Below are 72089 nucleotides of genomic sequence, written 5' to 3'. Positions count from 1 at the left end.
CTAGCAGGTTAGTTAGCACTCTCAACCACCTCAGTGCATCCTTTTCTATGTCAGGGAATATACGGGCATGCCAGGGCTTGTCTGTGTCTGCTGCTTCTACTGTATCTGCTGCTTCTACTGTGGGTGTGTTCGTAAATTCAATCTGGAGTGTGTGGCGGAAAATTGCAAGATTATGTTATAATACTTTTATTGCATCAAATGGTTGTTTTATGCAACAGAATAGAGTATTCTGTTAACTATTGTGTGTGTGTTCTACTGAGGATGGGCCTCTGGGAGATAACACTGACAGGAGATTTACGATGTCATTTGGGTGATAAAACCTAAAGAGCATTCCAGAGCATGAGTTAATGTTTCTTTTCTATACGATAGTAAAGAAATTAACCAACAAGTGCGTACTTGGCGTTCGTAAATTCAGAGCATTGTCAGATTGTCCGTTCATAATTAGCTCTGGTTATCTACTCCGATTTCAGAGCATTCTCGTTTGATTGTGCCAGAGCGCAGAATAACTGATGAATTTACTATTGCCCTTAACGCGTGGCCCTTCAACCTTGAGCGCCTCTTTGCTGCTTCTACTGTGTCTGCTGCTGCTACGTCTCTGATACTAGAAGTACCCATTCCCTCACTTAGCTGCATCATAACATCACTGCCATGGGCATTGTCCATTGCCTAATGGACAATGAAGTGAAAAGGATGAAGTGAAAAGCAACTGCTGACTCAAGTGCATGAGGATTATCCATCATCTTTCATTTCAGTGTGTTGATTCATAACGTCATATCTATTTTTTGCAGTGATTTGAGATACAGAGAAAGGATGGCACCAAAGAGAAGTGCTGCCTCTTCCACCAAAGTCACTGAAGTGGGTGGAAATAAGGTGAAGCAAGAGCCTGACACATCAAAGGATGCCTTTTCCTCTGCCAAAGAGGCGCTGAAGGTTGCAGGGCCACACGTTAAGGGCAAAAGTAAGGCTGATGAGCAATGCTTGCTGTCAGAACAGCATTCAGGAGAGGTGAGTTGGACATCATGTCATATATAGGCACAGAGTAGACAGTTTCTTGGGCTGCCTGTACCACCTATCAGACAAATGTATTGGATACTATTTCAACTCAAATGTCCTCCTGTGGAGCCATTATTTTACATTTTAGTCATTTAGAAGATGCTTTCATCCACATACAGTGAATTCGGAAAGTATTCAGACCCCTTGACTTTTTCCACATTTTGTTACGTTACAACGTTATTCTCAAATGGATTACATCCTTTTTTCCCCCTTATCAATCTACATACAATACACAATAATGATGAACCAAAAACAGGTTTTTAGACATTTTTGCTAATAAACATGTTTTAAAATAAATAACACATTTACATACAGTACCAGTTAAAAGTTTGGACACGTCTACTCATTCAAGGGTTTTTCTTTATTTTTACTATTTTCTACATTGTAGAATAATAGTGAAGACATCAAAACTATGAAATGACACATATGGAATCATGTAGTAACCAAAAGTGTTAAACAAATCAGAATATATTTTTGTTTTAGATTTTTCAAAGTAGCCACCCTTTTCCTTGATGACAGCTTTGCACACTCTTGGCATTCTCTCAACCAGCTTCATGAGGTAGTCCCCTGGAATGCATTTCAATTAACAGGTGTGTCTTGTTAAAAGTTAATTTGTGCAATTTCTTTCCGTTTCAATGCGTTTGAGCCAATCAGTTGTGTTGTAACAATATAGGGGTGGTATACAGAAGATAGCCTGATTTGGTTAAAGACCAAGTCCATAATATGGCAAGAACAGCTCAAATAAGCAAAGAGAAACGACAGTCCATCATTACTTTAAGACATGAAGGTCAGTCAATATGGAACATTTCAAGAACTTTGAAAGTTTCTTCAAGCGCAGTCGCAAAATCTATCAAGCGCTATGATGAAACTGGCTCTAATGTGGACCGGCACAGGAATGGAAGACCCAGAGTTACCTCTGCTGCGGAGGATAAGTTCATCGGAGTTACCAGCCTCAGAAATTGCAGCCCAAATAAATTCTTCACAGAGTTCAAGTTAAAGGCTGGGCCTAATAGAGTCCATGAGGTCATACAATAAGTTTTGTTTTGATTCTTATGCTGACGATGTAACAATATTTGTGTAGTGAGGAGCAACCAGATGCTGCACTTGACACATTTATGAAATTGCTCATTCCAGTTACTAATAAGCATGCAACCATTAAGAAAATGACTGTAGAAACTGTTAAATCCCCTTGGATTGATGAGGACTTGAAAAATGTGTATGGTTGAGATGTTGAGGCAAAAAAAATTAAATAAGTGTGGCTGCACAACTGATTGGCAACTTACTGCAAATTGACTAAACTGAATAAAAATAATAAAAAGAAGAAACTATTATATGAAACAAAGATAAATTACATAATTACATAAAGAATGATAATAAAAAGCTTTGGAGCACCTTACATTTTGGGCAAAAAGGCAAACTCGGCTCCATTATTCATTGGATCAGATGGCTCATTCATAACAAAACCCAATGATATAGCCAACTACTTTAATTATTTTTCATCAAACTTAGCCATTACATTCCAGCAACAAACACCAACACTACACATCCAAGTATAATTGACCAAATTATGAAAAACCAGCATTGTAATTTTGAATTCTGTAAATCGAGTATGGAAGAGGTGAAAAAGTATTGTTGTCTATCAACAATGCCAAGCCACCGGGGTCTGACAACTTGGATGGAAAGATTTTGAGGATAATAGCAGATGATATTGCCACTCCTACTTGCCATATCTTCAATCTAAGCCTACTAGAAAGTGTGTGCCCTCAGGCCCAGAGGGAAGCTAAAGTCATTCTGCTATCTAAGAATATTAAGCCCCCTTTACTGGCTCAAAAAACCGACCAATCAGCCTGTTACTAACCCTTAGTAAACTTTTGAAAAAAATGGTGTTTAAATTTAAATTAAATTTTACAGTAAATAAATTGACAACAGACTTTCAGCACGCTCATGGGGAAGGACATTCAACAAGCACAGCACTTACACAAATGACTGATGATTGGCTGAGAGAAAGTTATGATAAAAAGATTGTGTGGGCTGTTTTGTTAGACTTCAGTGCGGCTTCTGACATTATCAATCATAGTCTGCTGCTGGAAAAACGTATGTGTTATGGCTTTTCACATGCTATATTGTGGATAAAGAGTTACCTGTCTAACAGAACACAGAGGGTGGTCTTTAATGGAAACCTCTCCAGCATAATCCAAGTAGAATCAGGAATTCCCCAGGGCAGCTGTCTAGGCCCCTTACTTTTTTCAATCTTTACTAAAGACATGCCACTGGCTTTGAGTAAAGCCAGTGCCTATGTATGCGGAGGACTCAACACTATACACGTCAGCTACTACAGAGACTGGAATGATCGCAACACTGAACAAAGAGCAGCATTTCGTTTCAGAATGGGTGGCATGGAATAAATTAGTCCTAAACATTTCAAAAACTAAAAGCACTGTATTTTGGACAAATCATTCACTAAACCCTAAACCTCATCTAAATCTTGTAATGAATAATGTGGAAATAGAGCAAGTTGAAGTGACTAAACTGCTTGGAGTAACCCTGGATTGTAAACTGTCATGGTCAAAACATGTTGATACAACAGTAGCTAAGATAGTCTGTCCATAATAAAGCGCGGCTCTGCCTTCTTAACAACACTATCAGTGGAGGAGAGATTGACTTCATCACTACTTGTTTTTGTAAGAAGTGTTGACAAGCTGAATGCACCGAGCAGTCTGTTTAAACTGCTGGTACATAGCTCGGACAGCCATGCATACCCCACAAGACATGCCACCAGAGGTCTATTCACAAGACCAGAACAGACTATGGGAAGTGCACAGTACTACATAGAGCCATGACTACATGGAACACTACTCCACATCAGGTATCTGATGCAAGAAGTAGAATCAGATTTTTTTTAAATACACCTTATGGAACAGCGGGTACTGTGAAGAGACACACACACGCAGGTACAGACACATGCATACACACACACGCTAGCACACGCACTCTACACATACGTACATTATAATATTGTTGTATGGTGGTATTATAAATGTTGTATTGTAGATATGTAGTGGTGTAATAATGTTATATGATGTACTGTTTTATCTTTTGTTTTATGTGTGATGTAAGTGTCTTAATGCATTTGGACCCCAGGAATAGTTTCTGCTGTCTTGGCAACAGCTAATGGGGATCCCTAATAAATACAAATAAAAAACTTTGCTCCGTTGTAATGAGTGTGTGAGGTAATTTATATCTCTTGGACTGTATATGCTGCATACAGTTATAGCGGTTTCAAAAGACCAATGTACTGCTGTGTGTGTTACTCATTCATATGTAGCAGATTCTGAGAAACTGTCACTAGCTATAGGTATTTGACTTAATGATTTGTTTGATCAGCCTGCAGTCACATCAGTAGGACAGACTGTGCAGTGCAGTAGATGAATGGGTAGTCAAGTAGCCTAGCGGTTAAGAGCGTCGGGCTGTAAATGTAAGGCCGCTGGTTCGTATCCCCGAGCTGTCCAGGTGAAAAATCTTACAACGTGCCCTTGAGTACGTCACTTAACCATAATTGCTCCTGTAAGTTGCTCTTGATAAGAGTGTCTAATGTGCCAATGTGACCTAAATCATGTTCCTCCCCCACAGGTGTATGAAGATTATGACTGTATGCTGAATCAGACCAACATTGAAAAAAACATCAATAAGTTTTATGTCATTCAAGTGTTGAGTACAGGTGCATGTTACTACTGCTGGACCAAATGGGGGAGAGTGGTAAGCTTAATTTCAGACAAAGACAAGATGGTAGTTTGCTACACATTCCTGTGTCAACTTTAGTAAATCGAAATTTTTGTTGATTACGTTAATATACTAAACTATTAATCTGTTGAGCATCTAGGATTGAAGCACCAAATCCTCTCTCCTCACCTACAGGGGGAAACAGGCCAGTCAAAACTATCAGACCCCTATGTCAGCCCAGACAAAGCCATCAAAGACTTTGAGAAGAAGTTTAAAGACAAGACAAAGAACAGCTGGAAGGAGCGTGACAACTTTGTGTCTCACCTGGAGAAGTACACCCTGATAAAGGTGGATGGAGGCCAGGATGCAGAGTTCAAGGTAACGGTGGTGTGCTAGGGACTAAGTACTGCTAAGGACTCTGATAGATAGGTAGTCAGACTGCTTCTTTGACTCTCACTCATTATTGCTTTGCTGTGTCAATTATAGCATGCTCTCGTCTGGCTTTTGCAGGTGGACAATGTTGATGGGAAGATTGTCAAGGGGCCCCAAAACATTCTGCCTTGCACCCTGAATAACCCCACTCAGAAGCTCATCCATCTCATTTTTAGCAACGACATGGAGTGCATGGACCTGGGTGGGTGTCAATCTTAGTCCAACACACCACCTTTACCGCTACAGCACTGAAACAATCCTCTGTTCCTCAGTCATTAAGCCTGGGTGATGTCTGTCTATGTACACATGTTCTATTAAGTAACATACCTGTTTGACTGGACTGCATGTTGTATTGTATTCTACTCTCAGTGGAATTATATACAGTACTTGGCTGTTAAACTGAAGTCTCTGTGATCAAAGAGTAACTAGAGTCATTTAAGTAGAGGGTAAAGCCTGGCGATCTGGAGATAAATGTCTAATCCATATAAAACCCAGTCTGCCTGATCAATAATGTAAATGGCGCCTGACTGAACAATTGATTGATTTGGACCGAAGCTTATTCAGCTGTATTGCGAGTTCCCCAACAACCACATTGACCAATGTAGAGGAGAGTAGTCAACATAGAGCTATATAAAACATGTCTAACATATGAACTCAGACAGAGTGGTAATATGTGTATAATCATCATTTCTTCCCTGGTTGTTGGACCACCAGACATAAAGAAGATACCCCTGGGGAAGCTGAGCAAGCTGCAGATCGCCAAGGGCTTTAAAGTGCTGGAGGAGATTGACGGAGCTATGAACGCCAGCCAGACCAGCAGTACCAAACTGGGGGAGCTCTCCTCCAAGTTCTTCACCACCATCCCACACAACTTTGGACGCGATAGGCCCCCGGTCATCGACAGCTCTGAGATACAGAAGAAGAAGAAGAAGATGCTTCTGGTGAGATCTACTTAATCAACTTGTACTTTGTGGAATGACATTGATATTGGTCAGTACTATTTAGGGCCAAAAGTTTTTTTTTATAGCCTACAAAGACCCAGAGTTTTGGTAATAGGTAAAACTCCTGGCTATAATCATGAGTCGTTTTTTCCAGGCCTGGTCCCATCTCTCCCTCCTTCTGCTGCTCCCTGCAGGTGCAGGCTGATAAAGAGATAGCCCAGAACCTGAAGGCTGAGACTGAGAAGACCCAGGAGCTGATGGAGGTGGAGAAAGTACCTCATTCACTGGACCAGAAATATCTGTCTCTCAACTGCAAACTCTGTCTACTAGAAAGAGAAACACAGGAATTCAAGGTACTGTGGCCTCTAATGGAAGTTTAATTTTATAGAAACATGGCTGTATTGTTGTAGATGTAAAAATCATAGTCATACAAATCTTTAGTGATACTGATTGTAAGACGGCGCCGGAGAAGATGGCTGACATTTTACGTGCTCCTAACCGTTTGTTTTTTTGCGTTATTTGTACGTTTTTTTTTTTTTTTTACAAATGATGTACATAATGTTGGTGCTTCTGTCTCTTATGACCGAAAATATCTTCTGGACATCAGATCAGCGATTGCTCACCACAAACTGGCAGAAGCTTTTTTTTCCTTTAACGAGTCCGATGAGCCCGACATGAACGACATACTGCTTTCCCAGGAACAGGCACAGATCCCGCCATTTGCTTGAAGAGACAACAGCGAAAAAGAGGATGGAGGTCGGGCTGCCTTCTGAGAATTTGTAGGCGATCGAATAACCCCCCCTTGCCTTCCGTTCTACTAGCTAATGTGCAATCATTGGAAAATAAAATCTATGACATATGAGGAAGATTAAACTACCAACGGGACATTAAAAACTGTAATATCTTACACTTCACGAAGTTGTGGCTGAACGACGACATTATCAACATACAGCTGGCTGGTTAAACGCTGTATCGGCAGGTAAAAACTTCTGGTAAGACAAGGGGTGGCGGACTATTCAAATATGTAAACAACACGATATCTAAGGAAGTCTCGAGGTTTTGCACGCTTGAGATGGAGTATCTCATGATAAGCTGTAGACCACACTATCTATTTAGAGTTTTCATCTGTATTTTTTGTAGCTGTCTACATACCACCACAGACCGATGCTGGTACTGAGACCGCACTCAATGAGCTGTATTCCGCCATAAGCAAACAGGAAAACGCTCATCCAGAGGCGGCACTCCTAATGGCAGGGGACATTAATGCAGGGAAACTTAAATCGGTTTTACCAAATTTCTATCAGCATGTTAAATGTGCAACCAGAGGGAAAAAAACTCTAGACCACCTTTACTCCATACACAAAGACGCGTACAAAGCTCTCCATCGCCCTCCATTTGGCAAATCTGACCATAATTCTATTATCCTGATTCCTGCTTACAAGCAAAAATTAAAACAAGAAGCACCAGTGACTCGATCAATAAAAAAGTGGTCAGATGAAGCAGATGCTAAGGTACAGGACTGTTTTGCTAGCACAGACTCTAATATGTTCCGGGATTCTTCCTATGGCATTGAGGAGTACACCACATCAGTCATTGGCTTCATCAATAAGTGCATCGATGACGTCGTCCCCAAAGTGACCGTAAGTACATACCCAAACCAGAAGCCATGGATTACGGTGTTAGGTTCTTATTTTTCAGAATAAATAACTCACGGACACTAGAGAAGCTTTAACCAAGTTTAATCTTTCCAAAAGGTTCTGTACAGCTGAAATCAGACCACTAAACATTTCAGATATCACAGTTTATATGCATCCTACTTAAGACACTCCTCTTTACAGTTCATGGCTCCACAGGAAAGAAGGTAACCAGATACCAACCCTGATTACTCCCTTAAGGGGAACTGACCTCACCCCTCACCTCCTGATCCACAGATATCCATCTGTCTTCCCTATATCAACACATCGCTCTCCTCTCCTCCATCAAACACATTCCAAAGCCTTCTGGCTTTTTACAAACTCTCTCTATTCAAGGCTTTGTCTCTATCATTTATTTAATATCTCAATGTTCAAAGTTTAGTCGATTCCAACAACGGGCAACATCCGCACTGAGCTAAAGGCTAGAGCTGCCGCTTTCAAGGAGCGGGACTCTAAACCGGAAGCTTATAAGAAATCCTGCTATGCCTTCCGACGTACCATCAAACAGGTAAAGCGGAAATACAGGACTAAGAGGTTCTACAGCTGCACCATCGAGAGCATCCTGACTCGTTGCATCACTACCTGGTATGACAACTGCTCAGCCTCCGACCGCAAGGCACAACAGAGGGTAGTGCGTATGGCCCAGTACATCACTGGGGCCAAGCTTCCTGCCATCTAGGACCTCTATACCAGGCGGTGTCAGAGGAAGGCCCTAAAAAATGTCAAAGACTCCAACCACCCTAGTCATAGCCTGCTCTCTCTGCTACCACATGGCAAGCTGTACCGGAGCGCCAAGTCTAGGTCCAAGTGGCTGCTAAACAGCATCTACCCCCAAGCCAAAATACTCCTGAACATCTAATCAAATGGCTACCCAGACAATTTGCATTGCCCCCCCCCCCCCCTTTTACGCCACTGCTACTCTATTATTATCTATGCATAGTCACTTTAATAACTCTACCTACATGTACATATTACCTCAGTTACCTTGACTAACCTGTGCCCCCGCACATTGACTCTGTACTGGTACCCCTTGTATATAGTCGCTCTATTGTTATTTTACTGCTGCTGTTTAACTACTAGTTACTTTTATTTCTTATTCATATTTTTTAAACTGCAATGTTGGTTGGGGGCTTGTAAGTAAGCATTTCACTGTCAGGTTGTATTCGGCGCATGTGACTAATATAATTTGATTTGATTTGGTCACATTTTGTGACATAAATGCAATATAGGCGACTGTTTACTGAGACAAAATGATATACAATATTCTTCTCTGTAGTCTAAAGTAATTGTTGAGCTTCCATTGTATTTGCGTTCTTGTCTAATTTAAAGGTAATTGAGAAATACCTGAAGGCCACTGCATATAGCCACAGCCAGCCAAAGATTATAGATGTCTGGGAGGTAGAGAGTGAGATTGAGGTGGGTAACACATGACACAACTACTTCATCAAAATAATGTTAGCATGTAATACAGAATTAATTTGTATTGATTCATTACTTATTTGTTGTGAGCTTGATTGTTGTAATGAAGTTGAGAATCTCTTATTTTTTTGCCTTAAATGTACACACAGGTTCCTCTATTATAGTGAATATGTTTGTGTGCATTAGGTCAAGGACTCTGTTCTCCTATCTGCATATCTGTGTGTGGGCATTGTTTTCGGCAGGCGGAGCGGTTCAGGGAGAATGACAATCTGGAGAACCGGCGTCTGCTGTGGCACGGCACCAACGTGGCAATGGTTGCGGCCATCTTGAACGGTGGCCTATATAGTCACTTCATGCCCCAGTCAGGGGGCTGTGTAGGCAGGGGCATCTACTTTGCTTCGGAGATCAGAAACTCTGCTAATTACGGTGAGGTTCTACCCCTGCGTTATAGTGCATTTGGAAAGTATTCAGACCCCTTGACTTTCTTCACATTTTGTTACGTGAAAAACTGAAATAATTCAGGATGATTAATGTTAACACACTGTCACGCCCTGACCATAGAGAGCCCTTGGTTCTCTATGGTGTAGTAGGTCAGGACGTGACTAGGGGGTGTTCTAGGTTATATATTTCCATGTTGGTGCTCTTGGTATGGTTCCCAATTAGAGGCAGCTGATGTTCATTGTCTCTAATCGGGGATCATACTTAAGGGTTCCCTTTTCCCACCTGCTTTGTGGGATATTGTTTTTGAGTGAGTGCATGTTGCACCTCAGTACTGCACGGTTGTTGTTTGTTTCTTGGTTTATTTTAAGTTTCACTAAAAATAAAGATGTGGAACTCCAATCACACTGAATGTCCCTGAGTGGCCCAGCCAGAGCCGATAGAACATCTCTGGAGAGACCTGAAAATAGCTGTGCAGCAACGCTCCCCATACAACCTGACAGAGCTTGAGAGGATCTGTAGAGAAGAATGGTAGAAACTCTCCAAATACAGGTCTGCCAAGCTTGTAGCATCATACCAACGAAGACTCAAGGCTGTAATAGCTGCCAAAGGTTCTTTAGCAAAGTACTGAGTAAAGGGTCTGAATACTTATGCAAATGTGATACTTTCTGTTTTTGCTTTGTCATTATGGGTATTATGTGTAGATAAACAAGGGGAATTTAAAAAAAATACAATTTTGAATAAGTCTAATGTGGGAAAAGTCAAGTGGTCTGAATACTTTCTGAATTCACTATATATCTGAGAGATATAAGAAAGATCAGAAAATCATTTTTGGGGATACATATTTAACCCCTTTTTTGGGGGGGGGGGGGGGGACGACACATTTAACTACTTCTATATATACTTCCATTCATTTAAAAAAAAACTCTTACCGGGTAACTTCAGACGAGTCTTGTCAGGCTTGTGGGTGTCCTAGAGCAAAACAACTGTCATATACAGTACCAGTCAAAAGTTTGGACACACCTACTCATTCAAGATATTTTATTTCTTTTTACTATTTTCTACATTGTAGAATAATACTGAAGACATCAAAACTACGAAATAACACACATGGAATCATGTAGTAACCAAAAAAGTGGTAAACAAATCTAAATATATATTTTTGAGATTCTTCAAAGTAACCACCCTTTGCCTTGAAGACAACTTTGCACACTCTTGGCATTTCCTCAACCAGCTTCATGAGGAATACTTTTCCAACAGTATTGATTGAGTTCCCACATTTGCTGAGCACTTGTTGGCTGTTTTTCCTTCACTCATCCCAAACCATCTCAATTTGGTTGAGGTTGGGTGATTGTGGAGGCCAGGTCATCTGATGCAGCACTCCATCACTCTCCTTCTTGGTCAAATAGCACTTACACAGCCTGGAGGTGTGCTTTGGGTCATTGTCCTGTTGAAAAACAAATGATAGTCCCACTAAGTGCAAACCAAATGGGATGGCGTATCACTGCAGAATGCTGTGGTAGCCATGCTAGTTAGGTGTGCCTTGAATTCTAAATAAATCACTGACAGTGTCATCAGCAAAGCACCATCACACCTCCTCCTCCATGCTTCACGGTGGGAACCACACATGCAGAGATCATCCGTTCACCTACTCTGCGTCTCACAAAGACACGCGGTTAGAACCAAAAATCTCAAAATTTGGACTCATCAAACCAAAGGACAGATATCCTCCGGTCTAATGTCCGTTTCTCATGTTTCATGGCCCAAGCAAGTCTCTTCTTATTATTGGTGTCCTTTAGTAGTGGTTTCTTTGCAGCAATTCGACAACGAAGGCCTGATTCACACAGTCTCCTCTGAACAGTTGATGTTGAGATGTGTCTGATACTTGAACTCGGTGAAGCATTTATTTGGGCTGAATCTGAGGAGCAGTTAACTCTGATGAACTTATCCTCTGCAGCAGAGGTAACCCTGGGTCATCCTTTCCTGTGGTGGTCCTCATGAGAGCCAGTTTCATCATAGCGCTTGATGGATTTTGAACGACTGCACTTGAAGAACGTTCAAAGTTCTTGAAGCTTTACGTATTGACTAACCTTCATGTCTTAAAGTAATGATGGACTGTTGTTTCACTTTGCTTATTTGAGCTGTTCTTGACATAATATAGACTTGGTCTTTTACCAAATAGGGCTATCTTCTGTATACCACACCTACCTTGTCACAACACAACTGACTGGCTCAAACTCATTAAGAAGGAATAAAAAATAAAAAATACTTTTAACAAAGGCACACGTGTTAATTAAAATTAATTCCATGTGACTACCTCATGAAGCTGGTTGTGATAATGCCAAGAGTGTGCAATGCTGTCATCAAGGCAAAGGGTGGCTACTTTGAAGAATCTCAAATATAAAATATATTTTGATTTGTTTAACACTTTTTTGGTTACTACATAATTCCATATGTGTTGTTTCATAGTTTTGATGACTTCACTATTATTCTACAATGTAGAAAATAGTAAAAATAAAGAAAAACTCTGGAATGAGTGGGTGCGTCTGTCACGACTTCCGCCAAAGTCGGTGCCTCTCCTTGTTCGGGCGGCATTCGGCGGTGGGCATCGCCAGCCTTCTACCCCATCATCGATCTACTTTTCATTTTCCATTTGTTTTGTCTTGTCTTCCCACACACCTGGTTTCAATTCCGTCATTACATGTTGTGTATTTAACCCTCTGTTCCCCCCATGTCCTTGTCCGGAATTGTTTATTGTAAGTGCTTGTGCACGTTATGTCTGGTGTGCGACGGGTTTTGTACCCATTGATTTATTGTTCTGTTTCCGGTGGTATTTTTTATTGAACTGCGCCGTTGTAACCACAGTTTTTTGCTCTCCTGCACCTGACTTCTCTGCCACCAGTACACACCCCTTACAGTGTCCAAACTTTTGACTGGTACTGTATGTGTTCATGAGAGGGGTCATATTAGTGTGTTGCCCAAACTGTTCAGATGCAACAGACTTAATTAGCAAATTGGGGGTAGAGACTTCAGACGAGTTCCTGGATGCTTGTGGGGATTGAGAGCCTCATCTTTCCATAGAGGGTTCATAATAGCTTTTGTCGGCCAAACCGTTGAGACGCTACAGACATTTTCGTGAGAAGACCGATTTTCGGGATGTCTCCTGGTCTGACAAACACCGCAGTTGCTCTGCCAACTTTCACCGCAGGTGGGGATGACCAACAACGGCGGATATCGGGGATTGAGACGCAGCCCATGCAACAAAAAAACACATTTCTAGCTTATTATGCTAATTTGATTTCTGCAGGGGCATGGACATCGACTCTAGGCGGTTAAAAGGACCTCCCTAAAAGCCATGTCTCTGTGTCCTGTCCCTGTGTAGTGCATACATCTGGAGGCATCGGGGTGATGTTTCTGAATGAGGTGGTGCTAGGGAAGGAGCACACCATCACGAAGGATAACAGCTCCCTGAGGAAGGCTCCTGATGGCTACGACAGTGTGGTGGCTAGAGGACGGTTGGAACCAGGTACAGCACCACCACTCATAGCTCACTTCTGGTCTAAGGCCAACTCACTCCCTTACCCTGGTGACAAAATCTATTCACTGTTATTGTCTCAGCCATGGCCAGTCTGTCTTTATATACACTACCGTTCAAAAGTTTGGGGTCACTTAGAAATGTTCTTGTTTTTGAAAGAAAAGCTAATTCTTTGTCCATTTAAAATAACATCAAATTGATCAGAAATACAGTGTAGACATTGTTCATGTTGTAAATGACTATTGTAGCTGGAAACTGCTGATTTTTTATGGAATATCTGCATAGGTGTAAGGAGGTCCATTATCAGCAAGCATCACTCCTGTGTTCCAATGGCACGTTGTGTTAGCTAATCCAAGTTTATCATTTTAAAAGGCTGATTGAGCATTAGAAAACCCTTTTGCAATTATGTTAGCACAGCTCAAAACTGTTATTCTGATAAAAGAAGCAATACAACTGGCCTTCTTTAGACTTGTTGAGTATCTGGAGCATCAACATTTGTGGGTTCGATTACAGGCTCAAAATGGCCAGAAACAAAGGACTTTCTTCTGAAACTCGTCAGTCTATTCTTGTTCTGAGAAATTAAGGCTATTCCATGCAAGAAATCTAGGCAGAGTTCCAGTGTCTGTGTTCTTTTGCCCATCTTAATCTTTTCTTTTTATTGGCCAATCTGAGATATGGCTTTTTCTTTGCAACTCTGCCTAGAAGGCAAGCATCCCGGAGTCACCTCTTCAATGTTGACATTGAGACTGGTGTTTTGCGGGTACTATTTAATGAGCTGCCAGTTTAGGACTTGTGAGGCATCTGTTTCTCAAACTAGACACTCTAATGTTCTTGTCCTCTTGGTCGGTTGTGCACTGGGGCCTCCCACTCTTTCTATTCTGGTTAGTGACAGTTTGTGCTGTTCTGTGAAGGGAGTAGTACACAGCGTTGTACGAGATCTTCAGTTTCTTGGCAATTTCTTGTTTTGGAATAGCCTTAATTTCACAGAACAAGAATAGACTGACGAGTTTCAGAAGAAAGTACTTTGTTTCTGGCCATTTTGAATCTGTAATCGAACCCACAAATGTTGATGCTCCAGATACTTGTCACGCTCTGACCTAAGAGAGCGTTTTTTTCTCTGTTTAGTTAGGTCAGGGTGTGATATGGGTGGGCATTCTATGTTTTCTGTTTCTATGTTTAGTTCTATTATTCTATTTCTATGTTGGAGGTTTTTGGGATGATCTCCAATTAGAGGCAGCTGGTTTGCGTTGTCTCTAATTGGAGATCATATTTAAGTTGGGTTTTTTTCTTTTGTGTTTTGTGGGTAATTGTTTTCTGTTTCGTAACTTGACAGAACTGTTGCCTGTTGTTTTGTTTCTTTTGTATGTGTTCGTTTTCATTAAAATATAATTATGAGCACGTAACACGCTGCGCCTTGGTCCCCTTTATACGACGTCCATTACAATACTCAGCTAGTCTAAAGAAGGCCAGTTTTATTGCTTCTTTAAGCAGGACAGCATTTTTCAGCTGTGCTAACATAATTGCAAAAGGATGATTAATCAGCCTTTTAAAATGATAAAGTTGGATTAGCTAACACAACGTGCCATTGGAACACAGGAGTGATGCTTGCTGATAATGGGCCTCGGAACACCTATGTAGATATTCCATTAAAGCCGTTTCCAGCCGTTTCCAGCTACAATAGTCATTTACAACATGAACAATGTCTACACTGTATTTCTGATCAATTTGATGTTATTTTAATGGACAAAAATGTGCTTTTCTTTCAAAAACAAGGACATTTCTAAGTGACCCCAAACTTTTGAACGGTAGTGTATATTCTAATGAAGTGGTCACTGTATTTCTAAACATCTGGTAGATGGTCAGACGATATCCAGAAGAAGGCATCAGTATGGTTGTGTAGTCAACACTGTTGTATTGTTTCAGACCCGTCCAAGGACATCTTCCTGACTCTGGATGGTAAGCAGGTGGCTGTGCCTCAGGGTAAACCCACCAAGCAGCCCCAGTACAAGGACAGCTACTTCTGCAACAGCAAGTACCTGGTCTACACGGAGAACCAGTGTCGCATCCGCTACCTGCTGGAGCTCAAGTTTTAACTGGAGACAAGGAGAGAGGGAGGAGGCACCTATGCATTCTAGGAGATGATATTATTCAAGTCATTCTTTTTTATCAGTAGACACCTCTGTCACTGTGTGCAATTTCCAACCAAAGTTCCCTATAATATCATATAAATACTCTGTGCCTTGTCCTTTATAGTATCCTAACAGGCTTTGAGTGAACAGTCTTCCATGGTCTATTGCAGTGGTTCCCAAACTTTTAATTGTCCCGTACCCCTTCAAACATTTAACCTCCAGCTGCGTACCCCCTCTAGCACCAGGGTCTAATGTTGTTTTTTGCCATCATTGTAAGCCCGCTACACACACACACACACACACACTATACAATACATTTATTAAACATAAGATTGAGTGTGTTTTTATCACAGCCCGGCTCGTGGGAAGTGACAAAGAGTTCTTATAGGACCAGGGCACAAATAATAATGTAATAATGAATACTTTTGCTCTTTATTTAGCCATCTTACTGTAAATATAAAACTTTATTTGTTCATCAAAAATTGTGAATAACTCACCACAGGAGAAGGGTGTGCTTGAAAGGATGCACATATCTCTGCAGTGTTAGGTTGTATTGGAGAGAGTCTCAGTCTTAAATCATTTTCCATACATAGTCTGTGCCTATATTTAGTTTTCATGCTAGTGAGGGCCAAGAATCCACTCTCACATAGGTACGTGATTGCAAAGGGCATCAGTGTCTTAACAGCGCGATTTGCCAAGACAGGACACTCCGAGCGCAGCCCTATCCAACAATCTGGCAGTGGCTTCTGATTAAATACAATTTTCACAGAACCGCTTGTTGCAATTTCAATGAGGGTCTTTTGGTCAGATATCGGTAAGTGGACTGGAGGCAGGGCATGAAAGGGATAACTAATCCAGTTGTTTGTGTTGTCCGTTTCTGGAAACTACCTGCATAATTGCGCACCCAGCTCACTCAGGTGCTTCACTATATCACATTTGACATTGTCTGTAAGCTTGAGTTAATAGGCACACAAAATTCATACAATGATGGAAAGACCTGTGTGTTGTCCTTGTTAATGCAGACAGAGAAGAGCTCCAACTTCTTAATCATAGCCTCAATTTAGTCCCACACATTGAATATAGTTGCGGAGAGTCCCTGTAATCCTAGATTCAGATCATTAATTCGAGAAAAAACATCACCCAGATAGGCCAGTCGTGTGAGAAACTCATCATCATGCAAGAGTTCAGACAAGTGACAATTATTGTCAGTAAAGAAAACTTTAAGCTCGTCTCTCAATTTAAAAAAAAATGTGTCAGTACTATGCCCCTCGATAATCAGTGCACTTCTGTATGTTGTAAAAGCGTTACATGGTCGCTGACCATATCATTGCATAAAGCAGAAAATAAGCGAGAGTTCAGGGGCCTTGCTTTAACAAAGTTAAACATTTTCACTGTAGTGTCCAAAACATCTTTCAAGCTATCAGGCATTTCCTTGGCAGCAAGAGCCTCTCGGTGGATGCTGCAGTGTACCCAAGTGGCTTCAGGAGCAACTGCTTGCACGCGCATTTCCACTCCACTATGTCTCCCTGTCATGGCTTTTGCTTGTTATTTCGCTGAACACTAGATGGTTTAATTACATTTTTGTGCAGTGAAATGAGGCTACTCAGGCGAGAAAAAAACATCACCCAAATGTATAGCCCCATTGGAAAATCGAAATGCACTGTTTGAAAATGTGAAACACATTTTTATTTGGCGTACCCCTGATGGCATTGCGCGTACCCCTGGGGGGAATAGCTGGTCTATTGTATTTTGCTGTTGGCAGTTTTACTCGTAACCTGAGCTCAGTTGGTAGAACATGGAACTTGCAATGCCAGCGTTGTGGATTTGATTCCCATGAGGGACCAGTACAAATGAAAATGTATGCGCTCACTACTGTAATGACTAAAATGTAAAAAAATATATATAATGTACTCTCTTAAAATTACAATCCTTATTGTAAATCTACTAGTCTAGATATTTACTTTGAACAGACAAATAATGTAGCAAGATTTTCAATGTACAGTAATTGTGTTATTTGCCAACTGTAATTTTTGTTATTGGAGGACTGCTCTCTTTACCTTTACTGGATATAAAGTCTGAATACTGTACCTTTACTAATGCAATACAGTACCTACTTGTGTCTTCGTTCTGGACATTATTGTTTTAATTTCGCTCTGTATTTCCGACTCTGAACATAAACTCAGCAAAAAAAGAAACTGACCTTTTTCAGGACCCTGTCTTTCAAAGATCATTTGTAAAAATCCAAATAACTTCACAGATCTTCATTGTAAAGGGTTTAAACACTGTTTTCCATGCTTGTTCATTGAACCATAAACAATTAATAAACATGCACCTGTGGAACAGTCATTAAGACACTAACAGCGTACAGACGGTATGCAATAAAGGTCACAGTTATGAAAACTTAGGGCACTAAAGAGGCCTTTCTACTGACTCTGAAAAACACCAAAAGAAAGATGCCCAGGGTCCCTGCTCATCTGCGTGAATGTGCCTCAGGCATGCTGCAAGGAGGCATGAGAACTGCAGATGTGGCCAGGGCAATAAATTGCAATGTCCGTACTGTGAGACGCCTAAGACAGCGCTACAGGGAGACAGGACGGACAGCTGATTGTCCTCGCTGTGGCACACCACGTGTAACAACACCTGCACAAGATCGGTACATCCGAACATCACACCTGTGTTACAGGTACAGGATGGCAACAACAACTGCCCGAGTTACACCAGGAACGCACAATCCCTCCATCAGTGCTCAGACTGTCCGCAATAGGCTGAGAGAGGCTGGACTGAGGGCTTGTAGGCCTGTTGTAAGGCAGGTCCTCACCAGACATCACCGGCAACAACATCGCCTATGGGCACAAACCCACCGTCGCTGGACCAGACAGGACTGGCAAAAAGTGCTCTTCACTGATGAGTCGTGGTTTTGTCTCACCAGGGGTGATGGTCGGATTCGCGTTTATCGTCGAAGGAATGAGCGTTACACCAAAGCCTGTACTCTGGAGCGGGATCAATTTGGAGGTGGAGGGTCCGTCATGGTCTAGGGCGGTGTGTCACAGCATCATCGGACTGAAGATGTCATTGCAGGCAATCTCAACGCTGTGCGTTACAGGGAAGACATCCTCCTCCCTCATGTGGTACCCTTCCTGCAGGCTCATCCTGACATGACCCTCCAGCATGACAATGCCACCAACCATACTGCTCGTTCTGTGTGTGATTTCCTGCAAGACAGGAATGTCAGTGTTCTGCCATAGCCAGCGAAGAGCCCAGATCTCAATCCCATTGAGCACGTCTGGGGCTTTTGGATCGGAGAGTGAGGGCTAGGGCCATTCCCCCCAGAAATGTCCGGGAACTAGCAGGTGCCTTGGTGGAAGAGTGGGGTAACATCTCACAGCAAGAACTGGCAAATCTGGTGCAGTCCATGAGGAGGAGATGCACTGCAGTACTTGATGCAGCTGGTGGCCACACCAGATACTGACTGTTAATTTTGATTTTGACCCCCCCTTTTTTCAGGGACACATTATTCTATTTCTGTTAGTCACATGTCTGTGGAACTTGTTCAGTTTATGTCTCAGGTGTTGAATCTTATGTTCATACAAATATTTACACATGTTAAGTTTGCTGAAAATAAACGCAGTTGACTGTTAGAGGACATTTCTTTTTTTTGCTGAGTTTACTTGTATAAAGCTTTTTATTTTCACTCACCTACTTTTGGTGAAAACATATCTCTTCAGTTACCATATGAATGTGAGTGCATGCAACAGAATTCAATTCGGAAGATATATGCTGTATCGGCATGGAGTAAAATGCCTGATTGAGGGAATAACTGTAGAGATGATCTCCATGTTCTATATATGTCCACATAAGTTTGATTTGACTATACATTAGTGTGTGTCTATGAACGAGAATCTTTAATCCAACCTATAATCCCAGTGCACTGTTATTGTTTATGTGTTGCCTATCAATGCTTTGAAAGTGCCTGTGGTGATCAATTTTCTTGTCTCAGTTTATTCAGTGGCCTGGGCCCAGATTCACAAAGCGTCTCGGATTAGGAGTGCTGATCTAGGATAATTTTTGCATTTTAAATCTTAAACAATAAGTGATTCTAGATCACCTCGCCTACTCCGAGACACTACGAATACGGGTCCTATTCATTGCACACAGCAGCCTGTTGAGAGAATGTCCTTCTGCCTCGCCACCAGGAGGTGTCACTAGTGAGCACTGCCTCAGACCCTGTTGAATGTAGCCATCTCTCAGCCTTTTTGTATGTGATCTATTTACTTGAACCCATGATACAGGCTCAATAAACAAAATGACCCTCAAGCTAGCTGTCAGACCTCTCTCGCATATCTCTCTCTCTCTGCAGGTTTTCATCTAGATTATTTTTAGTTATATTATTGTGCCCTGCTCCCAGTGTTTTGTGCAAAATAACTAAAGTTATACCTTCATTGCTTTTGATGTCACTGTTGGTTGACACTGTTTAGTGGTTGGTGCCCAACATGTTTGCAATACACTGTATATGCTCAGTTGGGTCTGGTGACCCCATTCTTCAGACAACACTTACAGCATTTCATTAAACAGCAACACCAACACACAAAGTGGCCATTACAGTTTCTTCCTAACACTCAATTCTGAACATTGTCATCCAGAGATTAATATAATTGTCATCACCACAGCTGGTTCAATTACTAAATTAATAGATGATAGTTCAGGAAAATATTATACCAAATTGTTTTAATTAATCTTCACTCTGAGTAATGTGATATTTGGTAAAAAAAATTGTAATTTTTTTTTAACTCTAAATAATACAAAAGCACATTGTTGGAAAAGGCCATGTCAACATGTACTATACATTCCATTTGCAGTTGTTACCACACAGCTGGTGCCAGTCTCGTGATTTGGTGAGCTCTAAGACCCTGGGAAGATCTGACTTTTGAGGGGACAGTGGAGTGTGTGTGTGTGTGTGTGTGTGTGTGTGTGTGTGTGTGTGTGGGGGGGGGGGGGGCTGTCTGAAAAAAAAATCACACAGCTCACAATGTGTGACAGTCACTGCCATACACAGTGATAGCGTGAAAGGAGGAGGGTTGAGAGAGAGAAAGGGCATCCTCTCACATCTCAGGGACTTAGACACTATCCTGAGGAAAGCTTCTACACACCATCTCTTACACCAGTGTCCCTCTGTTACCCCAGCCTGGTTTGGACCAGGAATATTCCCTCTGGAGTACACCTGTAATAGAGACTGAACTTCAAAACCTTTGGACAACCCACTCTGGCTACCTCTACCTGGAACCCTCACCAGTGTGGAACTTGTCCTGCTCATCCAGTGGAAATACTTGGACCTTTTCAGGTCTACTCAACTGAGGTCTCCTCACTAAAACAACCCCTGGGATATCCAGAAAGTACGAATCAAAAAATTCTTATTTCTTTGAATTGGACTGGACATATCATCTAAAATTATGGGTAGGTTATGAGACTTATTTGATAATTTTACACATTTTCACTCATTTTCCCATCTCCATAACATACAGTACATCCACCAGTACATCCACCATGCATAGCTAACAGGTGTACATTCTGTTAGATGTACTTTTACATACATTGGAATCACTTGAACGTTTCATCACATTGTCAGTGACGAGCTGAGAGTTGAGGGAACAAACTATTTTAAGTTATTGTTTTTTGGGGGAATGTTTTTTTTGCCTAAGGTCCATGCATACTGTAGTTATGTGTTTCAAAGTGAAGGTAATGTAAATATCCAACGTATGTCTTAAGTGTATGTGCTCTTAAGAAATTACTTCTCATCTTTTCAGTAAAATATAATTATCCTGAAGGGAAATATAACAAATGTTTCTTCTATACCATCTATTATCACTCATAATACATAGCCTTACCAAAGGTTTGCCTATACATCCATATTTAGCTACATTTCTAGTCATATATCCATGTACAAGATGTTAATTTTAAGAAAAGGCTTTTTAATTTACTCACATTGAAGGAGATTTAACTGACTCCATCTCAGTGTGTTTCCCAGTTGACAGTAGCTGTGCAGTGACAGCTCGAGCTGACATGGCAGGGAGGAGATGGGACCAGAGGGATAGTGAGGGGGACATCTGAGGGACAAGCATGGGTGACTCACGTCTCTCAAAAAAAAGAGCTTGTCTGTAAGAGCCTTGCACGGTCCGGCCCTCAGGAAACATACTGGCGCCGAAGGGTAGGGCTGCCGTCTTATCGGCTCTCAACCAATCATGCTATTTTGTTTGTGTTTTTGCATTGTTCGTAACTTGTTTTGTACATAATGTTGCTGATACCATCTCTTATGACCAGAAAAGAGCTTCTGGACGTCAGAACTGGGATTATTCACCTCAAATTGGACGAGGAGTTCTTCTTCAATGAGTCGGGATATACTGCAGACACCCGACCAGGCCCCAATCCCCGTGATTTGCTGCAGAAGGAAACAGAGAGTTCGAGGCAGAAGATTGGGGTGCCCTCGAGGATTAGATGACGAGTGGCTAATCTGCCTTTGCCTTCCATTCTGCTAGCTAACGTTCAATCACTGGAAAATAAATGGGACGAACTGAAAGCACGTATATTCTACCAACGGGACATTAAAAACTGTAATATGTTTCACAGAGTCGTGGCTGAAAGACGACATTAAGAACATACAGCTGGCGGGTTAGACACTCTATCGGCAAGACAGAACAGCAGCCTCTGGTAAGACATGGGGCGGAGGCCTATGCATTTATGTAAACAACAGCTGGTGCACGATATCTAAAGAAGTCTCAAAGTTTTGCCCGCCTGAGGTAGAGTATCTCATGATAAGCTGTAGACCATACTATCTACCTAAAGAGTTTATCTGTATTTTTGGAAGCTGTTTACAATCCACCACAGAGTGAGGTTGGCACTAAAACCTCACAAAATTAGCTGTATTCCGCCATAAGCGAACAGGAAAACGCTCATCCAGATGCGGCGCTCCTAGTGTCTGGTGACTTTAATGCAGGGAAACATAAATCAGTTTTACCAAATTTCTATCAGCATGTAAAATGTACAACCAGAGGGAAAAGAATTAGACTACCTTTACTCCACACACAGAGACGCGCACAAAGCTCTCCCTCGTCCTCCATATGGCAAATCTGACCATAACTCTATCCTCCTGATTCCTGCTTACAAGCAAACATTACTGAACTACAGGACTGTTTTGCTAGCACAGACTGGAATATGTTCCGGGATTCATCCGATGGCATTGAGGAGTACACCACATCAGTCACTGGCTTTATCAATAAGTGCATTGAGGACGTTGTCCCCACAGTGACTATACGTACATACCCAAACCAGAAGCAGGCAACATTCACTGAGCTAAAGGGTAGAGCTGCTGCTTTCAAGGAGCGGGACTCTAACCTGTAAACTTATAAGAAATCCCGCTATGCCCTCCGACGAACCATCAAACAGGCAAAGCGTCAATACAGGACCAAGATCGAATCGTACTACACCGGCTCCGACGCTCGTCGGATGTGGCAGGGCTTGCAAACTATTATAGTCTACAAAGGGAAGCACAGCCGAGAGCTGTCCAGTGACACGAGCCTACCAGACGAGCTAAATAACTTCTATGCTCGCTTTGAGGCAAGTAACACTGAAACATGCATGAGAGGATCAGCTGTTTCAGATGACTGTGCGATCACGCTCTCCACAGCCGATGTGAGTATGACCTTTAAACAGGTCAACATTCACAAGGCCGCTGGGCAAGACGGATTACCAGGACGTGTACTCCGAGCATGCGTTGACCAATTGGCAAGTATCTTCACTGACATTTTCAACCTCTCCCTGTCTGAGTCTGTAATACCAACATGTTTCAAGCAGACCACCATAGTCCCTGTGCCCAAGAACGCTAAGATAACCTGCCTAAATGACTACTGACCTGTAGCACTCACGTCTGTAGCCATGAAGTGCTTTGAAAGGCTGGTCATGGCTCACATTAACACCATTATCCCAGAAACCCTAGACCCACTCCAATTTGCATACCGCACCAACAAATCCACAGATGATGCAATCTCTATAACACTCTACACAGCCCTTTCCCACCTGGACAAAAGGAACACGTATGTAAGAATGCTATTCTTTGACTACAGCTCAGCGTTCAACACCACAGTGCCCTCAAAACTCATCAATAAGCTAAGGACCCTAGGACTAAACACCTCCCTCTGCAACTGAATCCTGGACTTCCTGATGGGCCGCCCCCAGGTGGAAAGGGTAGGTAACAACACATCCGCCACGCTGATCCTCAACACGAGGGCCCCTCAGGGGTGTGTGCTCAGTCCCCTCCTGTACTCCCTGTTCACTCATGACTGCACGGCCAGGCACAACTCCAACACATCATTAAGTTCATTGATGACACAACAGTGTTAGGCCTGATCACCGACAACGATGAGACAGCCTATAGGGAGGAGGTCAGAGACCTGACCGTGTGGTGCAAGGACAACAACCTCTCCCTCAACATGATCAAGACTAAGGAGATGATTGTGGACTACAGGAAAAGGAGGACCGAGCATGCCCCCATTTTCATCAACAGGGCTGTAGTGGAGCAGGTTGAGAGCTTCAAGTTCCTTGGCATCCACATCACTGACAAACTAACATGGTCCAAGCACACCAACACAGTCCTGAAGAGTGCACGACAAAATGTATTCCCCCTTAGGAGACTGAAAAGATTTGGCATGGGTCCTCAGATCCAAAGAAGGTTTTACAGTTGCACCATCAAGAGCATCCTGACGGGTTGCATCACTGACTGGTATGGCATCTGCTCCGACTGAAAGGCACTACAGAGGGTAGTGTGTACGGCCCAGTACACCACTGCCCCCCCCCCCCCCCCCCATACGCTGCAGCTACTCTCTGTTATTATCTATGCATAGCCACTTTAATAACCCTACCTGCATGTACATAATTACCTCAATTGCCTCGACACCGGTGCCCCCGCACATTGACATATTGACTCTGTACCCCCTGTATATAGCCCCTGTATATAGCCACACTATTGTTATTTACTGCTGCTCTTTAATTATTTGTTTTTCTAATCTCTGACTTTTTTGGGGGTATTTTATTAAAACTACATGGTTGGTTAAGGGCTTGTAAGTAAGCATTTCACTGTAAGGTGAATTCGGCGCATGTGACAAATACAATTTGATTTAATTTGATTTATATTCTTAAAGGTGCTACACATAGGATTTAAAAAAAAAATTGCATTGTAATTTTAGAAAATGTCCATAATATATCTGCAGTAATAGTGGAATTATAATGTTTCACATTATTTCTTACCCGCCAGTGTTGTGATTGACTGTGATATCTGCATATGGATTTCTCCCGCCGGGACGGCATTTGTTGTCAAAATGGGAAAGCTGCTCTGTCATTTCCTGGTTGCAAAAATGTTACTGTTCGCTCAATTTGAGTTTATGTGAGAATACAAGCACTTTATAGTGTAGGGAGTCATTGTACCATCCAAATCGCTGTGAAATATATTTTCAACAACAAAAATATACTGCTCAAAAAAATAAAGGGAACACTTAAACAACACATCCTAGATCTGAATGAAAGAAATAATCTCATTAAATACTTTTTTCTTTACATAGTTGAATGTGCTGACAACAAAATCACACAAAAATAATCAATGGAAATCCAATTTATCAACCCATGGAGGTCTGGATTTGGAGTCACACTCATAATTAAAGTGGAAAACCACACTACAGGCTGATCCAACTTTGATGTAATGTCCTTAAAACATGTCAAAATGAGGTTCAGTAGTGTGTGTGGCCTCCACGTGCTTGTATGACCTCCCTACAACGCCTGGGCATGCTCCTGATGAGGTGGGGGATAGTCTCCTGAGGGATCTCCTCCCAGACCTGGACTAAAGCATCCGCCAACTCCTGGACAGTCTGTGGTGCAATGTGGCATGGTGGATGGAGTGAGACATGATGTCCCAGATGTGCTCAATTGGATTCAGGTCTGGGGAACAGGCGGGCCAGTCCATAGCATCAATGCCTTCCTCTTGCAGGAATTGCTGACACACTCCAGCCACATGAGGTCTAGCATTGTCTTGCATTAGGAGGAACCCAGGGCCAACCGCACCAGCATATGGTCTCACAAGGGGTCTGAGGATCTCATCTCGGTACCTAATGGCAGTCAGGCTACCTCTGGCGAGCACATGGAGGGCTGTGCGGCCCCCCAAAGAAATGCCACCCCACACCATGACTGACCCACCGCCAAACCGGTCATGCTGGAGGATGTTGCAGGCAGCAGAACGTTCTCCACGGCGTCTCCAGACTCTGTCACATCTGTCACGTGCTCAGTGTGAACCTGCTTTCATCTGTGAAGAGCACAGGGCGCCAGTGGCGAATTTGCCAATCTTGGTGTTCTCTGGCAAATGCCAAACGTCCTGCACGGTGTTGGGCTGTAAGCACAACCCCCACCTGTGGACGTCGGGCCCTCATACCACCCTCATGGAGTCTGTTTCTGACAGTTTGAGCAGACACATGCACATTTGTGGCCTGCTGGAGGTCATTTTGCAGGGCTCTGGCAGTGCTTCTCCTGCTCCTCCTTGCACAAAGGTGGAGGTAGCGGTCCTGCTGCTGGGTTGTTGCCCTCCTACGGCCTCCTCCACGTTTCCTGATGTACTGGCCTGTCTCCTGGTTGCGCCTCCATGCTCTGGACTCTACGCTGACAGACACAGCAAACCTTCTTGCCACAGCTCGCATTGATGTGCCATCCTGGATGAGCTGCACTACCTGAGCCACTTGTGTGGGTTGTAGACTCCGTCTCATGCTACCACTAGAGTTAAAGCACCGCCAGCATTCAAAAGTGACCAAAACATCAGCCAGGAAGCATAGGAATTGAGAAGTGGTCTGTGGTCCCCACCTGCAGAACCACTCCTTTATTGGGGGTGTCTTGCTAATTGCCTATAATTTCCACCTGTTGTCTATTCCATTTGCACAACAGCATGTGAAATTTATTGTCAATCAGTGTTGCTTCCTAAGTGGACAGTTTGATTTCACAGAAGTGTGATTGACTTGGAGTTACATTGTGTTGTTTAAGTGTTCCCTTTATTTTTTTGAGCAGTGTATAATGTATCTTCAGCTGTTTGAAGTTGGTGGTTCAAAACCGAAAGTAAAAGGCTCAAGCGTGTCTCCGCTATGTTACTGGGAAATGGGACGAGGGAGAAATTCTGAGAAGTGTTTCACTCTTTCTCCTGTCTAAAGTAAACACACCCCTTCTGAGAGAAAAAAACAATGACTTTAGTAAGTCAAAAGGCAAGGATAGATTTCCTATGTGAGTGGAAGGTTGATGTTGATCAGCGTTTGGATAGAAAGGAGAGCAGACTTACATAACCCTGCATTTATGGGTAAACACATCACAATCCCTCAATTGGCCTGGTGCCCCACACCGTATCTAATGTGCCCATTACTATTATCTATTTTGTGTTATCAAAATCCATGCTATACAGACACACCATGTAGCAAGGAGTAAGGATTATATGTTTCAAACAAACTGTTGTAAGTGCTTTATCTGAATCAACTTGTACATCTGTTTTTCTTATCAAAACAGTAAAAATGCATGTATTCTCAGTCCTTAATGGTTTTACGTCCATGTGATCTGGTAGTTTGGCTTGTCCAATAACCTCCAAGCAGTGAACTAGAGGGGCTTCAGGCCAGGGCAGGGATCCCCTTGCGACTATAATGCTCTAGAAATGTAATCATATCCAACATTTTACAAATTAATTTGCTTTGTTTTCTTTTTGGTTAAACGTTGTTATTATATTCAATTATATCAGACTGATGTGTTTGGACATGTTTTTTTAATCAATGTGAAATTATATAATTGAGAAAGAATAACAATAAATGTAGACTTGAGAGATGACTCAGGTAAATTTATTGGCGAGCGTTGTGACATGCTGTTGGACATGAACAAAGGCCTTAAGCAGTCTTGCCCTCTGTTTGGGAAACCCGATAAAGCTTACTGGTAGTGAGCAACTGAAACCCTCAGGCTTACCAAAGTCTTTGTTTTCCCTCTCTTATCTTCAGTACACACACATACTGTAGTGTAGTGTAGGATGGGCCTGGATGGGAGATAAAGTTGCTTTGACATAAACCCAGCTACTCTTACTTTTATCCTAAATGTTAGTCTCAGCTCTGTTAAAGTACACAGAAATACACACTTTTATTGATCATAGTGATTCAGGAGTTGCATTAAAACAGGGTTATATACCCCACCAACATTAGACAACTATACAAAAAGCCCTAACATTTTTGAAATAAGTAAATCAAATCAATGATAAGAGAATAGTCAGATTAACTGATAATGGACACAGACAGGGTGGTGTAGCAGGACGATCGGAATGCCGTCAACCAAGAGGTTGTGAGTTCAAATGCCAGGAGAGGACATGTTGAATAATAATTACTGTATAAATGAACATGCACAATGTAATCATGCATGTCACAGTGTGTCAAACATGTAAGTTGAAAACACTATGTTAAAAGCATTGTTTGTGTGTGTCCCTAACCTTGCCAACAAACAAAGAGCTGTGAATAGATCAGTGCTTCACCAATCAGAGTGTTGATTGGCTCAGCCACAGTAACAAGGGGTGATGTTTCTTTGGGACCGTCAGGTGACGTCCTGATACACAGGAATATTCTTGCAACATTCCCATGAAATGTGTCTAGAATATTAATATTGAATATTATTTTAGTGTCATAGTGCATTGTGCCCGGCCCGCCACTGGAGTCACTAGAGGACAAGGTCAACCCTCCCCGGCCAAACCCAATTGACGCTGGGCCAATTGTGCACCGCCTTATGGGTGTCTTAGTTGCGACACAGCCTGGGATTGAAACAGGATCTGTAGTGACACAGCTAACACTGCGATGCACTGCCTTAGACCACTGCCCCACTTGGGAGGCAATATTGAATGTTCTGAGAACATGATAACCATGTTCTAGGTAATTTCTGTTTGACATTAAGGGAATGGTCTCTTTGAAACAGTAACACTGGAAAATTCCTTTGAAAATATTAGGTAATGACCTAATCAGACTTTTAAGGGAACGTTCTCTAATGTTGTGGGAACGTTTTTTGTTAGCTGGGTAGATGTAAACCATATGTTAAGCTGCATCAGCATGACATTTCAAGATCATATAATTTTGTAATTGTGTTTTTGTCTGTCTAACAGGACATATCCTAAAAAGAGGAGAAAGTAAACATTGCAATGGGGCCTGCTGCTGTAATGATGACTAGTCTTCTGTGAACTATGGAGAAGTCTGGTCCGATGCTGGCTTCTATTCCCAATCGCACAGGGGCCAACCTCACAACCAGCCTATGGGGACCCAACCCCACAGTTCCTGCAGAGGTGGGAGTGGTCACCAGCTCCCAGTCTCAGATCAAGGATCTGATTGGGCTGTTTGCAATGGTGACCCTTAACCTCATCGCCCTATTGGCCAACACTGGAGTCATGGTGGCCATAGCCCGCGCCCCTCACCTGAAGAGGTTTGCCTTTGTGTGCCACCTGTGTGCAGTGGACCTGCTGTGTGCCATCCTCCTCATGCCTCTGGGCATCATCTCTAACTCGCCCTTCTTTGGCACTGTGGTGTTCACCGTGCTGGAGTGCCAGGTCTACATCTTCCTCAACGTGTTCCTCATCTGTGCCTCCATCCTCACCATCACCGCCATCAGTGTGGAGCGTTACTACTACATCGTCCATCCTATGCGCTACGAGGTGAAGATGAGCATCAGCCTGGCCATTGGCGTCATGCTCTTCATCTGGGTAAAGTCCATCCTGCTGGCCCTGGTCACCCTGTTTGGCTGGCCTGCCTATGGGGCCCACAGCTCCATCGCTGCCAACCACTGCTCCCTCCACTGGAGCCACAGTCGTCTGAGGAAGGTGTTCGCTGTGCTCTTCAGCGTGGTGTGTTTCCTGCTACCCGCCGTGGTCATCTTCGCAGTCTACTGTAACGTGTACAAGGTGGCACGCTCGGCCGCCCTGCAGCACACACCCGCACCTACCACATGGGCCTCGTCCAACCCGGCCAAACGTCCCAACCGTTCTGACTCCATCAACAGCCAGACAACCATCATCACAACCACCCGCAGCCTGCCCCAAAGATTATCCCCAGAGATGGCCTTCAGCGGGGGTAAGGCTGCCCTCACCCTGGTGATCATCGTGGGTCAGTTCCTGCTCTGCTGGCTGCCTTACTTCTCCTTCCACTTGCACCTGTCCTTCAGCTCATCCCTGCAGAGCCCCGGAGATGTGGAGGAGGCTGTTACCTGGCTGGCCTACTCCTCCTTCGCTGTCAACCCTTTCTTCTATGGCCTGCTCAACAGGCAGATCAGGGAGGAGCTGGTCAAGTTCCGGCGCTGCTGCTCCTCCAGGCCGGTGGAGCTGGGTACCTCCAGCCACGAGGGCTCCCTGCAGGAGAACTTCCTCCAGTTCATTCAGAGGACCAGCAGCACGGCCGACACGCGCTCCAGCTGCACCAACTCCAGCCCCAGGAACACTCTGGACCAGGGAGTCAGGATCCCTGGACAGATACCAGAGGAGCATGGCTAAACACAACGGACAACACACTTCAGTATGGACTATTAATATTGACAGCCCTCTATCCTCGTAGCACCCAGAGTTTGTGACCTGACCAAGACAAACTCTGCGGCCTAGTTAACGTCAATATGGCCCTGTGGTTGTTCTGGTCCGGTTACATGGTCAGAAAAAATACTATACTTCATGTATGCCTCTGAGTAGGGGATTATTATTTATTGGTATAATGGGATTTATTCAGGTAAGGTCTCCAACACAAGATCATAGTGTTGTTGTGTTAATGTGAAATATAAAATTATTGTGACAGAATATCATTGACATGACCTTTTACAATTGTTTCATTACAAAACTTTATGTAAAAATCTATGATTATTTAATGTTCAGTTATATGTTCTGAAATAACATTTATTTGAGTTTACTGATGTTTCCAATGAACAGTGAGGAATGCTGTAGGAATACTTATGTTTTCACCTTTTACAGCGACCATGTAAAGTTTCTTATTAACGTTCTATTGATTACACATTATTTAAATAAAGTGACAAGCATCGGTACAAGAGTAACAAAATCAATTAATCTTTTCTAATAATTCTATCCATCTTACAGTGAAAAACAATGTGTCATGTGCAAGTATATACAGTTGAAGTTGGAAGTTTACATACACTTAGGTTGGAGTCATTAAAAGTCGTTTTTCAACCACTCCACAAATTTCTTGTTAACAAACTATAGCTTTGGCAAGTCGGTTAGCACATCTACTTTGTGCATGACACAAGTAATTTTTCCAACAATTGTTTACAGACAGATTATTTCACTTATAATTCACTGTATCACAATTCCAGTGGGTCAGAAGTTTACAAACACTAAGTTGACTGTGCCATTAAACAGCTTGGAAAATTCCAGAAAATTATGTTATGGCTTTAGAAGCTTCTGTTAGGCTAATTGACATAATTTGAGTCAATTGGAGTAGTACTTGTACCTGTATTTCAAGGCCTACCTTCAAACCCAGTGCCTCTTTGTTTGACATCATGGGAAAATCCAAAAAAATCAAGACCTCAGAAATAAAATTGTAGACCTCCACAAGTCTGGTTCATCCTTGGGAGCAATTTCCAAACGCCTGAAGGTACCATCTTCATCTGTACAAACAATAGTACGCAAGTATAAACACCATGGGACCCCGCAGCCATCATACCGCTCAGGAAGGAGATTGTCCAGTTGGAATATTATTGAAGTGTTATGTTAAAAAGGCCCTAAAGATTGATGCTATACAACGTTTGACATGTTTCAATGAACGTAAATAGAACTTTCTTTTGACTTTTCGTCGTGACATTTTGGCCGCGCTTCCTACATTTGGAGTAGCTTACTGAACGCGCAAACAACAAGGAGATATTTGGACATAAATTATGGACTTTATCGAACAAAACAACATTTATTGTGGACCTGGGAATACCTGGAAGTGCCTTCTGATGAAGATCATCAAAGGTAAGTGAATATTTCTAATGCTATTTATGATTTTAGATGACTCCAAAATGGCGGGAATCTGTATTGCTTGATGTCTTTTTCTGAGCGCAGTACTCAGATTATTGCAAAGTGTGCTTTCCCCGTGAAGCTTTTTTGAAATCTGTCACAGCGGTTGCATAAAGAAGATGTTCATCTATAATTCTTTGAATAACAGTTTAATATTTTATCAACGTTTATGATGAGTATTTTTGTAAATTGTTGTGCTGATTCACTGGCAGTATTGGAGAAAAAATATTTTCTGAACATCACGCGGCAATGTAAAATGCTGTTTTTGGATATAAATATGAACTTGATCGAACAAAAAATGCATGTATTGTGTAACATGATGTCCTAGGAGTGTCATCTGATGAAGATCGTCAAAGGTTAGTGCATCATTTTAGCTGGTTTTCTGGTTTTTGTGACGCCTGTCCTTGCTAGGAAAATGGCTGTGTGGTTTTTCTTGTGTTGGAACTGTCCTAACATAATCTAACTTTATGCTTTCGCCGTAAAGCCTTTTTGAAATTGGACAATGTGGTTTCATTAAGGAGACGTGTATCTTTAAAATGGTGTAAAATAGTCGTATGTTTGAGAACTTTGAATTATGACATTTTGTGGTTTTGAATTTGGCGCTCAGATTTTTCACTGGCTGTTGAATAGTGTGAACCGTGGGTGGGACGTCCTCCCCAAGAGAGGTTAAACAATTTAAAGGCAATGCTACCAAATTCTAATTGAGTGTATGTAAACTTCTGACCCACTGGGAATGTTATGAAATAAATAAAAGCTGAAAGAAATAATTCTCTATACTTTTGCTCTGATATTTCACATTATTAAAATAAAGTGGTGATCCTAACTGACCTAAGACAGACTTTTTATGCACAATTTTTACTAGGATTAAATGTCAGGAATTGTGAAAAACTGAGTTTAAATGTATTTGTATAAGGGGTATGTAAACTTCCGACTTCAACTGTGTATATCAATGCAAGGGATTAAAGGCAAAACTAGTATATAACGTCAAAACAGCAACATGGAGATTTCAAAATGGAAGCATCCACCATTAATCAAAAGGGGATACTGGTATAGCCTTAAGTGTTGTATGTTCTTGTCACCATGGAAATGCAGTGAGGCAGGGACACATAGGAAGAAGGTCCTCTGCTGCAGTGCTGGATGCTTGGTTCAGATCCAGATTGGGAGAGCAGAGGGTGAGAGAGAGGAGCATGCTCTTCACATAGGGAGGAATTCAGAATCGAGTTAGGTGTGAGTAAATGGAACTTAATTCCCTTTTTATGCACTTTTCTCTCAACACATACAGTATTCTGACCTTGAACTTAATCATGGGGAAACGCTTGTGCCAGCCAGCTATATGTTTTGGTTGGAGATCACAGAAATGGAGGTGTGGCAGAGGTGTGTTTACGGATATGCATATTCTGACTTTGACTTAATTCCCTCATAATTCCACCACTTTTAAGCACGAGGAAACCATCAATAAGGTCGAGCAACCTGTCGGTTCCAAGTGGAAAAACATCTGCTTGATTGTTTTGGCGATTGTAAATATAAATGAAAATTGTTTTAGATCTATTTTACATCATGATCATTGGAGACAAATGTGAAACCAGTCATATTTCATCAAACTGAAAGCATATCAACATGACAGAAATGTATGCCCTTTTCCCACAGTGAAGTATGAAATTCTGTGCCTTTATGCAGAATTTAAATTGTATGTTCTTATAACTTGCAGAGATGAAATTTGGAGACTCAAACTATAGGCTTCTGTTAAAAAAAAAATTACAATTTGAATTGTGTTAAATATTAGCCACTATCGGAAGCCACCGTCAGTAATACCCACATACATTTATAACTGTCAATTTAGTTTTCAATTTAGTTTTCAATTTACATCATTAGTGTACCTTTCTTTCCTCCGTCACGTTCACGTGGTTGGTCTCCTGAGGATCACTAGCAGTAGGGGATCATATTAGGCTAACATATTACAAGTTGTGCAATAATTTGGGACATTTTTGAATCATCATGGAACGCGGTGACAATTGTTGTCAAGAGGACTGGGCGTTGTCATCACAGTTCAATGATTAGTGAGTATTAGGGTAGATTTGACAACAATTGTTCAACCCCTGTTTTGCACTTGTCTCACCTTCCAATATTTCATGGATTAAACAATTAAATATAGCAACTTTAACTGTATTTTTGATTCACCAATTTATTTTGCGTGTAAAGTCTCTCTTACCTGTTTTCTAACCCTAAATATTCTACAAGATCAGAGTATTTTTAAATCTACCAATTGGTGTTGAAAAAGAGACGAATATGCATTTATTTAGATGGCTTTATTTAATTGATCCCTAATATTCTGAACCCGTTCTCTCGATTTAATCTAGTGAGTCTGTCGAGAAAATTTGAATTAAAGGTACACGTATTTAAAGGGATCGTTTAAAATAAATGTACTGAATACCCTGTTGAATGAAAACTCCACGAGATAATCTGTTGCCCAGCAAGTAGGAGGGTTTTCAGCAGTTGAATTAAATGTATTCAGTGCGCGCAATGGAGCAACACCTGCAAAGCCTGTTCCGGAGTATGAATCAGCTCCACAGCCTATAGCTACAGACAGACAGAGCCTTTTTACCATCCAAATAGAGTGGAAAGACAGGCCAGGATAAGACTCAGAAGGTGATTTAACCTGTACCTGAAGATGTGGACCACTATATTAGAGTGATAGTTCCAGTGAGAGAGAAATAGTGAATGTCCAATGGAAAATCATTACTGATTGATATTAACGTTCTGGGAGTGATGACACTGTGTCATTTTATGACTACTCCCTATCTGGATTGTGGCTATCATGAACAAGGGAAGACTCAGGGCAGTTTGTTCCCAAATAATGAAAAACAGCATGTTGTCTGGCATCGCCATGGAACAGGAGTATTTGCTTATTATCATGTAACATGGGTTGTATGAATGACCAGTCGATGTATTAGCAAGAACAGGGCGGTAGATCATCAAACACACCCACACAAGTATTTTCACTAAGCTAACATATGTACAGTTGAAGTCGGATGTTTACATAGACTTAGGTTGGAGTCATTAAAACTCGTTTTCAACCACTCCACAAATTTCTTGTTAACAAACTATAGCTTTGGCAAGTCGCTTAGGACATCTACTTTGTGCATGACACAAGTAATTTTTCCAACAATTGTTTGCAGACGGATTATTTCATTTATAATTCACTGTATCATAATTCCATTGGGTCAGAAGTTTACATACACTAAGTGTCACAGTCTTCGTCGTCTGACGAGGAGGAATCATCGGACCAAAACGCAGCGTGGTAAGTGTTCATGTTTATTGAAATGACTGAACACTAAAACAAAACTAACGAAGAGAATATTGAACAACAGTTCCGTCAGGTGCAAAAACACTAAACAGAAATTAACTACCCACAAAACCCAAAGGAAAACAGGCTACCTAAGTATGGCTCCCAATCAGCGACAACGATGTACAGCTGTCCCTGATTGAGAGCCATACCAGGCCAAAACAAAGAAATACAAAACATAGAAAAGGGGACATAGAATGCCTACCCTAGTCACACCCTGGCCTAACCAAAATAGAGAATAAAAACCCTCTCTATGGCCAGGGCGTGACAGTACCCCCCCCCAAAGGTGCGGACTCCGGCCGCAAAACCTAAACCTCTAGGGAAGGGTCCGGGTGGGCATCTATCCGCGGTGGTGGCTCAGGGGCAGGACGCAGACCCCGCTCCACCACTGGCTCACCCCACTTTGGTGGCGCCTCTAGAGCAGGGTCCCTCGCCGCCGACCCCGGACTGGGGACCCTCGCAGCGGGCCCCGGACTGGCGGGCGACTCTGGCAGCGCCGGACTGGCGGGCGACTCTGGCAGCGCCGGACTGGCGGGCGACTCTGGCAGCGCAGGACTGGCGGGCGACTCTGGCAGCCCCGGACAGGCGGGCGACTCTGGCAGCGCCGGACAGGCGGGCGACTCTGGCACAGGACTCACCAGGCTGGGGAGACCCACTGGAGGCCTGGTCCATGGAGGAGGCACAGGATAGACCGGGCTGTGGGGGAGCACTGGAGATCTGGTGTGTAGGCTTGACACCCCTCCTCCAGGCTGAATGCCCACTCTAGCCCGGCCCCTCCAGAGCGCAGGCACAGGTCGAACCGGGCTGTGGGGGAGCACTGGAGATCTGATGCTTGCTACACGCAGCTCTCCATTAGGCTCAATGCCCACTTTCGCCCGGCATGGGCGGAGCGCAGGCATAGGACGAACTGAGCCCTCCCAGCACACCGGAGACACAGTACACAGAGCTGGCGCAGGATACCCTGGACCGAAACAGCGCACTGGAGACCAGACGCGCTGAGCTGGCACAATCCGCCCTGCCTCGATGCCCACTCTCGCATGGCACTTGCGGGGGACTGTCATACCACTCAGGAAGGAGATGCGTTATGTCTCCTAGAGATAAATGTACTTTGGTGTGAAAAGTGCAAATCAATCCCAGAACAAAAGCAAAGGACCTTGTGAAGATGCTGGAGGAAACAGGTACAAAAGTATCTATATCCACAGAAAAACGAATCCTATATCGACATAACCTGAAAGGCCGCTCAGCAAGGAAGAAGCCATTGCTCCATAACCGTCATAAGAAATCCAGACTACGATTTACAACTGCACATGGAGACAAAGATCATACTTTTTGGAGAAGTGTCCTCTGGTCTGATGAAACAAAAATAGAACTGTTTGGCCATAATGACCATCATTATGTTTGGAGGAAAAAGGGGGAGGCTTGCATGCTGAAGAACACCATCCCAAACGTGAAGCACGGGGGTGGCAGCATCATGTTGTTGGGGTGCTTTGCTGCAGGAGGGACTGGTGCACTTCACAAAATAGATGCCATCATGAGGCAGGAAAATTATGTGGATATATTGAAGCAACATCTCAAGACATCAGTCAGGAAGTTAAAGCTCGGTCGCAAATGGGTCTTCCAAATGGACAATGACCCCAAGCATACTTCCAAAGTTGTGGCAAAACAGCTTACGGACAACAAAGTCAAGGTATTGAAGTGGCCTTCAAAAAGCCCTGACCTCAATCCTATAGACAATTTGTTGGCAGAACTGAAAAAGTGTGTGCAAGCAAGGAGGCCTACAAACCTGACTCAGTTACACCAGCTCTGTCAGGAGGAATGGGCCAAAATTCACCCAACTTATTGTGGAAAGCTTGTAGAAGGCTACCCGAAAGGTTTGACCCAAGTTAAACAATTTAAAGGCAGTGCTACCAAATACTAATTGAGGGTATGTAAACTTCTGACCCACTGGGAATGTGATGAAAGAAATAAAAGCTGAAATAAATCATTCTCTCTACTATTATTCTGACATTTCACATTATTAAAATAAAGTGGTGATCCTAATTGACCTAAGACAGGGAATTTTTACAAGGATTAAATGTCAGGAATTGTGAATATCTGAGTTTAAATGTATTTGGCTAGCACAGAACCCAAACCGTCTGCGCGAGTGCGCCATTGTGCATACATTTATTTTGTCCCCCCTCACCAAACGCGATCACGACACGCAGGTTAAAATATCAAAACAAACTCTGAACCAATTACATTAATTTGTGGACAGGTCGAAAAGCATTAAACATTTATGGCAATTTAGCTAGCTTGCTTGCACTTGCTAGCTAATTTGTCCTATTTAGATAGCTTGCTGTTGCTAGCTAGCAATTGAGTTCTTATTTTACCTGAAATGCACAATGTCCTCTACCCCGACAATTAATCCACACATAAAACGGTCAACCTAATCGTTTCTAGTCATTTCTCCTCCTTCCAAGCTTTTTCTTCTCTTTACTTTTTATTGCGATTGGCAACTTTCAAATATTAAGTGCATTACCCGCCACCGACCTTGTTCGTGGGTATAACCAATGAGGAGATGGCACATGGATACCTGCTTCTATAAACCAATGAGGAGATGGGAGAGGCAGGAATTGCAGCGCGATCTGCATCACAAATAGAACTGACTTCTATTTTAGCCCTTGGCAACACAGACTCTTGTTGGCGTGCGCGAGCAGTCTGGGTGCAATAATTTAATAATATAGATTTCTAAATGTATTTTGTAACGCTCGCGCACACGACTCGAGCGGTGTAGTCAGGGTATAAGGTGTATGTAAATTTCCGACTTCAACTGTAATTGTTTTAAGATGGTCCCCTCATGGATCATTTAGGTATTTGACTTTAGTACACCTTTAGGTATATATATATTTTTAAACATTTTATGAATTTGGCCTTTACTACTATAGCCCATAGAAATGCACTGAATAACACATTCATAAATGACAAAAAAGACAGTTAAAAAATGAATAGGTTTTGAAGTGTCTGTCCTATATCTAGAAGATACAGTGCATTTCTAAAGTATTCAGACCCCTTGACTTTTTCCACATTTTGTTACATTACAGCCTAATTCTAAAATTGATTACATTGTTTTACCCCTCATCAATCTACACACAATACCCCATGACAAAGCAAAAACAGGTTTTTTAAAAACTGAAATATGACATTTACACAAGTATTCAGACACTTTACTCAGTACTTTGTTGAAGCACCTTTGGCAGCGATTAAAGCCTTGAGTCTAATTGGATATGACGCTACAAGCTTGGCACACCTGTATTTGGGGAGTTAATACCGTTCTTCTCTGCAGATCCTCTCAAGCTCTGTTAGGTTGGATGGGGAGCGTCGCTGCACAGATATTTTCAGGTCTCTCCAGAGATGTTTGATCGGGTTCAAATCCGGGCTCTGGCTGTGCCACCCAAGGACATTCAGATACTTGTCCCGAAGCCACTCCTGCGTTGTCTTGGCTGTGTTCTTAGGGTCATTGTCCTGTTGGAAGGTGAGCCTTTGCCCCAGTCTGAGGTCCTGAACGCTCTGGAGCAGGTTTTCATCAAGGATGTCTCTGTACTTCACTCTGTTCATCTTTCCCTCGATCCTGACTAGCCTCCCAGTCCCTGTCACTGAAAAACATTCCCCCAACATGATGCTGCCACCACAATGCCTCACCGTTTCCTCCAGATGTGAGGCTTGGCATTCAGGCCAAAGAGTTCAATCTTGGTTTCATCAGACCAGAGAATCTTATTTCTCATGGTCTGAGAGTCTTTAGGTGCCTTTTGGCAAACTCCAAGCAGGTTGACATGTGCCTTTTACTGAGGAGTAACTTCCGTCTAGCCACTGTACCATAAAGGCCTGATTGGTGGAGTGCTGCAGAGATGGTTGTTCTTCTGGAAGGTTCACTCTTCTCCACAGAGGAACTCTGGAGCTCTGTCAGAATGACCATCGAGTTCTTGGTCACCTCCCTGACCAAGGCCTTCTCTCCCGATTGCTCAGTTTGTCCGGGCGGCCAGCTCTAGGAAGAGTCTTGGTGGTTCCAAACTTCTTCCATTTAAGAATGATGGCGGCCTCTGTGTTCTTGGGGACATTCAATGCTTCAGAAATGTTTTGGTACCCTTCCCCAGATATGTGTCCCTCGACACAATCCTGTCTCGGAGCTCTACGGACAATTCCTTTGACCTCATGGCTTGGTTTTTGCTCTGACATGCACTGTCAACTGTGGGACCTTATACAGTCAGTTGTGTGCCTTTCCAAATCATGTCCAATCAATTTAATCTACCATAGGTGTACTCCAATAAAGTTGTAGAATCATCTCAAGTATGATCAATGGAAACAGGATGCAGTTTACCTCAATTTCGAGTCTCATAGCAAAAGGTCTGAATACTTACGTAAATAAGGTATTTTATTTATTTTTTATACATTTGCAACAATTTCTAAAAACCTGTTATCACTGTCATTTTGGGGGTTGTGTGTAGATTGATAAGGGAGAATAATATTTCATCCATTTTGGAATAAGGCTGTAACATAACAAAATGTTTAAAAAGTCAAGGGGTCTAAATACTTTCTGAAGCATTGCATAAGAAAGGTCAGGAAATATATATATTTCTTTACACATATTTAACCCCTTATTTTTGCTGCGAAAAAACAGCCTCCATACTTTCAGTCGTTTGTATGGGTTACCTTCAGACAAGTCCCGGGACACCATTGGGTTCGTGACAGTCTCCGCTTTCCATAGAGTGGTCATAGTTTGTAGGCCAAACAGGACGCTACAGAACCTTTTGTGAGAAGACCGATTTTCAGGACGTCTTATGGTCTGACAAACACTCCTGTAGCTCAGCTACCTTCCACCGCAGATGCAGAAGGCCGCCATAGGCGGCTGTGGTGGCTTGATATCTCTAGCTTAAACTGACGGATTTTGCTGGGGATTTTTTTATTATGTTACTTAGATTGATGCACGGGTACATCAATAGACTCTTAATTAATGTTATTTTATTTTATACTGACAATAAAAGCAATACCATCTATAATCTAAAGCAACAAGTGGATTATAGTAGATTGCATAGGTATCAAAGGGCTTCAATCTTTTGCTATTATGGTCTAAAAACATATCAGGATTATCATATTGCCTATAATATTAGACATTAGTCCCGCGCCTAAACCTGTTGGGATCAAAACAAATGAAAAAATAGCAAGCAGTAGAGAAAGTTCCAATGTGCTAAACAAACCGCATCAGAGAGACAGATACAATAAAGCTAGAGGCACTCTCAGCTCTCTTAAAATTAAAAACACTATAAAAGTGTTGTTGTGATTCGGGATTTATGAACCAGAGAGTCACAGGCAGGCAGGATGAAAACAGGGTCAGACTAGAAATAGAATGTGAGTGGATGTCGAGACTGAGAGTGGGATGAAGCTTAAGGCCAGTCCTCTCCTCCACCATGCAGCTCTAGTCTCCGAAAGAGAGGTCCAAAGTGGCTGGTGAAATAGAAGAGACACACTGGAGCTTGTCAGACTAAACAGGCCCATCCCTGTCTTCTGGTTGCAACACAACAACACAACAACAAAAACTCTCTGTACAGTAGGCAACCTAAGTAGTGTAGTGTTTGCTTAACGTGAGTTTGTGCCTGAGCAGATGGGTTGGCAAAGTATGACATGGGCACACCCTCAGGGATAACGGTGTGGTGCATGTGGATGCCTGGGTGTATAAAGTGCACACCAGCTGGAGACACAGGTGTGAAGTGCAGGACCCTGTGCTCTGAATTCGTCGCTCCAATCCACTTAATCTGGGGTCGGATGAAGTGGTGAGCTGGCTGGTTTTTGGGACAGATTTACAGGACAGTGTGGATTTGCCTGTCCTTTTACAGACACACTTAATGGAGTCCATTTAGACAGACAGAACAGCTGTCCCTAGATACAGTATCTGTTACAGTTTGAGAACCCTTTTGAGACAACTGTTTCTCTGAGCTGATTGAAACAGATCCGCAGTGCAGTGTATCAGGCTTGCGTTGTCCTCTCACTGTCTGGCTGCCAGGCTATTTCCCTGTCCTGATACGCAACAATTAGACCCTCCCTCATCAGTTGGATTGGCAAAGACCTGCCATCTCTGATTAGAGCAGCTTTCCCACATTCAAGTTCACTATAAAATACCACAGTACTTACTATATGTAGTAAACTGTAGTATACTGTATAATACTATACTACACACTGTAGTATCCCTCGATCAAGTGTAGTGCATACTATAGAATATTGTCGTATAGTGTAGAATATTATAGTAAATATCCAAAACACAACACTTTTTTTACTATAATAAATACAACAGTGTTTAATTTACATATACCCTGCCCATTCCCCTTCCCCATATCCACATTTGTGAGAAACCTACACGCCATGTAAAGACCATATTGTTTTCCATACAAGTTATAGAAAAGAGCAGAAGTGCTGAACTGTTTAGGCAACAGTACTACCTACAAGTTATGGAAAATGTGCTCTTTCATTATTTCTCCAAGGAGAAACCCTCCACTTCTAGGTCAAAGATAATAAAATAAAAACACAATAGTAAATACTATAATAATGTTTGCAAAAACATTACAGTCTGCATAAACACTACATTAATTACTATAGTATATACTAGAGTTTTCTTTTACTACAGTATTTATACTCTAGTTAACTGTAAATACTACAGCATACTACGGTAAAGTCTGCAGAAAAAACACTACAGTGAATGCTATAGTATTTATACCATAGTATACTATAGTATTTTTCATGTGGGTCTCTATAAGGTCAAAGGGTATTAATCCATAACCCCATGGAGGGGTCACAGGGAGGAGGGACTCTGACTTCAGAGTGGTTCTGTTAGATTTGATCGCTAGCCGATCAGGCCTGAGTCGGGAGGAGGCATGTAGAAAACAACTGTCAACAGGTCATTAGACGTAGAATCACAGACTGATGCATGGACAGACGGACGTGCACACACACACCCTCACGCATGCACGCACCTGCACACAAACACACACAAACACACACACCTCTTTCTTTCGATGCACACTTCTATGTGTCTGTTGATATAATTATGGCCAAACAGTGGGTGGAAGGAGGGGAATAGTGTCCATGAACGAATCAGAGCATGGAAATGATTTGCTCTGTCTGGTTTCATCTATTGGGTGCAATCACTGAGAGGATCAGGGACAAGGGGGAAATACACACACACACACACACACACACACACACACACACACACACACACACACACACACACACACACACACACACACACACACACACACACACACACACACACACACACACAGATGATCTGCTAATGGGTCCAAAGGTCGGAGAAAACAGATTTTCCCCTTAAAGCACCCTGGGAATCCAGAGCTGGTAGTGGAAAATGTGTTCAGAGAGAATTCAGACAGTTGCCTATTTGGCCCTGTAGCCACCTGGTGGTACTTACCCACAGCCCCTCTCTTTGACGATCTACATAGATAATATAGAGTAGTGTCTGGCAAAGGTGTGGGCCACAAAGGGCTGCCTGCTTGGTTAATAGTAATTCAATGTTTCTATCATGCTAAACACATGATTAGATTATATAATATGACAGATAAACCAAGCCACAACGGATTGAGTTAGGCTACATCATTTTTCTCTGGCACAGAGAGAAATAGCAGGCACTGAAAGCAAAGCCTCTGTCTGTGCTGCTCACCCACCAAGCTGCCTGGTGCGCTCCATCACCATGGTTTCACCAGACATCAATCATCACATCCAGTCTCAATACCCTCCTCCAGAATGGCTGCTGTAAAATTGATCCACCCATCAATACCAGGGGGAGAAACTCCATTCAGTACACTAAATCATCAAGTCAAAGCTTATTTGATGATTTTTGTTGTCTGTATATTTAGCTGCTTTTTGAGCAGTCTTTACAGTAACTAGCAATTGGTAGTCATACAGTTAAAAGAATATTGATGTGCATAAATTATAATTCACCCTGTCAGCTTGCATTTTTGGCAATCATGTTTCATAGGGCTCTAAATAGAAAATACAGAGTACAAAGTCTTGGCCAACAGAGAGCGCTATGGAGCCATACAACAGCTATATCACAAGGCTCTGAACAGGTTGCTTGCTGGCGCTCCATGTCTAGCTGCAGACTGATGGACAAACTGCGTCAGCTCTGTCTCCTGTGCTGTTCAACGAGGTGATGCGGATTACACCCCCGGCATGACATCTGCCACTGACAACACAATAACAGCACATCCATATGAAACCTGCTGGGTGTGGATCTATTGAACCAATTCATTGACTGACATTTGTTTATGCCCTTAAGACATCATTGTCTCACTATGAATTTTGTATCTTGTAATGATTTACAGGTTGAAGCAGCATTATGATTAGCGCAGTGCTGTCAATGGACTCACTCAAATCAACACGTATGCCTCAGATATTTTTGGTATATCGTTCGCAAATTTTACAATGTGGTGAACAGCTCCTTGTTTAGGAAAGTTATCACACAGGTCAAATTAGCTAGCTGTAGAATGTCATGTTATGGGCCTGTGAAAGCCAATTTGGGCATTCCACACTGAGGGAGTATGCACTGATGCAGTCACCCATCCACTATGTCCCACCGAGGTGCCAGTGACTGGGCTGCTGAGGCGAGAGGAGTGGGATTGGTCTATGGTGGTCGACCCCCTTTCATCCGCTCTCCCAGCCCAGTGAGGGTGCATACCACTGAGGCACACACACCATGACCACAGGGCGTACACCAGCTGAGACCAGGCTAGACCTGGAGGACATAGAGGAGCAGGGGATCCCTCCAGGCAGACACACTGCAGAGGGACTACTGGAGGAAGTAGTGGAGGTAGAGGCAGAGGAACCAGCTCAGGAGGAGGACTCCGCCCACAGCGACACCAGGTCTCTGGTCAAGAACAGGGACCCAAGGGGAGTCAACAAGTATCTAAAGGTAACTGACACACACGGCAGCACAGCCCGGTAAACAGTGAGGTACAGTGCCTTGCAAAAGTATTCATCCCCTTTGGCATTTTTTTCCTATTTTGTTGCATTACAACCTGTAATTTAAATTGTTTTTTATCTGGATTTCATGTAATGGACATACACAACATAGTCCAAATTGGTAAAGTGAAATGAAAAAAATAACTTGGTTCAAAAAACAAAACAAAAAAATACATGGAAAAGTGGGCCGTGCATATGTATTCACCCCCTTTGCTATGAAGCCCTTAAATAAGATCTGGTGCAACCAATTACCTTCAGAAGTCACATAATTAGTTAAATACAGTCCACCTGTGTGCAATCTAAGTGTCACATGATCTCAATATATATACAGCTGTTCTGAAAGGACCCAGAGTCTGCAACACCAGTAAGCAAGGGGCACCACCAAGCAAGCGGCACCATGAAGACCAAGGAACTCTCTAAACAGGTCAGGGACAAAGTTGTGGAAAAGTACAGATCAGGGTTGCGTTATAAAAAAATATCTACAACTTTGATCATCCCACGGAGCACCATTTAATCCATTATAAAAAATGTTAAAGAATATGGCACCATAACAAACCTGCCAAGAGAGGGCCGCCCACCAAAACTCATGGACCAGGCAAGAAGGGCATTAATCAGAGAGGCAACAAAGAGACAAATGATAACTCTGAAAGAGCAGCAAAGCTCCACAGCAGAGATTGAAGTATCTGTCCATAGGGCCACTTTAAGCCGCACACTCCACAGAGCTGGGCTTTACGAAAGAGTGGCCAGAAAAAAACAAAAAAGCCATTGCTTAAAGAAAAAAATAAGCAAACACATTTGGTGTTTGCCAAAAGGCATGTGGGAGACTCCCCAAACATATTGAAGAAGATACTCTGGTCAGATGAGACTACAATTTAGCTTTTTGTCCATCAAGGAAAACGCTATGTCTGGTACAAACCCAACACCTCTCATCATTTCGAGAACACCATCCACACAGTGAAGCATGGTGGTGGCAGCATCAATCATGCTGTGGGGATTTTTTTCATCGGCAGGGACTGGGAAACTGGTCAGAATAGAAAGATTGATGGATGGCGCTGAATACAGGGAAAATCTTGAGGGAAACCTGTTTCAGTCTTCAGTCTTTTAGACTGGGACGGAGGTTCACCTTCCAGCAGTACAATGACCCTAAGCATACTGCTAAAGCAACACTCAAGTGGTTTAAGGGGAAACATTTAAATGTCTTGGAATGGCCTAGTCAAGGCTCAGACCTCAATCCAATTGAGAATCTGTGGTATGAATTAAAGATTACTGTACACCAGCGGAACCCATCCAACTTGAAGGAGCTGGAGCAGTTTTGCCTTGAAGATTGGGCAAAAATCCCAGTGGCTAGATGTGCCAAGCTTATAGAGACATACACCAAGAGACTTGCAGTTGTAATTGCTGCAAAAGGTGGCTTTACAAAGTATTGACAAGGGGGGTGAATAGATATGCACGCTCAAGTTTTCTGTTTTTTTGTCTGATTTGTTGTTTGTTTCACAATTAAAAATATTTTTCATCTTCAAAGTGTTAGGCATGTAAATCAAATGATACAACCCCCCCAAAAAATCTATTTTACTTCCAGGTTGTAAGGCAACAAAAAAGGAAAAATGCCAAGGGGGTGAATACTTTCGCAAGCCACTGTAAAGTGGAGGTTTAGACAGACACCACTCTGTGGAAGATAAAAGCACTAAGTGTGTTTGCAGATACTCCACATACAGTACCACACATCCCCTGTCTGCTGACTCCAGATAACGGAAGGGGAGGTTTAAACACAGGGACGAAGAGAGACACTATGGAAACAATCACATAATGATGTTCTGACATACTCTGGAAATGTTATAGTTGAGATAGGAACTAATTTGGAAAGATTTTGGTCGCATACATAGTGCTGTGTACACCATAAGCCGTTAATGGTAAACTTGTTATGTAATGTCTGTACAATGTATACATTGTTCAGTGGTATGGATTAACTGCCTAGGATTTTATTGAGATGAGCACTCATTTATCTTAATGCCCATATCTTTAATGGTACACTGGACATACATCTGGAGGCAATAGGAAGGGAGATCTGCCATCCAACGAAGTGGAATCTGATGTTGGAAAGCAGTGTGTTGAGCGATGCTGACCTCGTGTGGACACAGTTAGAACTGTGCCTTGTGTGTCATCTCAAAGATCAGTACTCCTCTCCCACTTCAAGGCTCTATTTAATCTGTATCGCTGAAGTGTTACAGATTGGGCAATAGAAATGTAAAGGTAATTGCCGATTGAGCTGACATATGCAGCGTTTACTGTGAATGCAGTCCCTGCTAAAACGGGAACGTTGACTTGAAATTTGAATCACACTGTAATGCTGAACTTCTGTGATACAGATTGAATAGAGCCTTCAGTCTCATTGTAATGTGGTTACTTCAGTAAGTGCTACAATGGTTCTGTGGTTCCCCTGCATCCAAGTTCTGAATGTTATTGGTGAGAAAATACAGTTTTTATGGAGAACCTCCTTTTTCTGACCATACCTATACATAGACCTTCACTAAAGCCCCATGCTAAAGAGAGCTTCCACCAGGCCGTGCCCAGACTGACTGTAGACTTTGTGTCTCCTGAGGTGACCTTTGAGGACGTGATAGCAGAGCCCCCCTCGGTGCGGAGCTTCGATAAGGTGTGGCTGTGGAGCCACGCTCTATTTGAGGTGTCCCGTCTCTGGTGCTACCGGCTCATCTCCCTCCTCCTGGCCTTGCCCGTCTCTTTGGTGGCAGGGATCCTCTTCGCTGTCTTCAGCTGCCTACATATCTGGTGGGTCCTCTCACCTTTGAACTCCTTTGACGTGATCTACTCAATGTTTTCAGTTAGTGCTTGATGGAGTTGAACGATGTGCTTGTGGTTTCAATCCGTATTGTGGAAGTTCAGCTTTACAGCGAGATTTAAATTTAAAGTTATTTCTATTGTGGAATCTGTAACGATTCAGCTTTACAGATTGAATAGAGCCCTAAATTATCTTAAAGAGACATTGACCTAGCCTGTTTATGCTCACTCTTTGTCTGTTTGTCTGTTTCCAGGCTGATCATGCCCTTTATTCAGCTCTTCCTGATCAACATGCACTGGGTTCAGACTGTGTGGGGCAGTGTATTGGACATCGCCATCGCTCCCTTCTTTAAGAGTATGGGGAAGTGCTGCGGTAGCATCTATGTCCGACTGGCCAGGGACTGATGTTGGGCTCTGCCACCTTCTATGGGAGTGTGGAGGGAGTGTGGATGGAGCGGGCTGGGTTGGGTTGATGCACACTACATATGAACTGGTTGTTTGCAATCATGTCTCAATCTCTAAGAAAAATGATGTTGCTGCCTTCTACTCTGCAAAGAACAATTTTTTTTTGTAAATATGTGAAATGAAGTTACATGAATTAGACAGTATCTAAAAATTATGTAATTTATGTGTTTTCTATTTTGCTTAGTACATTCAGAACTATTTTTGGTTAACGGACTATCGGACTCAATTTAATCTCTAAACCACAACTTGAAAGAAAGTTGTTAGCAATTTAGATTAAACGTAATGCAGCACACACACACGTGCACGTGTGCACACACACACACACACACACACACACACACACACACACACACACACACACACACACACACACACACACCACACACACACACACACACACCACACACACACACACACACACACACACACACACACACACACACACACACACACACACACTTCCATATGCTGGTGTAAATGAAAAATTCCTCCTGACAGCACAGATTATGTGGCCAGTGATGCATGTATATCCCCAGTAAAATAGGGCTATGGAATTACATTTCCTCCACTGACTGGCCAATTATTTTTCTGTCTCAGGAAAATAATGGTTCAGGGTTTAAAAATGAATGCTATTTCTTTCTTCCAGAGTGATGTTGTCAAGCGATTGTGTAAGTTCTGCTGATCTGATGCATCCTCTTAACCGAGATGCCTTAATTACTGGTTGTGCCTGTTAGAATTTAGAAGCCAGGTAGATTCAAAGCTCAGTTTGGGATTAAAATCTATCTGCCCATGTTTAGTAGAACAGAAGTAAGAGCATAGTTGCAGGTTCTAAAATTGGCTCAAACTGAGCTACTAATTTGTTTCTGGACCTACAGTATAGGCTTAGGCAATTATACCTACAAACTGCCCTAGCAGTTCAAATTATGCAAATGCACACTACCGTATGCAATCAATGGGATTTTTAGCCTTTAGCAGACACTGCAATTCTCTGGAGCATGGATCTGTTCGGAGATACAGTAGGCGAAAGGGACAAATTTGTGAAGCAACTCCTTTTGTGATACAGTTGGTTCATTTTCAAGGGAAATTGCAGTGACCCGTACATATACCCTGGGGATACATTCTTCAACTTCAACTGGGATTGCAATAAAAAAACTTTACTTTTCTGATGGACTGTACTGTTCAGTAAAGAAGTCAACAGCAATGTCAAAACATCTAGGAATCTTAGATGACCAATTGTACTGCTTTGCTTAGTGTTTTTTCCTTTGTAGCCTGTCTGTGTAGTGTGCCATCTGTCTGTCTGTTTGTCTATCTATTTATCTACCTACCTACCTACCTACAGTGGGGGAAAAAAGTATTTGATCCCCTGCTGATTTTGTACATTTGCCCACTTACAAAGAAATGATCAGTCTATAATTTTAATGGTAGGTTTATTTTAACAGTGAGAGACAGAATAACAACAAAAAAATCCAGAAAAAACGCATGTCAAAAATGTTATAAAATGATTTGCATTTTGATGAGGGAAATAAGTATTTGACCCCTCTGCAAAACATGACTTAGTACTTGGTGGCAAAACCCTTGTTGGCAATCACAGAGGTCAGACGTTTCTTGTAGTTGGCCACCAGGTTTGCAGACATCTCAGGAGGGATTTTGTCCCACTCCTCTTTGCAGATCTTCTCCAAGTCATTAATGTTTCGAGGCTGACGTTTGGCAACTCGAACCTTGAGCTCCCTCAACAGATTTTCTATGGGATTAAGGTCTGGAGACTGGCTAGGCCACTCCAGGACCTTAATGTGCTTCTTCTTGAGCCACTCCTTTGTTGCCTTGGCCGTGTGTTTTGGGTCATTGTCATGCTGGAATACCCATCCACGACCCATTTTCAATGCCCTGGCTGAGGGAAGGAGGTTCTCACCCAAGATTTGACAGTACATGGCCCCGTCAAATGATGCGGTGAAGTTGTACTGTCCCCTTAGCAGAAAAACACCCCCAAAGCATAATGTTTCCACCTCCATGTTTGACGGTGGAGATGGTGTTCTTGGGGTCATAGGCAGCATTCCTCCTCCTCCAAACACAGTGAGTTGAGTTGATGCCAAAGAGCTCCATTTTGGTCTCATCTGACCACAACACTTTCACCCAGTTGTCCTCTGAATCATTTAGATGTTCATTGGCAATCTTCAGACGGGCATGTATATGTATTCTTGAGCAGGGGGACCTTGCGGGCGCTGCAGGATTTCAGTCCTTCACGGCGTAGTGTGTTACCAATTGTTTTCTTGGTGACTATGGTCCCAGCTGCCTTGAGATCATTGACAAGATCCTCCCGTGTAGTTCTGGGCTGATTCCTCACCATTCTCATGATCATTGCAACCCCACGAGGTGAGATCTTGCATGGAGCCCCAGGCCAAGTGATATTGACAGTTCTTTTCTGTTTCTTCCATTTGCGAATAATCGCACCAACTGTTGTCACCTTCTCACCAAGTTGCTTGGCGATGGTCTTGTAGCCCAGTCCAGCCTTGTGTAGGTCTACAGTCTTGTCCCTGACATCCTTGGAGAGCTCTTTGGTCTTGGCCATGGTGAAGAGTTTGGAATCTGATTGATTGATTTCTTCTGTGGACAGGTGTCTTTTATACAGGTAACAAGCTGAGATTCGGAGCACTCCCTTTAAGAGTGTGCTCCTAATCTCAGCTCGTTACCTGTATAAAAGACACCTGGGAGCCAGAAATCTTTCTGATTGAGAGGGGGTCAAATACTTATTTCCCTCATTAAAATGCAAATCACTTTATAACATTTTTGACATGCGTTTTTCTCGATATTTTTGTTGTTATTCTGTCTCACACTGTTCAAATAAACCTACCATTAAAAGTATAGACTGATCCTTTCTTTAGCAGTGGGCAAATGTACAAAATCAGCAGGGGATCAAATACTTTTTTCCCCCACTGTACCTACCTACCTACCTACCTACCTACCTACCTACCTGCCTGTCTGTCTGTCTGTCTGTCTGTCTGTCTGTCTGTCTGTCTGTCTGTCTGTCTGTCTGTCTGTCTGTCTGTCTGTCTGTCTGTCTGTCTGTCTGTCTGTCTGTCTGTCTGTCTGTCTGTCTGTCTGTCTGTCTGTCTGTCTGTCTGTCTGTCTGTCTGTCTGTCTGTCTGTCTGTCTGTCTGTCTGTCTGCCTGTCTGACGCTTGCCTGCCTGCCTGCCTGTCGGTCTGTGTTGTGTGCCAGCTGTCTATCGGGCAGGACCTGCTGCAGTCAGTTTACAGTATTGACGCACAGGAGACACAGACGTGTGCACTGTGACACTCAGGGATCTATTTCTGTCCCTTCTCCTCCTATGAGCCCCGACCCCCAGACCCCGGCCCCCAGCCCAACTCCTCCTCTCACAACACGCTGAGAATATACTCCTCTAATTGGGTTGGCTCCTGCTCACACGCACTCTGATCCCATTCCACCACTCTCACTCCTTCTCTCCCTTTCTCCCTCTCTCTGTCTCTCTGTCCAAAGGGAACTGGGGCAGGGAATATTATCAAGCCACTGCTCTGCTGTAAAGTCACACTTCATCCATGCAGTGTTGTTTGTATACTACTGGACAGTGTCTGTTGATGTAGATAAATAGCAACAGGTTTACAATAGTGATAATCTGCTATTACTGTTACTTGCTTAGCTTCCTCTTCTTTCCCCCCTCCTCTTCCTCCCTATTTTCCATATCATCATAATGTATCTATGGTCGTTTATGCAACGAGCAAATATAGAATGTAATGACTGATTGGGACAACTGTAACAAGGAATCCTACAGTAAATCAGATAATCCATTTATTTGAGAGAGTATTGACTTTTAAAGGGGAATGTAGACAGTTGGACACATCTGACTCAGTAAATGATGATAGATGTCAGTTGAAATTCTTTCTTGTGTAATGATGTCATAATTTCAAATAATGTGCATGTGAGAGTGACCACTATTTTTTGGGGTCCACTATGGGTCATAAGGCCCGAGGGGGTGTGGTAAATGGCCAATAAACCATGGCTAAGGGCTGTTCTTATGCACAATGCAATGCTGAGTGCCTGGATACAACTCTTAGCCGTGGTATATTGTCCATATACCACAAACCCCAGAGATACCTTATAGCTATTATAAACTGGTTACCAATGTAAATGTCATACCCGTGGTATACTTTCAGCCAATCAGCATTCAGGGCTTGAACCAACCAGTTTATAAATAGGCTTATTGTTCATATTATGGGGTCAAATCTGCTTACTCATGGTCATCTTTAACTAGTTAATCAAAACATTTGTATTCATTTCAACATATTATTTTCTTCACCTTGAAATTGGGAAGTAGATCAGTGGGGTAAAAAAGTTACAATTGTGATGTAGGCTAGGTTTTGTAGTAGATCAGTGAGAAAAAACGTAGTCATGCATTTAAATTCCATATAAGGCAGCAAAATGTGAGACTTGTGCCAGGGGTTGTACTGAACATTTCCAATAGTCACAGTGTGCATGTCAACATCACAGGGTTGTTTCACTTCAGAACCTTATCTAGAACTGATCAAGGGTCAGTTAAGGACAGTGGTTGCTATGACATTAGTTGCTTGTTTTTCAAACAACATTAATGTATCTTTATTATTATTTATCATCTTTGAAAGTTATTCAATGTATCTTCCTACATTTGTTGATTAAGGCAGGTAAAACTAAGGTTTTAACTTTAAAGAAGTGACTATACAAATGTTTGTAGTGAGGAGAGTAACCAGCATGTTTTCGGGGACACTAGTTGTCATATTTGGTCTCTTAGCCTACTGTTCATTCTGTATAATAATACATAACTATCCATGTAGGTCTGGTTAAATGCTGCAGTACAAATGCAGGTGAATGAGAGAAGCAATGGGAGGAAGAATGCAAGAAGACAACAGCTGAGGTGGGAGCTCTGGCTTGTTTTTTCATACTGTTCCAACCATCGTCAGCTTTCTCTTGAGGAGCTCCTGTCCCAGCTTGTGCGAAGTAAAAAAGTTATCGCATGTGATGTTGTGGCAACTGGGTCCCTGTGTCACGTTCAGGACAACCCACATCCCTTGGTTCTTCTCAGGGGCTCCTCCATCTGGCTTCTCCGTATACACTTGCAAGTTCCACGCATATGATGAAGCAGCATCACAGGCAGCCCAGATCTATATTCCATATTTTGCGGGTTTAGACGGTATGTACTGCCTGAAGGGACAGCGGACCCTAAATAGCATAAGATGCTCATCAACAGTAACGTTGGGCCCAGGGTTGTAAAACAGGGGAAGGTGGTCCACCCACTTGTCCCACACTGATTGCAGCTAGCTTGTCTCTCTGCCGCCGAGCTGGTCTGGTGTCTCGGTTATCGAAGCAGATAATCCTGGAAATAATGTGGAAGTTTTCCAGAGACATTGTTGCACGGAAAAGTTCTCTGCCAGTTTTTTGCCAGTTTTTGCACACCTTCCCTCCAGATTAGTGCAGTCCAGAATTATTTTCTGGATGGTGTCTGGGACGAACAGTTCAAAAGAAGACTTTATGTCCTGCACATGAGTAACCGTCATCCGAGTTGGCCCTGGTTGCATCCTTATCACATTGGCAGCCATGCAGTGTGGCTCATTCCTTGGGCAAGAAGACCATTAAATTTCAAATTTTTTTGACATCCGTATTTCTCCTGCAGGCTGCTGATTAGCTGGTTCTGACGGGGTGGTCCTGGGGTTGGCTGCTGATGGGCTGGTCCTGGGGCTGGCTGAGGGTCAATCTCATCCTCTTCTTCCACCTCACTGTCAGACTCCGAATTGACAGAGACATGATCCTCATATTTTGAATATTCTTCATCTTCCAAAGTGGAAGACGTTCCATCCACACTAGCTTCTCACTCTGCAAAAATGATTTCTAAGGCTCTCTGAGAAGAGATTATTTTTGCCATACTAATTTATTGCGGTAAGGAGCCACACATGCAAGCTATTTATTTGTTGTGTACCTCCCTCAATTTGTTCCTGGCTGGGGTGGTGAATACAGATTTTTTTTTTAATGTATTGAAATAATGTATCAAAATAATGTATTGTAATAACATTATTCAGGTTCCCGCAAGACATTGTGTAGTTTCACACGTTACGAAGGGTAAAGAGTGTGAGAAAAGCGGGGGACAGGTAGACAGGCAGGGAGACAGACAGGTTCTTGGTGCTATGTTGAAACAGCAGGCCCTTGGAGGAGGAAGACAGAGTGAAGGCACACAGCAAACCTTTTTGTTATATTTTTACTTGTTTACACCGACACACACTTTTCCACACTTTTATTACCCTCGGGTTCAGTGGACTCGAACACCACCTATGTAATATAAATATGTAGGGGGGTGCACACTGTGCACTCAATGAAAATGGGTTATTTGACATGTTCTTCACAGAAAATTTGCCAAGGCCAATGAGTCTCAGGTTGAAAAAAGTATTCATTGTATAATTTTCTTCTAATATACATTGAAAATGGGTCCCACAGACCCGAACACCACACAAGGGTTAGTAAATAGTTATTGTAACACCTCATCTGGCGGACATCAGATTAACATCCAATTGGTTACTATTTGATTCCGTAACCATTGCCAATCATTGAATGATTATTAAAATTCTTGGTCCGGTTGAGTTTATGGGCCCAACTACAACAACAAAATATGCTATATTGTCAAACATCTCGAGGTCACAATACACACCAGTGAAAAGTCTGGACACACCTACTCATTCAAGGGTTTTTCTTTATTTTTACTATTTGCTATATTGTATAATAATAGTGAAGACATCAAAACTATGAAATAACACATATGGAATCATGTAGTAACCAAAAAAAGCGCTAAACAAATGAAAATATATTTTAAATGTTAGATTCTTCAAAGTAGCCACCCTTTACCTTGATGACAGCTTGGAAAACGCTTGGCATTATCTCAACCAGCTTCACCTGGAATGCTTTTCCTTCACTCTGCTGTCCAACTCATCCCAAACCATCTCAATTGGGTTGAGGTCGGGTGATTGTGGAGGCCAGGTCATCTGATGCAGCACTCCATCACTCTCTTTCTTGGTTAAATAGCCCTTACACAGCCTGGAGGTGTGTTGGGTCATTGTCCTATTGAAAAACAAATGATAGTCCCACTAAGCTCAAACCAGATGTGATTGCGTATCGCTGCAGAATGCTGTGGTAGCCATGCTGGTTAAGTGTCCCTTGAATTCTAAATAAATGACTGACAGTGTCACAAGCAAAGCACCTGCACACCATCACACCTCCTCCATGCTTCAAGGTGGGAACCACACATGCAGAGATCATCCGTTCACCTACTCAGCGTCTCACAAAGACAAGGTGGTTGGAACCAAAAATCTCAAATGTGGACTCATCAAACCAAAGGACAGATTTCCACCAGTCTAATGTCCATTGCTCGTGTTTCTTGGCCCAGGCAAGTCTCTTCTTATTATTGGTGTCTTTTAGTAGTGGTTTCTTTGCGTCAATTCAACCATGAAGGCCTGATTCATGCAGTCTCCTGAACAGTTGATGTTGAGATGTGTCTGTTACTTGAACTCTGTGAAGCATTTATTTGGGCTGCAATTTCTGAGGCTGGTAACTCTAATTGACTTATCCTCTGCAGCAGAGGTAACTCTGGGTCTTCCTTTCCGGTGACGGTCCTCATGAGAGCCAGTTTCCTCATAGCGCTTGATGGTTTTTGCGACTGCACTTGAAGGAACTTTCAAAGTTCTTGAAATTTTCCGTATTGACTGACCTTCATGTCTTAAAGTAATGATAGACTGTCATTTCTCTTTGCTTATTTGAGCTGTTCTTGCCATAATATGGACTTGGTCTTTTACCAAGTAGGGCTATCTTCTGTATACCACCCATACCTTGTCACAACACAATTGATTTTCTCAAATGCATTAAGAAGGAAAGAAATTCCACAAATTAACTTTTAACAAGGCACAGCTGTTAATTGAAATGCATTCCAGATGACTACCTCATGAAGCTGGTTGAGAGAATGCCAAGCGTGTGCAAAGCTGTCATCAAGGCAAAGGGTGGCTACTTTGAAGAATCTCAAATATAAAATATATTTTGATTTGTTTACTACATGATTCCATATGTGTTATTTCATAGTTTTGATGTCTTCACCACTATTCTACAATGTAGAAAATAATACAAATAAAGAAAAACCCTGTAATGAGTAGGTGTGTCCAAACTTTTGACTGGTACTGTACATAATATGCACGAAACAAAAATATAAACGCAGCATGTAAAGTGTTGGTCCCATGTTTCATGAGCTGAAATAAAAGATCCCAGAAATGCTCCGTATGCACAAAAAGCTTATTTATCTGACATTTTGTGAACAAATTTGTTTACATCCCTGTTAGGGATCATTTTTCCTTTGCCAAGATAATCTATCCACCTGACAGGTGTGGCCTATCAACAAGCTGATTAAACAGTATGATCATTACACAGTGGGGACAATAAAATTCACCTTACAATGGGGACAATAAAAGGCCACTCTAACATGTGCAGTTTTGTCACACAACACAATGCCACAGATATTTCAAGTTTTGCAATCCAAAGGCCACAATCAACAGCCTAATCAACTCTATGCGAAGGAGATGTGTCGTGCTGCATGAGGCAAATGGTGGTTACAGCTGATACTAAATGGTTTTCTGATCAATTTTATTCAGGTATCTGTGACCAACAGATACATATCTGTATTCCAAGTTTTGTGAAATACATAGATTAGGGCATTATTTATTTATTTCAATTGCCGGATTTCTTAATATGAACTGTAACCAGTAAAATCTTTGATATTATTGTATGTTGCATTCATATTTTCATTCAGTTTATATGATATAATGACATTAACTGTACTGTAGTATCTCTCATGTGCATCCATTAAAACCCATAATTGTCATATAAAGCAGAGATAATGTGTGCAGGATTATAATACAGTATAGATACAAAATGCTCAGTTCACTCAAGTAACACGTTGCGTTCTAAACAGTAATCTCACATTGCACACAATGACATTACAGATCCCAATGACTGATTAGTGTTGCAAAATCGGATGGAAATGAACACAAACATGACTTGACATGACTTGCAGATGATATCTCGAGCAGAACTTCTCAACATCTCTGTTTATAAGGCCTTACATTTTGACTGAGAAGACACCTGAACTTTCTGAATACTTTTTTAGGAAGGCAGAGGTCATCTTCTCTTTGCTGACTTTGGTAAGGATCTTTATGATTTTGGTGTTTTACTCACAACAAAGCCATGTATGCCACAAATAGATCAAATTGACTTGTACCTGTCACTCTCAAAACATTGTAGAAGTAAAATAATAATGCATATCTTTTGTATGGACTTATTTTTATTGTGCATAAATCTGTGATATACTGTATATTCTGAGTAACACACTGTGTTGGTATAACTCTGTACATGAAAAGAACTGCAGTGAGACCACCAGAGCACCACCATTGTCCAGGTCATCATGGGAGTCATGACTGTGTCTGTTCTTTTCTGCGTCCTCCTCACCTTCCTGGGGACCGAGGTGACTGGTGAGTGAGAGCCATTCTTGAGCTCAATCCCATCTCCACTCCAGATACATAGAATATTTTTTCCATAATTTACTCTCAGGATTTTTTGGTTTGGTTCAATCTGTTATTGTGGTAATTATGCATGGAACATACAGCTTGCAGGGGTCTGAAATATTTGTCTTCTCAGGGAGGTCTCCCCCATGGTATCCCAAATTACCCCCACCAGTGGAGAGATTTGCAAGAAGATCTGAACCAATACCAGATCCGTACCAGTGTCCATCTGGGTTTTCTCGACCCAACCGTTACTGGAGCACTTGCTACCGTTTCGACAGCAGTTTGAAGTCAATGTCGGCGGGAAAGGTAAGTTTCATGACTGATGTTTACTGACATACATACCATTTAGAGTGATGATACGTGAGGTGGAAGATAGTTTGTATTGTTCATCCTCAATATATGAATATGAATGAGATGGAACGCCTATATCAATTCAGCTTTATGGATGATACAAATAAAGATAATGAATGAATATGAGAAGTCAATGTCATGCTCTTGCTTCCTCGTACAGAATGCATGCCGTCAAAGAGGTGGATCCCTTGCTTCTATCACCAACAGTAACGTGTACGAGTATGCTCTTTCCCTGGTAGAAGATGGATATATCTGGGTTAAGGGGAGCCATGCGGTAAAACACCATATTCCTAGTCCCCAAAGCACTCTAATTTAATATTTATTTTGGTTACTACTGACTACTAATTAAATACTGATGTTAACTTTTCCCTTTTCGCCCTGGCAGTCTGAATTTCCCCAGAAGAACTGGTTGAAAGGCTCTGTGCGTGACCAGAATGGAAAGCATGAGGGCTGCTTGACATTGGTGAAATTTGGTGGTCAGTATCGCAAACGTATTCTTGTTTTGGTAACACTAAACAATAGGGGTCCGGTAAAAATATTTTTATAGGGACCACAGATTAACTGTATTCATATAGTTGTGCCACAACTGTCTGGACAAATGTGCTGTGGAACCCCACTTCGTGGAACCCCAAGTAGAATGATCTAAGGGCTGGATTCAATCCGTATCGCAGAAGTACCGAGGAACATCTGCGTTAAAGCTCATTTTAAATTTAAACTCAATGTTCCCTTGTTCGCGGAGAATGCATTCATGGTAAATGCTGCATATGTCATCTCAATCAGAAATGACCTTTACATTTTAACTCGGATGTTCCGCGATATGTTCCGCGATACTTCCACAATACGGATTGAATCCATCCCTAAGTTGTAAGTTGGTGTTCGGTGAGCAGGAGTGCAATGTCGATTCACTCCATAGTGGGTTTTTATAGCGGTAGAGGAGCTCCTCTGGTTAAATACAGAATGAGAAATTTCTGTCATTTTCATCAGTCCCATTCAGTGAAGGGTCAACAGCCATACCTGTTGTCTATGGTCATTGTTCTTCTGTTCTGCCTTGCCCTGAAACTAACAAGGACATTCTCCTTTACAGAAAAAACTGGTTTTGATGATATCAGCTGTTCCAGTATGGACAACACCGCATTCACTCTCTGCGAGATAGAAACGTCTTAATTCTTAGTTTAAGAAGGCCAAACAGAGAGTGGATTTTGCCAATACTCTCTGATTTTCTTTTTCTACTATCTCACTAAATTGTTCTGAATTTACTTTAAGTCTAATACTTAGAGACAATATAATGAAAAGGGATGTAATGGCTACATATTCATACATAATGATACATTGATTCAATTGCATTTCACGTGGCCTTTTTTCGACTGAAAATAATAGTCTGGTTTTGCAATGGAATTGTCACTGTAGTATTCTGGAAGCTATCTTTAAGATACTGTACCAAACATGTGGGTACGTACAATCCCATTTCAAGATGAACTATATAATTACGAACACATACAGTTATTCTCAATACTTACTCTAACAGTGGAAATAGGCTATACCCCATTATATCTGGAATATCTATTGAATTTGTGGAATTGTTGTGTCATGTACATCCCTCCTTGCTTACCTTGCATATCTTTTCGAATAAAAACATTCAGCATCACCCTGTCTCAGCATGATCAACTTATATCACTGTAAAATAAACAACATCAGTCAATAGCGTCATCTCAACCAGCAGCACTTAGATAAATAGTATGTGCACTTTCTATTCATATTTTATTGATCATATTTGTTAACATTATTATAGAGTGTTATGATTGTTTTTAATATCGGTGTTTTTGCATGTACATTGATTGATTGATAAATCTTATGCTACACACAGATAAATAGCATACATTTTTCTAAACAAATCCTTCTTATCAACTTTCCTAAGCCTGACAGTCATTACAAATGCAGGTTGCAGGTGAATAAAAATTCAAACTATTAGATGTCCTAACCTTGGCTGGATTCCAATAGGAATTACACTTCAGATTGCAAGCCAGTATAATGTGACTTGCAGGTCTGATGTGGCCTGTAAAGCAGGAGTTTCCTAAAACCACTGTGGTAGGGTAAAATTAGGCCATCAACGTAAGTCCTGATGATAAATGTATTGTAATGTTGTAGAGTTACATTTTAATGATATCATTCACCTACGTACTCATTTGTTGAGTGTTTGAATCTCATTATGGACAATTTTTGCATTTTAGCGAATTAGCAATTTTGCAACTACTTACTACTATACTACTATACTACTTACTATACTTACTACTATACTACTTTTCAACTACTAAGAATGTTAGCTAACCCTCCCCTCCCCTTAACTTGAACCCTTTAACCTAACTCCTAACTCAATCCTTAATCTAAACCCTAACCTTAACCTCTAGCCCAGCTAATGTCAGCCATCTAGTTAACGTTAGCATTAGCCACCTAGCCATCCAGCTAAAGTTAGCCACAACAAATTGGAATTCATAACATATCCTACGTATTGCAAATTCGTAACATATTGTACAAATTTTAATTTGTAACATATAACATGAATTGTAATTCGTAACAGATCATACAAATTGTAATTCTTAACATATCATACAAAATGTATGATGTACATCCACAAATTAATACATACATACCAAACATAACATATCATACTTTTGAGCGTCCCTGTTGGACGTAGTGACAAATTCTCTAAAATGACGTTGGAGGCGGATTCTGGTAGAGAAATTAACATTCAGTTCTCTGTCAACAGCTCTGATGGACATTCCTGCAGTCAGCATTACAATTGCACGCTCTCTTAAAACTTGAGATATCTCTGACATTGTGTTGTGTGACAGAACTGCACATTTTAGAGTGGCCTTTTATTGTCCCCAGCACAAGGTGCAACTGTGTAATGATCATGCTGTTTAATCAGCTTCTTGATATGCCACACCTGTCAGGTGGATGGATTATCTTGCTTTAGGAAAAATGCTCACTAACAGGGATATGAACACATTTGTGCATACAATTTGAGAAAAATACGTTTCTTGTGTGTATGGAACATTTCTGGGATTTTTTATTTCACTTTACATGTTGCGTTTATATTTTTGTTCAGTGTCAAATCTGCTTACTCATGGTAGCTAATAAAATAAATACTTTTAAATGTTTCATTTTTAACTAGTTAATACTTTTTTTTATTTATTTCTACATATTCATATTCTATTCTTCACCTTGAAATTGGGAAGTATGATCAGTGGAGGCTAGGTTTTGTAGTAGATCAGTGGAAAAAGGTTAAATTCCATAAAAGGCAAGAAAATGTAAGAATTGTACCAGGGGTTTTACCTTACATTTCCAATAGTCACAGTGTGCATGTCGACATTACAGGGTTGCTTAACTTCAGAACCTTATCTGGACCTGATCACAGGTCAGTTAAGGACATTGGTTGCTACGACTTTAGTTGCTTGTGTTTCGAACAACATTATTATATCTGTATTATTCTTTATCATCTTTGAAAATTATTCAATGTATCGTCCTACATTTGTTCATTAAGGCAGGTAAAACTAAGGTTTTAACTTTGAAGAAGTTTTCGGGGACACTAGTGGTCATATTTGGTCTCTTAGGCGACTGTTCATTCTGTGTAATATTACATAACTATCCATGCAAGTCTGGTAAGGTGCTACAGTACAAATGCAGGTGAACATGTGAAGCAATGGGAGGAACAATGTAAGAACAGAAAACTGATGGGTGCTTACTATTTGAAATCTGTGAACCTTGCTAATTATTGAATGATTATCGATTATTGATTCCGTTGAGTTTATGGGGTCAATTTTCACAACAAGAAGAACAAAATATGTCATATTGTCAAACATCTTGGGCCTTAATACCCACTATATAATACCCATTAAACCCGATCATTTTCATAAGAAGCAGAGATAATTTGTGCAGGCAGTATAGTATAGATTTGTTCAGTCAAGTAACACATTGCATTCTAAACATTAAAGTCACATTGTACACAACGACATTACAGATCCCAATGACTGCTTAGTGTTGCAAAATCTGATGGAAATTAACACAAAAAGGACTTGACATGACTTGCAGATGATATCTCGGGCAGAACTTCTCCAAACCTCTGTTTATAAGGCCCTACATTTTGAATGAGAAGACACCTGAACTTTCTGAAGACTATTTTAGGAAGGCAGAGGTCATCTTCTCTCTGCTGACTTCGGTAAGGATCTTTATGATTTTGTTGTTTTACTCATAACAAAGCTATGAATGCCAGACAAACTGGATTTGTACTTGTCACTCTCAAAATGATGTAGAAGTGAAATAATAATGCATATCTTTTGTATGGACTGATTTATACATAGTTATATAGTTTCTGAGTACACATTGTTGGTATAACTCTGTACATGAAAAGAACTGCAGTGAGACCACCAGAGCACCACCATTGTCCAGGTCATCATGGGAGTTATGACTGTATATGTTCTTCTCTGCGTCCTCTTCACCTTCCTGGGGACTGAGGTGAGAGCCATTCTTGAGCTCAATCCCATTTCCTTTCCAGACACATAGAACATTTTTCCATAATTTACTCTCAAGATTTTTGGTTTAATCTGTTATTGTGGTAATTATTCTTGCAACATACAGCTTGCAGGGATGTGAAATATCTGTCTTCTTCTCAGGGAGGTCTCCACCAGGGTATCTGCGATTAGCTGCACCAGTGGAGAGATTTGCCAGAAGGCCCCCACCATGGCCAAATCAGAACCCATGTCCTCCAGGGTTTTCTCGACCCAACCGTTACTTGCGAACATGCTAGCTTTTCGACAACAGCTATTCCTTATTCCTGGAGTACTCTAATTTCATATTTATTTTTATTAGTCAAGGACCTTAGGTACTACTGACCACCAAGTAGATGCTGACGTTGACTTTTCCCTTTTCTCCCTGACAGTCTGGATTTCCCCAGAAGAACTGGATGAGAGGTTCTCAGCGTAACATGAATGGACAGAGTGAGGACTGCTTGGCACTGCTGAAAATCAATGGTCAGTAACACAAACTCACAACCGTCTGGACAAATATACTGTACAACCTTTCTGGAATCCCTAGTATAAGGATCTGTGGTCTGTAGATGTTGGGTGAGCAGGAGTACAATTGAATGTCAATTCACTCCATCGTGGGCTTTATAGCTGTAGAGGAGCTCTGGTTAAATACAGAAATAGACAATTCTGTCATTTTTATTGGCTACTTTCAGTGAAGGGTAAACAGCTGTACCTTTTTTTCTGTCTTGCCCTGCAACTCACAAGGACATTCTCCTCTACAGGTGAAGCAGGCTTTGATGACATGAGCTGTTCCGGAATCGTCACCTCTGCCAAAACTCTCTGCAAGATTCATACTTCAATGGACTGACTTTCGTAGGAGTCCAAACAGAGAGTGGAAAAGGGGTTTTGCCAACTCTCTGATTTTCTTTTTCTAGTATCGCACAAAATTGTTCTGAGTTTGATTTAAGTTGAGTACAATATAATGAAAGGTGACGCAATGGCTACAGATACATACACAATGATACATTGATTCAATTGTATTTTTGAAAGCAGAGTAAACACTTGAGTAAACAAGGGATACAAAGAATATTTGAAAGCACGTGCTTCCACACAGGTGTGGTTCCTGAGTTAATTAAGCAATTAACATCCCATCATGGTTAGGGTCATGTATAAAATGCTGGGCAGGCCATTATTTTGGCTACCATGGTTATGCCCCCATAGAATCCACAGGGCACGAATGGTCACTGAATCGTTTGATGAACATGAAATCGATATAAACCATATGTCATGGCCGTCTCAGTCAATAGATCTCAACGCAACTGAACACTTATTGGAGATTTGGGAGCGTTGCCTGAGTCAGCATTTTCCACCACCATCAACAAAACACAAACTGATGTAAATTCTCGTGGAAGAATGATTTCGCATCCCTCCAATAGAGTTCCAGACACTTGTAGAATCTATGCCAAGGTGCATTGAAGCTCATGATTGCTCGTGGTGGTCCAACACCCTGTTAAGATACTTTATGTAGGTGTTTCCTTTACTTGGACAGTTACCTTTCAATACATAATGATACTTTGATTCAATTATATTTTGGGTGGTCTTTTTTTTATTGAAAATTATTGTCAGGTTTTGCAATGGAATTGTCCCTATACAGATGTGGCATCTGAATTTGATCATTATTTTCTTGCTGAGGAAATGCAACTTGTTGTGCATACAAGGTTTTTAAAGGCTTTTAAAATTTGCAATTTCCATTTTAAAATGTCAGACTTGATTAGCCCTAAAAAATATGTATCAACCCCTACAAAAAATGGCCATGAATTATAATCCACATAATAATTCACATTTCCTGTTGCTTCAGGATCATTTTCTGTAACATACTGTAACATACTGGCTCAAATTAAGATCTTACATCAGTGTCACGTTCTGACCAGTAAAGGGGTTATTTGTTATTGTAGTTTGGTCAGGATGTGGCAGGGGGTATTTGTTTTATGTGGTTCGGGGTGTGTGTTTATGTAGAGGGGTGTTTGGTTAGTGTTTTCCGGGTTTTTGGGGCTATGTTCTAGTCTAGTCTTTTTAGTTCTATGTTTAGTTAATTGATTTGGCCTTCAATTGGAGGCAGCTGCTCCACATTGCCTCTGATTGAAGGTCCTATATAGAGGGGTGTGTTTTGTATGGGTTTTGTGGGAAGTTGTGATTGCATAGCTGTGTTTAGCCTGTAATCCTGTTCGTTCGTACGTTTTGTTTTCTTAAGTGTTCAAAATAAATATATAATGAGCACTCAACTCGTTGCGCTTTGGTCCACTTACTATGACGACCGTTACAATCAGAATTCTGGAAGTGATCGTTAAGATTCAGTAACAACCATTTACAGTTGAAGTTGTAAGTTTACATACACTTAAGTTGGAGTCATTAACCTCTTGGGGATCGAGGGTAACCTAATCCCTGTGACGGTATTGCTAGCAAGGCGGGAAATTCAAAATATCAAAAATTGAATAATTTCAATTTCTCAAACAATCAACTATTTTACACCATTTAAAAGATAAACATCTCCTTAATCGAACCACATTGTCCGATTTTCAAAGAGGCTTTACGGCGAAAGCATAAAGTTAGATTATGTTAGGAGAGTACATAGCCAAAAAAGTACACACATCCATTTTCAATTCAAGGACAGGAGTCACCAAAAGCAGAAAACCAGCTACAATTATGCACTAACCTTTGACAATCTTCATCAGATGACACTCCTAGGACATTATGTTAGACAATACATGCATTTCTGTTCTATCAAGTTCATATTTATATCCAAAAACAGCATTTTACATTGGCGCGTGTCGTTGAGAAAATGTGTCTCCCCCAAAACTGCCAGTGAATTTACAAAAAAAGACTCATTATAAAACGTGGTTAAAGTATTAAACTGTTATTCAAAGAATAACGGTTGCATTCTGAATGCAACCGCATTGACAGATTTCAAAATAACTTTACTGGGAAAGAGTACTCTGGTCAGAAAAATACACTAGGCTATACAGCTAGCCGCTATGTTGGAATCATCTAAAACCATCAATAACATTAGCAATATTCCCTTACCTTTAATAATCTTCATCAGAAGGCACTTCCAGGAAACTCAGGTCCACAACAAATGTTTTTTTTTCGATGAAGTTCATAATTTATGTCCAAATAACTCCATGCTGTTCCGTGTTGTTAGCGCGTTCGGTAGGCTACTCAAAATGGGAAGGAAAAGTCATGACGAAAAGTTAAAAAAGATATATTTTTACGTTCGTTCAAACATGTCAAACGTTGTTTAGCATCAATCTTTTCGTCCATTTTTAACGTGAAACATCAGTAATATTTCAACCCGACCTCTCCTGTGTCTTGAAACAAGTTTTGAAAAATGTCTCGCCTCACATGAACGCGCATGTGCGCGTAATAATGAAGTGACGACCTCCCAGGGACGTCAACTTCCCTTCCTTTTCATTCGTTCTCTGTTCATCATAGACGCTTCAAACAACTTTATAAAGATCGTTGACATCTAGTGGAAGCCATAGGAAGTGCAAAATTAATCCTTTGTCACTGTGTGATTTATTACCAATGACTTGAAAATAGTACAGCCACAACATTTTCATTTCCTGCTTGTATTTTTTCTCAGGTTTTTGCCTGCCATATGAGTTCTGTTATACTTAGAGACACCATTCAAACAGTTTTAGAAACTTCAGAGTGTTTTCTATCCAAATCTACTATAATAATATGCATATTCTATTTTCTGGGCCGGAGTAGTAACCTGTCCTTGAATTGAAAATGGAAATAGTTGATTGTTTGAGAAATTGAAATTATTAGATTTTTAATGTTTTGAATTTCCCGCCTTGCTAGCAATCCCGTCACAGGGATTAGGTTACCCTCGATCCCCAAGAGGTTAAACAGCTTGGAAAATTCCAGAAAATGATGTCATGGCTTTAGTAGCTTCTGATAGGCTAATTGACATCCTTTGAGTCAATTGGAGGTGTACCTGTGGATGTATTTCAAGGCCTACCTTCAAACTCAGTGCCTCTATGCTTGACATCATGGGAAGATCCAAAGACATCAGCCAAGACCTCAGAAAACAACTGTAGACCTCCACAAGTCTGGTTCATCCTTGGGAGCAATTTCCAAATGCCTGAAGGTACCACGTTCATCTGTACAAACAATAGTACACAAGTATAAACACCATGGGACCACGCAGCCGTCATACCGCTCAGGAAGGAGACACGTTCTGTCTCCTAGAGACTTACGTACTTTGGTGTGAAAACTGCAAATCAATCCCAGAACAACAGCAAAGGAGCTTGTGAAAATCCTGGAGGAAACAGGTACAAAAGTATCTATATCCACAGTAAAACGAGTCCAATATTGACATAACCTGAAAGGCCACTGAAAACCACCATAAAAAAGCCAGATTACGGTTTGCAACTGCACATGGGGACAAAGATCATACTTTTTGGATAAATGTCCTCTTGTCTGATGAAACAAAAATAGAACTGTTCGGCCATAATGACCATCGTTATGTTTGGAGGAAAAAGGGGGAGGCTTGCAAGCCGAAGAACACCATCCCAACCGTGAAGCACGGGGGTGGCAGCATCATGTTGTGGGGATGCTTTGCTGCAGGAGGGATTGGTGCACTTCACAAAATAGATGGCTTCATGAGGGAGGAAAATTATGTGGATATATTGAAGCAACATCTCAAGACATCAGTCAGGAAGTTAAAGCTTGGTTGCAAATCGGTCTTCCAAACAGACAATGACCCCAAGCACACTTCCAAAGTTGTGGTAAAATAGTTTAAGGACAACAAAGTCAAGGTATTGGAGTGGCCATCACAAAACCCTGACCTCAACCCTAGAGAATATAGAACATTTGTGGGCAGAACTGAAAAAGCATGTGCGAGCAAGGAGGCCTACAAACCTGACTCAGTTACATCAGCTCTGTCAGGAGGAATGGGCCAAAATTCACCCAACTTATTGTGGGAAGCTTGTGCTACCCGAAATGTTTGACCCAAGTTAAACAATTTAAAGGCTATGGTATCAAATACTAATTGAGTTTATGTAAACTTCTGACCCACTGGGAATGTAATGAAAGAAGTAAAAGCTGAAATAAATAATTCTCTCTACTATTATTCTGACATTTCACATTCTTAAAATAGTGGTGATCCTAACTGACCTACGACAGGGAATTTTTACTAGGATTAAATGTCAGGAATTATGAAAAACTGAGTTTAAATGCATTTAGCTAAGGTGTATGTAAACTTCAGACTTCAACTGTATATATATATATATATTTATATTGTGGCGGACAAGCCACCTGGGGGAAACTCGTGAAGGCCTGGTGACAGACAGAGTCTACATCACGCGGCGATGCCTACCTCTGCTGGATGTGCCAGGTCTCGACGGGTCCTCCGGCCAGGACTACTTGGGGATAACTGAGGTTGGTGAGTAATCATGGGGCTGATTGCTCACCAGCCAGCAGGGCAGCACACAGGAGGGTTGGAGGTAAACCTTGGAGGACCTCTTGGGAGCCGTGGAGATGGACCAGAATACTGAGGCCCTGTTCAAGGGGACGCATGCCCAGTCCGAGAGCCGTGGGAGGGAATGGAAGGACAACCCAACCACCGTGCTCCCCTATCTGACAGTCAGCTGGGCTAAAGGACTGCAGCCCTGCTGCTGTCGACCCCAGGTTGATGGAGACCAAGGGAGGTGTTTTGAGTGTGGCACCCGGGGTCGACGGTCACGACACCCACGCTCTGTTGGATTCCGGGAGTGTAGTAACGCTCGCACAAGCGCGCCTGCTGGCCCATCGGACCGACCGTGGTGAGGTCGGATGGGCCAGCAGGCGCACTTGTAAGAGCAGGCGTGCTTGTACGAGTACACCTGCTCGTCATCGTGACGCCACAAAGGAGCTGTCAGATGGTGGTGGGTACCGTACCTGAGATGCCCTCCTCGTGGGACTAGACTGTGGGACGAGATTGTCCGTTGTTTGCGGCACTGTGGCGGCAGGAGCTGGGAAAAAGAGTACAAGCCGGCGACAAACGAGAGTGGGGAAGGACCGTCACCTGCGCGGCACGGAAGCAAGCAATTGCCAACCCCCATGTCTACGGACCCGGAGTCGGGGTTCGAGGGGACGCAGGAACCAACTTCAACAGGTGAACAACCGGAGGATGAGCCCATGCTCCACCTCCTCGATTTCAAGGGACCTGCTGAGACACCTGCCCTGAGCCCCTGAGTACACAGTTTGGGACCGCCCAGTGGGAGGATCTGAACTTGAAAGCTGCCGCAGTCTGAGTGATAGCAGTGGATGTTTAGCTTCTTCCGGGGGTGAGTGACTGGAGATACCCCCATTTCCAAATAAAACATAACCTGTTGTATCAGGTGTTGAACACACAGGGGTACTTTGAGAGGTGCTGTTGCTGCCTTCCGGTACGTCAGAATCGCTGGCCTACACCCTTTTCCTGGGGGTGCACCTGGGAATGGAGAAGACTCTGGAACGGATCGCCGCCCGGTTCCACTGGCCCGGGATGAGGCGGGCCGTGGAATATCCTGAATGAGATCTTGACCGACAAAGGTACCGAGCTCATGTCCTGTCTATTGAAAGATTTGTGTGCTCTCCTACAGATAAAGCAGTCCGGACCTCCGTCCTTCATCCACAGACGGATGGGCTCGTCGAATGGTTCAATAAGATGCTCAAACAAATGATGCGGAAGGTCATCGAGCGGGATGGGAAGAAATGGGACCAGCTACTACCCCACCTAATGTTCCCGATCCGAGAAGTGCCCCAGGCCTCCACTGGGTTTTCCCCTTTTGAACTCTTCTATGGGAGGAGACCACGCAGTCTACTGGATCACGCCAGGGAGGTGTGGGAAGCCCAGCAGACCCCCTTACGCAGTGTGGTGGAACATGTATAGATGATGCGGGAGAGGATAACAGCCATATGGCCAGTAGTAAGGGAACATATGGAGAAGGTCCAGAACGCACAAACCAAGGTCTACAATCGGGTGCCCACCCCGTGAGTTACATGTGGGTGACAATGTGCTAGTTTTAATCCCCACCGCAGAAAGTATGTCCCTGGCAACATGGCATGGGCTTTACGAGGTGACAGAGAAGCTGGAACCTGTAAATTACTACGTACAGCAGCCGGGGAGACAGAAACCCCAACAGATTTACCACATGGAGAGACGGCATGTGAGGACAGTCTTGGCTGTGTTGTGGTCAAAACACGGGACGTCAACGGGACCAGTGGTGGTCCCGAGAAATGAACACCACTTCCGCACCTGGCACAGTGAGAGGTACAAAAGAGGCAATACCGGATCCCAAGGCCCAGGATTGGAGTCATTGAGGAGTCCCACAGTGAACAGTGCAGCCCCAGACGGTAGTCTGCGTTTCTGCAATGACTTCCGGGAGGTGATCATCAGTTTGTTCATTGCCTATCCCATGCTGAGGGTGGACAAGCTCATTGACCATTTGGGAAAGGCCCGGTACATCAGCATCCTGACCAAGGGATATTGGCAGGTACCCTTGGCAGCCTCCTCCTGGGAGAAGACGGCATTCTCGACACCGGACGGCTTATACCAATACCGGGTCCTCTCGTTTGGTCTCCATGGAGCCCCACCCATGTTCCAGCGCATGATGGACTGATTCCTCCGACCCCGCCAACAGTATGCATCAGCCTATTTAGATGACATCATCATCCAAAGCCAAGGTTGGGAAGAGCACCTAACGCGCCTCCAGACGGTACTGGATGGGCTCAGGCAAGCTGGGTTGACAGCGAATCCCAAGAAATGCAAGCTGGGTTTCGAGGATGTAGAGTACCTGGGGTATTTGATCGGACGGGGGAACGTCAAGCACCAGGAGAGAAAGGTCCAGGCATTTCGTAACTGGCCTGTCCGCCACACCAAGACACAGGTCAAGTCCTTCCTGGGGCAGGCGGGATGGTATATCCGGTTTATCCCCAACTTTGCAGCTATAGCCTCCTCTCTTACCGATGTGACCAGGGCCCACTTCCCGAAAACAGTGAGGTGGTCGGATGAGGCTGAAGCGGCGTTCAGGCACCTGAAGGAACCCCTGTGCTCCCATCTGATTCTCGTGACGCCCAATTTCCAGGTACCAATGCTGGTGCAGACGAATTTCTGCGACACAGGACTAGGGGCCATCCTGTCCCAGGTACACGATGGGGAGGAACACCCCATCATATACATAAGCCGGAAGTTGATACTTTGAGAAAAGACGTGCTCGATTGTCGATTAAGAGTGTCTAGCGGTGAATGGTCACAGACCATGCTCCCCAGGACACCAATAATAAGTAAAGACTTGCTGGGCCAAGAAACACGAGCAATGGACATTAAACCAGTGGAAATCCAACCCTGGATCTGATGAGTCCAAATTTGAGATTTTTGGTTTCAACCGCCGTGTCTTTGGGAGACACATAGTAGGTGAACAGATGATCTTCGCATGTGTGGTTCCCACCGTGAAGCATGGAGGAGGAGGAGGTGTGATGGTGTGGGGTGTTTTGCTGGTGACACTGTCTGTGATTTATTTAGAATCCAATGCACACTTAACCAGCATGGCTACCACAGCATTCTGCAGCGATATGCCATCCCATTAGGTTTGCACTTAGTGGGACTATCATTTGTTTTTCAACAGAACAATGTCCCAACACACCTCAAGGCTGTTTAAGGGCTATTTGACAAATAAGGAAAGTGATGGAGTGCTGCATCAGATGACCTGTTCTCCACAATCACCCAACCTCAACCCAATTGAGATGGTTTGGGATGAGTTGGACGGTAATGTGAAGGAAAAGCAGCCAACGAGTGCTCAGCATATGTGGGAACTCCTTCAAGACGGTTGGAAAAGCATTCCAGTTGAAGCTGGCTGAGAGAATACCAAGAGAGTGCAAAGCTGTCATCAAGGCAAAGGGTGGCTACTTTGAAGAATGTCAAATATAAAATACATTTGATTTGTTTAAAAATGTTTTGCTTACTACATGATTCCATATGTGTTATTTCATAGTGTTGATGTCTTCACTATTATTCTACAATGTAGAAAATAGTAAAACCCTGTAATGAGTAGGCGTGTCCAAGCTTTTGACTGGTACTGTATATATAGCCTATGTAAAAGAAGAGAATCTTAGACCTAACCACAGAGAGATATGCCGGTGGCATGCTACGACACTTACATGCATTTTTTTAATGTCAAATGGCTACTGTGTCTGCTGTACAGATACAGTATATGTAGGCTCGGCCCTAATTTATGTGCTCTTTGACACCTGGAGTTGCATGGCAAATGGTCCAGGAGCACAAGGAAGACAAAGGACAATGCCAATGTCTAATTAGCCCTTCCCCGCTCTGAGGGGACACAATATATCTTTGTTACAACATCTAGAGGACTGACTATGATAGAATAATGATATAGTATCCATGTTTGGTAGCTGACGATAAGTTTGGTGCTATCTATATGGGTGTATTTTCTCTGTGGTAACTTGTATCTATACAGGGTGAACTCTAAATTACTCTCAATAAGGTTTTATTGTCCTTTCAGGAATTCTGTCTCATTTACACTGGTCTCATCCCCCACACAAGTTCTTAGATGCTTTGTCTCCTTGTGGAGATTGGGCCTTGGTGGTCAGCTTACACTGTACACTTGGTATCGTTTTGGTGGTTGGTTTTGGCTTGAAAGGTTACACCTTCAGATGTTGCAAATGGAATTACATGCCTTCATTTCCTAGGCTTCGAGGCCTCTGGCCTAGTAAGCATATTTTTGTCCATGCTTTGCCTTGTAAATTAACCTTAGAATCTATTTGTCTAGAATAATACTTTGTTAATTTCTGTATTGCCTTCTAACCTAAGTTTTCTCTTGTATGTGAATCAATTCATTTTACAAAGGTATTAAATAATACTTACTTTGATATTCACTTCTCATGACCATTCTTTGATGTTAGCCAGCGAAACACATAATACTTGCACATGGTTCAACTGTAGTGTCTTGCATATTGCTAATTATCTTCATAGAGTCAGATAAAAAATGTTATATTAGAAGTCGTATGTGAGGTATAATATCATATATACTGTACATAAACATGTCAAATATTACTACCCACTACATATAGACGTACTGTAAGGACCTGATGCTGGAAAGGAGAAGCAGGTATGGGGAGTCAGACATTTATTAGGGAATAGACATAGAACACGACAGGAACAGCGTCAGCACACGGGTTAACAAGAACATGAGACAATTATTCCCGAAGCCGGGAACAGAGCTTTGGAACAGACAGATATAGGGAAGGTAATGACACAAGTAATTGAGTCCAAGTGAGTCCAATGATCGCTGATGCACGTGACGGGGAGAAGGCAGCAGTGCGTGCTGATGGTGGCTTGAGTGCGTAATGCTGGGGATTCTGGCGCCCTCAAGCGCCAAGGGGAGGAATAGCAGGAGCAGGCGTGACAGCACCCTCCCCCCCTCCAGGGGCGCCACCCGGCGTCCCACCTGAGCGAGCTGGCCGAGACATGGGCGCTGGGCAAGACGGTTGGGGATAAACTCCCCAAGAACCGGCAGGGGCGTGGGAGCCTGGCGAGCCGGCTGAGGCATAGGAGCCTGA

General features: G+C 42.4%; 4 protein-coding genes and 1 long non-coding RNA gene across 5 annotated transcripts in view; all 5 read left to right on the top strand.

Moving 5' to 3' along the window:
• LOC106565577 (protein mono-ADP-ribosyltransferase PARP3) overlaps nt 1-17493 on the top strand; it is a 17857-nt gene extending 364 nt beyond the window's left edge. Inside the window, exons 2-11 of the mRNA XM_014132854.3 lie at nt 789-1005; nt 4684-4809; nt 4969-5151; nt 5284-5407; nt 5920-6146; nt 6341-6499; nt 9170-9256; nt 9502-9685; nt 13080-13223; nt 15156-17493. Coding sequence (XP_013988329.3) covers nt 811-1005; nt 4684-4809; nt 4969-5151; nt 5284-5407; nt 5920-6146; nt 6341-6499; nt 9170-9256; nt 9502-9685; nt 13080-13223; nt 15156-15325 — 1599 coding nt within the window. The 5' untranslated portion in view covers nt 789-810 and the 3' untranslated portion in view covers nt 15326-17493. The remainder of the gene's footprint in view (nt 1-788; nt 1006-4683; nt 4810-4968; nt 5152-5283; nt 5408-5919; nt 6147-6340; nt 6500-9169; nt 9257-9501; nt 9686-13079; nt 13224-15155) is intronic.
• Nucleotides 17494-20363: 2870 nt separating this feature from the next.
• On the top strand, nt 20364-30602 carry gpr61l (G protein-coupled receptor 61-like). The gene is made up of 2 exons (XM_014132912.3): nt 20364-20812; nt 28551-30602. The coding sequence occupies exon 2, from the start codon at nt 28629-28631 to the stop codon at nt 29922-29924; it is 1296 nt and encodes a 431-aa protein (XP_013988387.3). The 5' UTR covers nt 20364-20812; nt 28551-28628; the 3' UTR covers nt 29925-30602.
• A 12849-nt stretch (nt 30603-43451) lies between these two features.
• On the top strand, nt 43452-47194 carry LOC106565578 (caveolin-2). The gene is made up of 3 exons (XM_014132855.3): nt 43452-43729; nt 46379-46566; nt 46830-47194. The coding sequence occupies exons 1-3, from the start codon at nt 43514-43516 to the stop codon at nt 46978-46980; spliced, it is 555 nt and encodes a 184-aa protein (XP_013988330.1). The 5' UTR covers nt 43452-43513; the 3' UTR covers nt 46981-47194.
• An 8911-nt stretch (nt 47195-56105) lies between these two features.
• LOC106565579 (uncharacterized) lies at nt 56106-58610 on the top strand. The gene is made up of 6 exons (XM_014132857.3): nt 56106-56254; nt 56471-56581; nt 56748-56920; nt 57126-57239; nt 57351-57441; nt 58050-58610. The coding sequence occupies exons 2-6, from the start codon at nt 56515-56517 to the stop codon at nt 58127-58129; spliced, it is 525 nt and encodes a 174-aa protein (XP_013988332.1). The 5' UTR covers nt 56106-56254; nt 56471-56514; the 3' UTR covers nt 58130-58610.
• Nucleotides 58611-61087: 2477 nt separating this feature from the next.
• On the top strand, nt 61088-63172 carry LOC123725541 (uncharacterized). The gene is made up of 4 exons (XR_006758057.2): nt 61088-61181; nt 61374-61477; nt 61636-61992; nt 62271-63172. It is a non-coding gene; the product is annotated as an uncharacterized LOC123725541 (long non-coding RNA).
• Nucleotides 63173-72089: the final 8917 nt, after the last annotated feature.

The sequence above is a fragment of the Salmo salar genome, chromosome 12 (genome assembly GCF_965601325.2).
Source record: "Salmo salar chromosome 12, fSalSal1, whole genome shotgun sequence".
In the NCBI taxonomy this organism is placed as follows: Eukaryota; Metazoa; Chordata; class Actinopteri; order Salmoniformes; family Salmonidae; genus Salmo; species Salmo salar.
Note: the sequence above shows the minus strand (reverse complement) of the source record. Positions and strands in the feature narration are given on the sequence as shown.

Coding starts and splice junctions, on each gene's coding strand:
- gpr61l (XM_014132912.3), top strand. CDS start 28,629: ATGGAGAAGTCTGGTCCGATGCTGGCTTCTATTCCCAATCGCACAGGG.
- LOC106565578 (XM_014132855.3), top strand. CDS start 43,514: ATGACCACAGGGCGTACACCAGCTGAGACCAGGCTAGACCTGGAGGAC. Junction 43,730..46,378: donor GAGTCAACAAGTATCTAAAG/GTAACTGACACA, acceptor GTGTCTCCTGAG/GTGACCTTTGAGGACGTGAT. Junction 46,567..46,829: donor TTCAGCTGCCTACATATCTG/GTGGGTCCTCTC, acceptor GTCTGTTTCCAG/GCTGATCATGCCCTTTATTC.
- LOC106565579 (XM_014132857.3), top strand. CDS start 56,515: ATGGGAGTCATGACTGTGTCTGTTCTTTTCTGCGTCCTCCTCACCTTC. Junction 56,582..56,747: donor CCTGGGGACCGAGGTGACTG/GTGAGTGAGAGC, acceptor TTGTCTTCTCAG/GGAGGTCTCCCCCATGGTAT. Junction 56,921..57,125: donor AGTCAATGTCGGCGGGAAAG/GTAAGTTTCATG, acceptor TTCCTCGTACAG/AATGCATGCCGTCAAAGAGG.